The 70845-nt window shown below is 37.4% G+C and overlaps 6 protein-coding genes, 2 long non-coding RNA genes and 2 pseudogenes across 14 annotated transcripts in view; 7 read left to right on the plus strand and 3 right to left on the minus strand.

Annotated features, from left to right (window-relative positions):
* LOC148696851 (uncharacterized) overlaps positions 1–1190 on the minus strand; it is a 1229-nt gene extending 39 nt beyond the window's left edge. Inside the window, exons 1-2 of the long non-coding RNA XR_015962027.1 lie at positions 944–1190; positions 1–202 (exon numbers count right to left, since the gene is read on the minus strand). The exon at positions 1–202 is cut by the window's left edge and continues 39 nt beyond it. This is a non-coding gene — a long non-coding RNA (uncharacterized LOC148696851). The remainder of the gene's footprint in view (positions 203–943) is intronic.
* An 11-nt stretch (positions 1191–1201) lies between these two features.
* On the plus strand, positions 1202–2443 carry LOC137724843 (putative protein phosphatase 2C 27). Its single transcript, XM_088693387.1, has 3 exons — positions 1202–1247; positions 1638–1812; positions 2002–2443. Exons 1-3 carry the CDS (start codon positions 1202–1204, stop codon positions 2441–2443), a joined length of 663 nt encoding a protein of 220 aa, XP_088549513.1.
* A 5184-nt stretch (positions 2444–7627) lies between these two features.
* LOC148696852 (uncharacterized) lies at positions 7628–8979 on the plus strand. The gene is made up of 2 exons (XR_015962028.1): positions 7628–7666; positions 8435–8979. It is a non-coding gene; the product is annotated as an uncharacterized LOC148696852 (long non-coding RNA).
* Positions 8980–10364: 1385 nt separating this feature from the next.
* On the plus strand, positions 10365–13537 carry LOC137726565 (putative protein phosphatase 2C 27). Of its 4 annotated transcripts, none has more exons than XM_088694520.1 (5): positions 10365–10533; positions 11112–11536; positions 11638–11832; positions 11939–12144; positions 12762–13537. In XM_088694520.1, exons 2-5 carry the CDS (start codon positions 11258–11260, stop codon positions 13318–13320), a joined length of 1239 nt encoding a protein of 412 aa, XP_088550646.1. In that variant the 5' UTR covers positions 10365–10533; positions 11112–11257; the 3' UTR covers positions 13321–13537. The 4 variants fall into 4 exon arrangements, with proteins under 4 accessions (XP_088550646.1, XP_068321602.1, XP_088550647.1 ...); XM_068465501.2 differs by having other exon boundaries at positions 10394–10528; XM_088694521.1 differs by having other exon boundaries at positions 10399–10537.
* LOC137726566 (putative protein phosphatase 2C 27) lies at positions 10414–16848 on the plus strand. 2 transcript variants are annotated; one of them, XM_088694522.1, is made up of 4 exons: positions 10414–10528; positions 14972–15396; positions 15513–15643; positions 16164–16848. In XM_088694522.1, exon 4 carries the CDS (start codon positions 16168–16170, stop codon positions 16729–16731), a length of 564 nt encoding a protein of 187 aa, XP_088550648.1. In that variant the 5' UTR covers positions 10414–10528; positions 14972–15396; positions 15513–15643; positions 16164–16167; the 3' UTR covers positions 16732–16848. The 2 variants fall into 2 exon arrangements, with proteins under 2 accessions (XP_088550648.1, XP_068321603.1); XM_068465502.2 differs by lacking the exons at positions 10414–10528; positions 14972–15396 and having other exon boundaries at positions 15499–15643.
* Positions 16849–26420: 9572 nt separating this feature from the next.
* On the plus strand, positions 26421–30078 carry LOC137726892 (uncharacterized). The gene is made up of 2 exons (XM_068465842.2): positions 26421–29164; positions 29553–30078. The coding sequence occupies exons 1-2, from the start codon at positions 26569–26571 to the stop codon at positions 29867–29869; spliced, it is 2913 nt and encodes a 970-aa protein (XP_068321943.1). The 5' UTR covers positions 26421–26568; the 3' UTR covers positions 29870–30078.
* Positions 30079–32307: 2229 nt separating this feature from the next.
* Positions 32308–34331, plus strand: LOC137724845 (receptor protein kinase CLAVATA1 pseudogene; annotated as a pseudogene). Its single transcript, XR_015962140.1, has 2 exons — positions 32308–33610; positions 34029–34331. The product of XR_015962140.1 is annotated as a receptor protein kinase CLAVATA1 pseudogene (transcript).
* Positions 34332–47799: 13468 nt separating this feature from the next.
* Positions 47800–49016, minus strand: LOC137724847 (uncharacterized). Its single transcript, XM_068463517.2, has one exon. The coding sequence runs from the start codon at positions 48912–48914 to the stop codon at positions 47940–47942; it is 975 nt and encodes a 324-aa protein (XP_068319618.1). The 5' UTR covers positions 48915–49016; the 3' UTR covers positions 47800–47939.
* Positions 49017–49771: 755 nt separating this feature from the next.
* LOC137725508 (alpha-1,3-mannosyl-glycoprotein 2-beta-N-acetylglucosaminyltransferase) lies at positions 49772–55243 on the minus strand. The gene is made up of 18 exons (XM_068464223.2): positions 54897–55243; positions 54699–54749; positions 54302–54389; positions 54109–54171; positions 53274–53385; positions 53121–53166; positions 52954–53016; positions 52798–52864; positions 52657–52725; positions 52503–52572; positions 52320–52381; positions 51773–51863; positions 51577–51670; positions 50987–51049; positions 50841–50879; positions 50591–50761; positions 50239–50367; positions 49772–50139 (listed from the first exon to the last, which is right to left on the minus strand). Exons 1-17 carry the CDS (start codon positions 54963–54965, stop codon positions 50251–50253), a joined length of 1335 nt encoding a protein of 444 aa, XP_068320324.1. The 5' UTR covers positions 54966–55243; the 3' UTR covers positions 49772–50139; positions 50239–50250.
* A 2890-nt stretch (positions 55244–58133) lies between these two features.
* LOC137722503 (amino acid transporter AVT3B pseudogene) lies at positions 58134–59709 on the plus strand (annotated as a pseudogene). Its single transcript, XR_015962029.1, has one exon. The product of XR_015962029.1 is annotated as an amino acid transporter AVT3B pseudogene (transcript).
* Positions 59710–70845: the final 11136 nt, after the last annotated feature.

The raw sequence follows: 70845 nt of genomic DNA on the forward strand, positions 1-70845 counted from the left end.
GTATCATATTTCTTTTTCTATTTTTGGTGAGAAAACAAATTGTTATATCATTAAAATATAAGAATACAATTATAAATTTACATAACTGATATTTTATAGAATTTTGTACAAATGTTGGAACCAAACTTTAAAAAGTCTTCAAACCCTTTGTTTCCAAGAGCTTAATCATCTCAATAACTTGAATCTGATCATCAGCTGTAGCCTGCACCCAAAATCAAACCCACAAATTTCGTAAGAATAACGTTAACTCAAGTCCAACTAAAAGTGAGTAGAGTTGAGGACAACACTGAGATATGATCATATAAATACCAGGGAATAGTAGATTTTCAAGGGGTTTGCAGTCATAATTTACCATACAAAAATCTCCACAAATTCACTGCAACCCTTTTGCAACTTTAACTAAGAACATATTAAATTGACAAGTTCATGAATATGTAGATCACCTTCAACCTTGAAACAATAACTGATCTCCCAATCAGCGTGGGTATTCACGAATAAGATAAAGAAAGCATAGATACTATATTTATGGCCAATGGGCAGAGGACAAGATACAACAAAGCATTTACATATGAATGAGGGAGAATAGAAATGAGAATGAAATATCAGTGAAGAGCGCACGCATACTCACACATATAAATGCATTAACATTTTCTCTTTTTTCAGAAACTCAAAAAACTAGGAAATTCCAATACAAGAGATCACCAACTAATGATCAAGGCAGCTACAAAACAGAAAACAAAAAAGTGAGTTCTAATTGAATTCATTTACATGGTGATAGCTATTTACTGTCCTTTCTCACCATAATCTCGACTCTATTCCATTATTCAAGCATTCTACCGTCCTTTTAGTTCTACCATATGTGAATGTCTTCATATACATGTCAGCATATATATACATATACATACATACACACTGAATTCTGAAAGCAATGAGAGAAATATACCTTTGGGGCGTTGATGCCAGAAGGTTGAGTGAGGGATCTAAGATGTTTGAGAGTAGGAATTTTTGAGCAATTTGTGTGCCAGCTCATTTACTCAGTATTGCTGCAGTTCATAATTTGACAACTCATATGAATTCGCTCTTGAATTCACATGATTTCCCACACAGAAGTTTTCAATATCTTTCCCGACTCAACATACCTCCTCTGATTTCTTCAGTTCTTCACAAATTGTTTTATTCAAGATTTTTTCAATCGAGAACCATGGTCCCTGACTCTCAGTTAAAGATTCTTCAATCTCCAATTACGAGTCTAATTCCTAAGTCTTAACTTTTGTAGAAAGGGTCTCCAAACTATAATGCTGCTAACGATCCTGATCTCTTACCTGCTTTTTCGGTCCACTTGCACACAAACTATAATGCCCATATCCTCCCTCTCTCTCTCTCTCTCTCTCTCTCTCTCTCTCTCTCTCTCTCTCTCTCTCTCTCTCTATACATACACACACACACACCGATTTATTTGAAATGTCAAATTTTGTTTTAATGTGCTCTTGACCATTTTTTGTGGTGTCATTAAGTGTATATTACATAAGTTTAGCTTGTAGCTAGCTCAATAGAGTAGCTTCGCTGTTTGATCTTTAATCATAAATAGCATGACAACATTTTGTAGATTTTTAATGGCCCTGGTGGTAGATATGCAGCTTTTATTATAAGGGAGCACATTTTTAACTTCATAGTTGAGGATCCATATTTCACCTTTACCATTAAGAAGGCAAGTAGGGAAGCTTTCAAAAAAGGTGGCCATGCTTTTGCTGATATTGGTACTCCTAATAGTTCCTCCATCACCAGTGCACTTTCTGTCCTCGTCTTGGGAAGGTTAGTATGCACGGCAATTTGAATTTCATTGAGATTTAGATCACTAATCTATGTTGCAATTTATCTCATCTTATTGTTGCCCGGCCACTGGTAAAATTTCATGTTTTGTGATTGTATACATAATTCTTTGCCAACCGTCTATTCTTACTTGTTCAAATGTAATGTGATCCATATGTTGTTCCTCTTTAGGAAGATGCTAATTGCGAATGTTGGGGATTGTCTAGTTGTGATGGGAAGAAGAGATAAGGAAGTTGTGCTGATTTCCAAAGACCTAGAAAGCTCCAAAGGTTCCTCATGTCCTTTGCCTGCACCGCCAAAAGTTCAGGAGATATTTCTGAGCAAGGAAGATGAGTTCTTGATCCTAACCTGGAATGACTATAATATTTGCCGCCCGCATTTATTTACACATGCAAGGAAAGAATTAATGGATAACAATGATCCAGGGAGATGCGCAAGAGAGATTGTTAGGAAGGCACTCTATTGGGAGTGGGGTACCAACATGAAGGATGGGGTGGTATGCTTCTCGCCCAACCCACCGCCGCCTTTGTCACCTTTGTTTGAGGTTTTGAACTCAGAATCTCAAAACACAAAATCTCAAAACCATGTAAGTTCCGAAATTTGTTTTAGTTAGTTCTTTCTTTCTTTTTTTTTTCCTATTCAAAATTTATAAAAGGTAATACGACATCTAACTTCTTTTGGGTTGGATGCTTTAATCACGGCCCTTTGCCTGGAGACCTTTTCCATTTATTGTCATCAAGTTTCCTCTCCACACAAGCCAAAGTATGCAATATACGGTCCGGCGTTGACTTTTCTGGCTCCACACACCAACATGTCTGAGATGATTTACAAGGGCAGAAGCAAAAGAGTGGAATTCAGGAGGTGGTGGTTCTACTATCCACTCCCCCATATAGGCCTTTCGGTGATGTAATGGATTTTTCTTCACTAATTGGTGGCATCTCCCAGTGCGTTTTCACAACAGTTCAGCATGCTTACATAATCGGGCACGCCAAAGTTCCTATCAAACTTCTCCTCTTGCCTGCGTTCATTATTGTATGCTCTATCATTTTTCAAGACTAAGAAAGCTTCGAAACAAGACCCGTGGGTACTATCACTCACAAGAGGGAGGAGAACTACGCTTTAAGGGGCATGTACCATAGGTTTTATACATATTATCTTTCTTAAATCTTAACTATTGTAAGAAAGATAATATGTATAAAACCTATGGTATATGCCCCTTAAGTGTAGTTCTCCTCCCTTCTTCAATCTGTGAGTGATAGTACCCACGGGTCTTGTTTCGAAGCTTTCTTAATTTTGAAAAATGATCAAGCATATAATAATGATCGCAGGCACGATGAAAACTTTGATAGGATCTTCGGTGTGCCGGATTATGTAAGCATGCTGAAATGTTGCAAAAACGCACTGGGAGATGCCACCAGCTGGTGAAGAAAAATCCATTACATCACCGAAAGGCCTATGAGGGGGGAGTGGATAGTAGAACCACCACCTCCTAAATTCCACTCTTTTCCTTCTGCACTTGTGATCGGACATGTTGGCGAGTAGAGCTTGAAAAGTCAACACCAAACCGTATATTGCATACTTTGGCTTGTGGAGAGGAAATTTGATCACAATAAATGGAAAGTGTCTCCAAGAAAAGGGTCGTGATTAAAAGCATCCAACCTAGGTCAGTAGCCTGCAAAAGAAGTTAGATGTCGTATTACCTTTTATAAACTTTGAAAAGGAAAAAAAGAAAGAAAGAAATGAACTAACTAAAACAAATTCCGGAACTTGCATGGTTTTGAGATTTTGAGTTTTGAGATTCTGAGTTCAGAAATCTGAAACTAAGGTGACAAAGGTGGCGGTGTGTTGGGCGAGAAGCATACCACCACATCCTTCATGTTGGTACCCCACCTCCAACGGAGTGCCTTCCTAATAAGTTCTCTTGCGCATCTCTCCGAATCATTGTTATCCATTAATGCTTTCCTTGCATGTGCAAATAAATGTGGGCTGCAAGTATCATAGTTATTCCAGGCTATGATCAAGAACTCATCTTCCTCACTCATAAATATCTCCTGAATGTCTGGTTGTGCAGGCAAGGGACCTGAGGAACCTTTAAAGCCTTCTAGGTCTTCGGAAATCAGCACAACTTCCTTACCTCTTCTTCCCATCACAAATTGACAACCCCAACATTCGCAATTAGCATCTTCCTAAAGAGGAACATCATACAGATCGCATCACATTTGAACAAGTAAGAATAGACAGTTGACAAAGAATTATATATACAATCACAAAACATGAAATTTTACCAATGGCCGGGCTTTGGTACAACAAGATGTGATAAATTACAACATAGATTAATGATCTCAATCTCAATGAATACTAACTTCCCAAGACAGGACAGGACAATAAATGCACTGGTGATGGAGGAACTATCAGGAGTACCAGTACCAATAAAATCATGGTCAGCTTTTTGGAAAGCTTCCCTAATTTCCTTCTTAATGTAAAGGCAAAGTCTTTATCCTCAACCATGAAGTTCAAAATGTGCTCCCTGATAATAGAAGCTGCAGCTCCACCACCAGGGCCATTAAAAATCTACAAAATGTTGGCATGTTATTTATGATTAAAGATCAAATAGCGACACTAATTTGTTGAGCTAGCCACAAGATAAATTATGTAATGTACCCTTAATGACACCACAAAAATGGTCAATAGCATATTCAAATAAGAATTTAACATTTCAAAGAGATCGATATTATATATGTGTGTGTGCGTGTGTGTGTGTGTGTGTGCGCGCGCGCGTATGTGTGTATGTGTGTGTGTTTGTGTGTATAGAGACCACAGCGAGGGAGAGGATATATCTCTTTGACAAACTCCAGGAAGAAGAAGACCTTTCGCTAATTACATAAGCATTGCCTACGAAAGATTGGCACTTTCTGCCTTTCCTAACACAAGGAATATGAGCATTAGTTTGTGAACAATGGACCCAAACAGAAGTTAAGGGATTGGGATTGCCAGCAGCTTGACTCTCTGAAGATACTCAGTCATAGTTTTGAGACCCTTTCTACAAAAGTTAGGACTTTGGAATCAAACTCGTAATCGGAGATTGAAGAATCTTTAACTGAGAGTCAGGGACCATGGTTCTTGATTGAAGAAATCTTGAATAAAACAATTAGTGAAGAACTGAATAAATCACAAGAGAAAGTTAGGGAGAAAGATAAGAAGATGATATGGCCACAGGAGAGAATTTGATAGTAGGGGTCAAGCATTACCTATGTACAGGTTAGATCACGGGAAGGAAGCATGTTGGAAATATATTAAGAGACCAAAGAGAGCAAATCTTAAATTCCATGCCCAAAAGCTGTCGACATTAATGTTTGCATGCTAATTATTTAAAGAGTATTTATTTGAATCCATCATTTGTTTCTTTAAACCCAACGTGATCTTCGTGACATGCCATTTTATTTTGTTAACCTGTGAATAAAAAGTTATTGTGTTGGCGTGATCGGATGTACATAGGCAAACAGATTTTTATTTTGGTGGCGTGGTGAGGATTTGGCAAAGACTCAAAAGGCAGAGAAAGACGTACTCTTTATCAGTTGAAACGATAGCAACAAAGGAACAACAAAGCTGCAGCAAAGCAAACGCAGCCACCTAATTACTCATAACACTGAGAAATTGAGAAACGAAGAAATGGAAGGAGGAGGATAGAAGCTTAGGGATGAAGGAAAAGATTTTGTATTTCTATCACAAGCCTTTACAACGTGTTATATAGTATCCAAAATACACGAATTATTCCAAGAATACCCTTTGTAACTAACTCTCCAACAGTATTAACTAATTGAGTGATGGTGACTATAACCAATAAACAACTGACAAATGTCAATTGGTTAATAATCACAACAATCATCCGATGACATTTACGATACGAGGTCCGTTGGATCCTCAAACCGACAACGAAAATCCATGGGGAGGTAAGCAATTTAAGTGATGAGCAATGGTATTGGTTCGCTTGGTGGCTAACATGAGTTTGGTTTCTATACCACATGAAGTGAAAAGTGATTGTAACCATCACATTAATTTATGATTTTATCTCATTTAATGTTAACATTTATTTCATTTAATGTTATAATGTCGCATTTATCTAACTGGATGTTAATTATTCATCACATGTCACATCATGTGCTATAAAATATCCTATAAGCAACAGAAAAAAATGTAACATTACTCGTATGTAGCATTACTTAATGTAAAAATGTGAGTTTGCCCGACTAAAATGATAGCTTAGCGCCAATATCGAAACATCAGAGGCGATTTTGAGGGAAATGGTCTAGCTGGGTCAACTTGCACGCACTGGTGCGTCCAAGAGTCTCCGGCTGCTCCATCTCAATCTGCCCTTCAGAGTAACTTGTGTTGCTTTGAGTGTACTGACATAATTGTGGTTTTGGGTTTGCAATTTTGCTTACGGGTACGATGAGGTTATGGGCAAGGCAACTGAAGTAAGTTTTGGGTTTGCAATGTTCATAGCTAAGTTTACTTCCATGACCTTAGGAATAAGCTTTCTTTGCTCGCATCCTCGTGAAGGAAGTCATCCATGTCTCGGACTGCTATTCAATTATCTCAATTTAGTTCATCTTATTTTTAATTTGATTGGATGAGTTCCTCCCTGTCCCTTCAATGCCGTTTACCAAATTTACATTGAAACCACAACTTCGCTCGTATAAGAACAATTTGGGAGCTTAATATTGGGGGAATTAGGTAAGAAGTGGATGGTGAATGGAGGAATGAAGTTGGGAACGCTGGATTAGGAGATGAGCGTTGATATCACCCTTTTTAATCCCCTATTAATGGCTCATGTGTTTGCCATGTTATAAATTTGGATGGAAAATTTCAAAATTTAACGACGGTGGTATAAATAAACGTTTTACAGGGGAAATTGGTAAAAATAAAAGTTGAAGGAGGAAATTGGCAGTGGGTTATGAGTTTAAAGGAGCAAATCGACAAATACCTCAATTGTTTTTATAGCATTATGTATCATAGTGTTAACCTTTCTAAAACGCTATTGGCTCTTATTATAACATTTTTTGCATACAAGTATTTACAAGTGACCCAACAGAATATACAACAAAAAAAGATCAACAAACATAAAATCCGAATACATGCACTGAAATCCATTAGTAGTAAAAAAAATATACAAAAAAATAGAGAAAAGTTTAAAATTTATTAATTGAAAGTATAAAAGATTACAAACCTAGCACTCCAAAGGTGGTACTTACAATATTGATTGAAAGTATGAAGGATTACAAACCTAGCACTGTAATAAAGGTGGTACGTATAATTCTTAGAGTTCAAATATAAAAAAAATTAAACAAATAATATAACAATGAAAATTATAGTCCTGAAAACTTAAATCTCGTTTTCATTAATTAAACATTATTTTGTCGAATTCTAATCCAGCTTGTTGATTTGCATGAAGTTTGTACATCTTGTCGTTCTCTTGAATTCATACTCTATAGGCCAAAACTAGCACACCAAGTCAAAGTTACATTAAGTTGAACAACTTGAAAAAACGCTAACATCCACTTTTAGGAGATGACAAAAGTAAACAATCCTTTAACTTATGAGTTACCAATTCTTCAATCATTTCTTTTTTATTAAATGTCACTTCTTTCATTTTAATCTTTATTGTATTAAATAATCCAATTTATTGGCTACATCAGAAAGAGCGTGGTGTAGGAATCATGAGTCATCTCTAAGAGCATCTCCAATAGAAGTAGCAAATGAGTAACAAATTAAATTTGCTATGCAACAGAGGAAGAAATAGTCTCTAAAGTAGCAACCCAATTACTGAATTGAAAAGGTAACTACTAACCTTTTATATTTACAGGGGCATTGCTACTTATTCTAATGGTCTTTACTGTGTCTGTATAGAGGTTTAAAATCATTTGCAATTTGTGTGTATTGTCCCTTGATCAAAAAAATGATCATTAAAGAATATGTACTCATTGTAATAAAATACTCCATCGATTCTGTAAAAAAAATAAAAATAAAAATAAAAATAAAAAAAAGATAAATTTACTAACTCCATTAAAGATACTCTCAAACTCTCCCGCGCACCATGCACCCATTCCCAAGGCTCCTCTGCCTTCAAAAGTAGTCTTTCTCTTTTATTAAGTCTTTTGACAAAACCTCACCACCCAAATAATTTGATGTTCTACGTAGATATCCAATTATCCGATCACATCACGACAAAAACTTTTTATTCAAAGGATGACTTTATTTGAGATTAATTTACTTTTGGGCTTTATAAAGAAACAAAATAATGAATTCAAATAAATTTTCACTTTCAAACAACTTTTGCTCTTTCTGATCCTCTAATATGTTTCCAGCTTACTAATTTCCCGTAATCTAACCCATATATCATGTCAACATTTGCCATTACCATTGACTTAACCTATACTACTCGATTCTATTTAGTGCATGGTAATGCTTTGATCTCCTACTCTCACAATCTCACGTGTGGTCTCGTCATTTCTTGTCAATCTCCTTTTTTTTTTTTAGCGATTTCACCCATTTTATGTTCTTTAGAAAATGAGTTATGTATAAATATATCTCTATTTAAATATAGGATTCACTCTCCCCACAACGTCCAAACTCAAATGCATAGTTCAACCAGACCGAAGACCAAATAGTCCACACAGTTGCTTCAATCACAAACACAAACTGGGGGCTTTTCAGTCTCACAAGGCTTGGAACCACAAGCATTGCTGCAGCCGCACTGAGATACATCCCAAAAGTGTGACAGAAACAGCCCTAGACAGCTCGTGAGGCGGTAACCACCGTGTGGACAGAGTGGAAAGAGGGGAACATGATCGTGGCACGATTAGGGTCTAGTTGGATGAAGGCATATGTTAGAGACCATGTGACAAATGAGAGGAGGAGGGCGGATTGTCCTCCTAGTTTCTGAACCGCCATTCCTCCCTGGACTAATTGGGAACAGGTGTAGCCATAGTAGAATGTAGAGAGGATGGTGCCTCTGCTGGATTGACTCACCAGCTGCATCGGCTGCTGCTGTGTATGCAATTGAGAAGCCTACTCTTTCTACATAGCAAATGCATGTGCTGATGAAACGTTAAAGTTACAATCATATAAAGCTTTGCAAAAATATTCCACATATTATACTCACAAAAAAAATGTGCACAGTTATGAACATTTCTAAGTTTTTTCTAATATAGAAGAAAATCCATGGAAATTGTAAATATGAATCAAAAACCATGTTTTACTTACTAAAAAGAACTTGAAAAAAGGTATGGACACAATTGAATTGATCAAGTTTGAGTAAATGACATATATAGCTCATCAACCCTTGATAAAAAAATGTAACATTTTATTGTGGCATGGATGAATTACCTATATATAATTTAGACAATTTCAAATGTGGAGATTTCATTCATAACGGGTTAGAAATCGCATATAGGTTAGCCACACCTAAAACTTCCAACATGTGAGGATTGAGAAATTTAGATGGACTTTTTTGTCGATGAATTTATCTTGTGTCAATGAAGATATCCAAGAATTTCTTGTGTTGGTGAGTTGTCTCAATCTCCCTTATCAAACACACAATATACTATGAAAATGCCCTTTAATTTCTTGGGCTCATTAATGTGAAAATGAAATTGTGAAAGGCCTTTCTCTTTAATATCTCATGGCAGTGTTATTCATACATTCATTTTTACTTTTCATATATCTCTTTTAATTTTCAACAGTCGGATTGAATGAATTAAAGAAAATCATTATCAAAAAATTAACAAGAGTGTGTGGGAAGAAAAAGTGGATGTGTGAATGGCATTTTCCTATTTATTGTGGTTGAAAGGAAACATGATAATCAAAATCCTAAAAAGTCGTCAGTCAGTACTATGATCTGGAGGTATCCCTATGAGAAGTGAGAGGTTTTACGTTCGAATCTCGTGGATAGCAAATTCGATACCAAATTAGGCTACCCGTTGAACTTCCCTCTCCCTTAATGTAAAAAATATCTTTGTGCTAAAAAAAAAAAAATCCTAAAAAGCCAAAATATAATTAGAGAAATTAAGGTATCTCATCCATGAAAAATGAAATTACAAATAATGTGATGTGTCTGGATGGCATTGGTGTGGAATATTTAGGAATTAGAATATCCACTTTCTGCAAAAACCTATTTTCCAGTTTTACCGCTTTGAAAACATGAATAAAAAGATCGGCGCCGTCAACGACCGTCAACTACCAGTTTTTCCACGTTTGGTGAAAACCGTCAGTCCTCATCTCGCCGTCAATCACCAACTGTTCTAATCCAACGGATGAAAAAACACCCCAGCCGCAATTGTTGAACTCCCACCACGCTCGCTTCCCAACATCCGGTTACCAACCGAAGTATCAAAACCCCACCCCCGCAACGTGTCGGTTTCGCAGCTGTCCGTACCTACGAATCCACCGGGCGACCCGCAATTACCGGTTGAAAAGCACACGTAGCCGGTTGCCCTTTGTTTTCTTCATTCATCAAACTCTTTCAACATCAAATCGTACAAACATATCAAACCAAAAAATCTTTCTAAATAAAAAAATAAAAACCATTTTTCCAATTTTTGAGTTGAAAGCTTCGAGGGTTTTGTGGGCTTGTTTGTTCCCATCAATTTCCAATTTCTCTTTCAGGATCTTTGGAGGTTTTGTCAAGCTAACCATAACAGTACGGCAAGTATTTTTCATCTCATAATCTCATCACCCACCTACTATTTTCTCCAGATTTTATCTTTTTTATGTCTAAAGTTTGAATCTTTATGGTTGAAGAGTTGCAATCTATGGTGTGTGATGGTTATTGGGGGTTTCGAGCAAACAGTTTTGTTAATTTGGGTTTTTTTTTTCTGCTTAAGTTTTTTGCTTGGTCTGTGATGGTTTCTGTATTTGGATTTGACTTTTGTAGTTCTGAATCTACGAGTTATATGATTTGTTTTGTAAAAATAATAGCTTTGGACTTTGTGCTTAACAAAAATAGAATGAAGTCATGATTCTTTTTTTTTTGGTTTTTGTGTTTTATTCCCTGAAATTTGATATGGTTGTGGCTGATTTGGTGGTTTGGTTGAGATATGGATTTGTGGGTAGTCCTGGAAATTTCAAAGTTGTTAGCTTTTTAGGGAGTTTACAGTTTCCAGTACAATTTAGGATTGTAGCTTGTGGTTCAATTGATTGACTGGGCTGTTTGATCTTTTAACTTTTAGCTCAACAAGTTATTGAGAAGTGAGTTGAGAATTTTCTGGTAATTTTCTGCTCAGGTACCCAACAAATAATCTGAAGAAACAACGGAAAGGGAAGACGGATAATTGAAGCTGTTGCGTGGTATTATACTGGGTCTGTTCCTGGTATTGAAAAATTGTTTGCTCGAGAATAGTACGAAGCTCCTGAAGTTCGAACTTGTTCTATGCGAAAAGGAGTGTTTGAAAGGGTATACTTGAGGTCCAGTTATTTATCCGGGGGTGGATTATGTTTTGGGGAGAAAATGGCTGCAGGGACTGATTACCCGCAGGCACTTTCCATGTTGGATGGCAGTTATAGAAAGGAGAACGTTACTGTTACAAGAGACGAGAAATCAAGTACTTTTGAGAACTTGAAGCAACCGAACATTGGCAGACCTCCTCGTCACCTCTCAGCTATTAGGTGTTGCGTGAGCTCTGCCCAGTTGGCTCCTGCAGCTGAAGTGGTGAGATTGACTTCTATCAGTTACAACAATTGCAGTTTTTATCATTCGTTTCATATTCAATGGGCATGAAATTTGATGTTGCCTTTTCACTCCTTTCTTAGGAGTTGGATATTGGGATTGTTAGCTCAAATTCCCCATCAGATAGTAACTCAGCTTTTGTACCTGTTTTTCGCTCTGGAAGCTGCTCGGAGATTGGACCAAAACCATATATGGAGGATGAGCATATTTGTGTCGACAATATTCTTGATCAGCTAGGTGCAACTGCGAACTTCACTTCTCCCGGAGCATTCTATGGGGTGTGTAAAGTTGTGATCATAAACATTAATGCTACTTTCATGTGATTTTTCTGTGTCTACAACTACCTGACGTGCCATTATGTGTCAACCTTTCCTCTTATCACAGGTTTTTGACGGCCATGGTGGTACTGATGCAGCTTCGTTTATCAGAGAGAACATTTTAAGGTTTATAGTTGAGGATCCGCATTTCCCGTTATGTACTAAGAAGGCTATGAAGAGCGCTTTTCTAAATGCTGATGTTGTTTTTGCTGCTACCGGTGGTCTTGATAGTTCCTCTGGTACCACTGCACTTACGGCCCTCATCTCTGGAAGGTGAGACCTACTATTATTCTACTGTGTCTTTTCTAATCTTTTGTTGGTAAAGTGATTTCAAATTGTATTGGCGTAAACACAATCATGCCCTTGCATTTCTGTCTATGATTATATAGTAGTTTTTGTAAGGACTCCTTGTAGCATACAGGAATTTTTTTTTTTTGGGTTGTTGGAAACAAATTTTTGAACAATTGCTAATGAGCAATTTTGGTTAATGTAACATTTGAATTCTATTGTGATCCTTCTATGTTATGAGCTATCTTATTGTGCGAAGTCCACGGGTAAAATTTCATCTTTGCCAACCACACTTCTTTCTGTTGTCATCCATGGTGTTTTTATCCAGGAATACTTTCATAGCTGTACAACTCCTGGAATCAATATAGAGGCTTGTAACATGGTAATAAACATTATAGTTGGAGGAAGTGGGTCACTTTTTAAATGCTTCCATTGTGCAATAGATGTCTGGCTATAACATATAAGTCGTATCCAGGTAAACTTGACAAGTTATTCTGTAAGAAGAATGTATTGAAGGCTTGTAGGATTTGACCAGAGTTTTCTTCCTGTTGTGTCTTTACAAGTGGCATCATTGTGATTTACATATGATTTCTCCTTTTCAGGACGATGCTAATTGCAAATGTTGGAGATTGCCGAGCTGTGCTGGGAAGAAGAGGTAGGGCAATTGAGCTTTCCAAAGACCATAAACCCAATTGTGCCTCCGAAAGAGTGAGAATCGAGAAACTGGGAGGCATGGTGTATGATGGCTACCTCAACGGTCAATTATCTGTGGCACGAGCTCTTGGGGACTGGCACATGAAAGGCTCCAAAGGTTCCTTGTGTCCCTTGAGTGCAGAGCCAGAGCTCGAGGAGACAATTCTGAGCGAGGAAGACGAATTCTTAATCCTAGGCTGTGATGGGTTGTGGGATGTGATGAGCAGCCAGTGTGCAGTCACGATGGCAAGGAAAGAACTAATGATCCACAATGATCCCGAGAGATGCTCAAGAGAGCTGGTTCGGGAGGCACTCAAGCGCAATACATGCGATAACCTGACGGTGGTTGTGGTATGCTTCTCGGCAGATCCACCCCCGTTGCTTGAGATCCCAAAGTTAAAATTCAAGAGGAGTATATCGGCGGAAGGCCTGAATCTTCTGCAGGAGGTACTAGATAGTAAATCATGATCAGATTTGATGATCAATCACAGTTTGTGGATGATATTGAATGATCAGGTTTCTTTTTTCTCTTTTATTTATTTATTTATTCGTAATGCCATCAATCAGCCAATCTTTGCTTGTTTTGATCTGTTTGGGATCGAATTAATTCTGTTGGCTTTTGATTGAAATTTGTTGTACATAATAATATAGTGAATAAATCAGCGCTTCTGTTAAAACAACCAAATTCGACTCGGATCGACTGCTGAGATTCGAAACCGGATAATTACAGCGGAGCGCTCATGTATTCAGTTATAATAACTTGAACGCAAAAGATTCTGACCCGGGAAGGAGACCCAAGATAAGCATTCACAGAGGCCCCATGCTCCCGACGAAGCAGGGTGAATGGGGGTACTGATTACAGAATTTGAACATGAAAATTTCGAATTCGAACATTTTTTTTATTTGAAACGAAAACCGGAATGCATTTAGCGATTCCTACAACTCTAAAATTTCCTATATGCTAAATTATTTCGAACTTACTCTGATAAAAAAAATTTCGAAACGTTCTGATTTCTTATAAGTGTGTACCCAAATTACGTACTTTGATACCTTCTTCAGTATTTTAGTGTTTGTTTCAGATATATCTTGTTCATTGTTTTTATATTAAACGTATTTTTATATATTAAAATGGATAATCATACTAGTATACCACCAAATAAATTGCATGTCATAAAAAGATCGAGAATATTAAAAACTTGTGAAATATCTGAATTTCTGATTCATGTTCCGAAATTTCAGAAGATTGCTCAGCTTACGAAATTTTCGAAAATGTTAATTTGAAAATTATGTTCCGATTAGATCCAATTTTGAAATTTTGGTTCGAATGGAAACCTAGTTTCGATCCGATCATTTTGAAAAGCACTCTTACGAGTCCATGACAGAGGATTTGTGGAGTTTTTTTTTTTTTTAAGGAAAATTAATGAAAAGAGCTTGAAAACTTTGAGTTTTAATGATAATAACAAAATAAAGGGTAAAGTGAATAGTACCAGATTGATTTTTTAGTGTAAAAATATGGTTTTTCGTTAAAATTAACAGTACCGTGAATTTATTGTTAAAACTTACCTTTTTTATTCATGGATACAAGTGTTATCAATACGTGGTCCTGGGACCCAGGGAAAGTTGGAATCATGCTTATAAGGACTCTTCAAAATGTTTGATGTAAAACCCTTCTGTGTCCATCAAATATTCGAAGTAATATATGTTCAACGTATTTTGGCAGAACTCGGCTCTCAATAACACTCGATAGGATTTGATTTTTGTAGTTCTGAATCTATGAGTTATATGATTTGTTTTGTAAAAATAATAGCTTTGGACTTTGTGCTTAACAGAAATAGAATAAAGTCATGATTTTTTTTTTTTTTTTTTTTCGGTTTTTGTGTTTTATACCCTGAATTTTGATAAGGTTGCGACTGATTTGGTGGTTTGGTTGAGATATGGATTTGCGGTTAGTCTGGAAATTTCAAGATTGTATGCTTTTTAGGGAGTTTACAGTTTCCAGTACAATTTAGGATTGTAGCTTGTGGTTTAATTGATTAACTGGGCTGTTTGATCTTCTAACTTTTAGCTCGACAAGTTACTGAGAAGTGAGTTGAAAATTTTCTGGTAATTTTCTGCTCAGGTACCCAACAAATAATCTGAAGAAACAACGGAAAAGGAAGACGGATAATTGAAGCTGTTGCGTGGTATTATACTGGGTTTGTTCCTGGTATTGAAAAATTGTTTGCTCGAGAATAGTACGAAGCTCCTGAAGTGCGAACTTGTTCTATGCGAAAAGGAGTGTTTGAAAGGGTATACTTGAGGTCCAGTTATTTATCCGGTGGTGGATTATGTTTTGGGGAGAAAATGGCTGCAGGGACTGATTACCCGCAGGCACTTTCCATGTTTGATGGCAGTTATGGAAAGGAGAACGTTACTGTTACAAGAGACGAGAAATCAAGTACTTTTGAGAACTTGAAGCAACCGAGCATTGGCAGACCTCCTCGTCACCTCTCAGCTATTAGGTGTTGCGTGAGCTCTGCCCAGTTGGCTCCTGCAGCTGAAGTGGTGAGATTGACTTCTATCTGCTATAACAATTGCAGCTTTTTTTATCGTTCATTTCATATTAAATGGGCATGAAATTTGATGTTGCCCTTTCATTCCTTGGATGTTGGGATTGTTAGCTCAAAGTCTCCATCAGATAGTAACTCAGCTTTTGTACGCGTTTTTCACTCTGGAAGCTGCTCGGAGATTGGACCGAAGCCATATATGGAGGATGGGCATGTTTGTATAGACAATATTCTTGATCATCTAGGTGCAACTGCGAACTTCACTTCTCCTGGAGCATTCTATGTGATTTTTTCTTCTTTTTTTTTTTTTTGGGTTGTTAGAAACAAATTTTTGAACAATTGCTAATGAGTAATTTTGGTTAATGTAACGTTTGAATTCTATTGTGATCCTTCTATGTTATGAGCTATCTTATTATGCGAAGTCCACAGGTAAAATTTCATCTTTGCCAACCACACTTCTTTCTGTTGTCATCCATGGGTCTTTTATCCAGGAATACTTTCATGGCTGCACAACTCCTGGAATCAATATAGAGGCTTGTAACATGGTAATAAACGTTTTAGTTGGAGGCCGTGGGTCACTTTTTAAACACTTCCATTGTGCAATAGATGTCCAGCTATAACATATAAGTCGTATCCAGGTAAACTCGGCAAGTTATTCTGCAAGACGAATGTATTGAAGGCTTGTAGTATTTGACCAGAGTTTTCTTCCTGTTGTGTCTTTACAAGTGGCATCGTTGTGATTTACATATGATTTCTCCTTTTCAGGACGATGCTAATTGCGAATGCTGGAGATTGCCGAGCTGTGCAGGGAAGAAGAGGTAGGGCAATTGAGCTTTCCAAAGACCATAAACCCAATTGTGCCTCCGAAAGAGTGAGAATCGAGAAACTGGGAGGCGTGGTGTATGATGGCTACCTCAACGGTCAATTATCGGTAGCACGAGCTCTTGGGGACTGGCACAAGAAAGACATGAAAGGCTCCAAAGGTTCCTTGTGTCCCTTGAGTGCATTGCCAGAGCTCGAGGAGACAATTCTGAGCGAGGAAGACGAATTCTTAATCCTAGGCTGTGACGGGCTGTGGGATACGATGAGCAGCCAGTGTGCAGTCACAATGGCAAGGAAAGAACTAATGATCCACAATGATCCCGAGAGATGCTCAAGAGAGCTGGTTCGGGAGGCACTCAAGCGCAATTCGTGTAATAACCTGACGGTGGTTGTGGTATGCTTCTCGGCAGATCCACCCCCATTGCTTGAGATCCCAAAGTTAAAATTCAAGAGGAGTATGTCGGCGGAAGGCCTGAATCTTCTGCAGGAGGTACTAGATAGTAAATCATGATCAGGTTCGATGATCAATCACAGTTTGTGGACGATATTGAATGATCAGGTTTCTTTTTTCTCTTTTATTTATTTATTCGTAATGCCATCAATCAGCCAATCTTTGCTTGTTTTGATCTGTCTTGGGATCGAATTAATTCTGTTGGCTTTTGATTGAAATTTGTTGTACATAATAATATAGAATAAATCAGCTCTTTGTTTTTTTCTTCGATTTTTTGGTCTTTCTCATATCTCTAAATGAAAAATAAATGCATCATCAAATCACAAATTGCGACTCGGATCGTCTGCTGAGATTCAAAACCGGATAATTACAGCGGAGCTCTCCTGTATTCAGTTATAATAACTGGAACGCGAAAGATTCTGACCCGGGAAGGAGACTCAAGATAAGCATTCAGAGAGACCCCTTGCTCCCGACGAAGCAGGGTGCAGGTTGGAATGGGTTACTGATTACAGAATTTGAACACGAAAACTTCGAATTCGAATATTTTTATTGCAACGAAAACCGGAACGCACTTAGCGAATCCTACAACTCTAAAATTTCCTAATGCTAAATTGTTTCGAACTGATTCCGATAAAAAAAAACTTTCGAAACATTCTGATTTCTTATAATTGTGTACCCAAATTACGTACTTTGTTACCAACTTTTGTATTTTAGTGTTTGCTTTAAATATATCTTGTTCGTTGTTTTATATTAAACGTACTTTTATATATTAAAATGGATAATCATACTAGTATACCACCAAATAAATTACATGTAATAAAAAGATGGATAATATTTAAAAACTTGTGAAATATCTGAATTTCTGAATTAAGTTCCGAAATTTTAGAAGATTACTCAGCTTACTAAATTTTCGAAAATGTTAATTTGAAAATTGTGTTCCGATCCAATCCAATTTTGAAATCTCGGATCGAATGGAAACCTAGTTTCGATCCGATCCTTTTGAAAAACACTCTTATGAGTCTGACGAAGGATTTGTGGAGTTTTTTATTCATGGATCAAGGTTCTAAAAAATATTAAACGCTAGTCAGGCGGCTAAGCGGGGTCTAAGCGAGCGCCTAGGCGGATTTAGGTAAATTTCTTGTATATCTTGTAAATAAGTGTATACTGACACTTACAAAAAAATTATACTTGTATGAAATCCTTGAATAAGATACTAAAAGAATAATAAAATGCGTATCTAACAAGTCCAAAAAATCAATAGCGCTTGATACTATGAACCGATAGCCTAACGATCTATGTTTTTTTAATGAGAAAAAAATTAATAGCACTTGATGCTATGGATGAACTGATAGCCTTTTTACTTTAAGAAAAGTCAAGATGCTAGTTGTCCAAACTTGAATGGACAGAAACAAAAAAAAATAAAAAAATTTAAATAGTTTAAAAGTGATCACGTGGGTGTTGAAGGAAGAGAGAGAAACTAACTTTCTCTCATCTTCTTCCTCTTCGCAAGAGCACAGACAAGAAGCATGAAGTCCAGAAACTGAAAAACTAGAACACAAACTAGAAGCATTCATCCTTTCTCAAGTTCGAACACAGAAAAAATTGAAATTCCCAGACCGCCTAGGCCACCCAGATGCCCGCCTAGGCCACTCAGGCCGCCTCGACGCTCGCGTAATCCCTGTAACGATTTTGCATTAATCCCGACAGTTGGCCACCGCCTAGCGCCTAGGCGCCCCCTAGACCGATTTTTAGAACACTGTCATCGATACAAGAGGTATCAATACGTGGTCCTGGGACCCACGGAAACTTGGAATCATGCTTATAAGGACTCCTCAAAATGTTTGATGTAAAGCCCTTTTGTGTCCATCAAATATTCAATGTAATATATGTTCAACGTATTTTGGCAGAACTCAGGTCTCAATAACACTCGATAAGGGCATTTGAGAGCACTTAATAAATTACTTTGTTACCTCAAAATGTACGCAACATGATTTGTCATACGACAACAATTCCTTAATTGATAAAATGTTTGCGCATTTGTTGAACTTAAAAACTACTTAGCCTATATGGTACATAGGCCGAATAGCTAATAAGCTAACAACGTCATTCGGTTGAATGCAGAGCGTACTAACTCATCGGCCGAGCTTGGCCGAGGAGCAAAACGAATGTTGATGTGGTGTTGGGCGCACTAATTACTTCTGAATCTTGCGACTGCAGTCGAAGAAGGAACACGTCTCGACCTTCGGGTTCTAGAGCTTGAAGACAAAGCTGCTAGTTCTGCGAAGTTCAAAATCAGATTCGGCCTTCAGTGTGCCGAATGTCCTAATCTGATAACACCTCACTTCGTCGAGAAGCCTGATAAGATGACCTCTTCTAAACTAAAGATGTGTTGGCTATAAAAGAGTAAAATAAAAATCTCAAGATGTTTAAGAAGTTTCGCATAAAAGAGAGTTTGTGCATAAGAGCAACTCTATTGTAGGAATGGGCAACTGCTTATTGAATCCCCTTCAGTGAACAGTAATTGTCTTTTGCATCTCCACCCCTAAACTGAATAGTCATGGCAATATGCAATAAAATATTAGAAATTTTTTTATTTTATAGAATAGTACAAAATAATTTTATTTGTAATTTCGGATAAGATTTTAATCGTTCTCGTTACGCCACATTTCATTATCCGAAAAGACAATTTTTGGTGATAGATTTTGATAAGATTTTTATCCAATGTCGTCGCGCCAAGTGTTGTTACCTTTTTATAATCATTGAGGATAGATTTCCAATAAGATTTTTAACCAATCATGTCGCGCCACGTTTCACAATCTGTTTACAATATTTGAGAATAAATTTCTATCAGATTTTTAACGAATGACGGCGTGCCACGTGGCATTGTCTACAACCTAATCCTTTATTTTTCCTCCATATAACCCACCATCCATCCTAAGAAATCACACACCAAAATCAAAATCTTTATCCTTATTCATAGTTTCTGCTTTCTTCTTACAATGTCTTCTTCAAGTTTGTTGTGGGAAATCGATGAGCAAGAGAGATAATTGTTTAAGCAAGGGGAAGAAATGTTCAATCTCCAGGGGGCGAAAATGAGATGGAAGAGGATGAGGATGAGGAGCGTAAAAGGAGAGATGACGAAGCAAGAAGCCCAAGAGCCTCACATTCTCGTTGAGTCATCCAAGTTGTGGCTCAGATCTCCAGGCTCAGCCGTTCCGCAAACATTGATTGAAGCAGGCAACAATGAGGTAATGATCTCTTGACGATTATTTTTTTCTGTAACAGTGCATTCCCTATGTCACGCCCCGATCCCAACATACGTCCAGGATCGACACGTGACGTCACCTAAATACTCGTATATCTCATATACCCCGTCTCTGGGATATGGCAAATCACAATTCGAGAATCAAATTGCAAATAATTTTCTCATATACTTTATGGCTGCATCTAACCTCCTCGTTAGACTGCCTACGTACTGTCAATAGGGATCAAGCCATTCATAGTTCACTATTCACAAAATCAGACGTTTCTCCCATTGAGTTCAAGCAGAAAAACATAACATTCCTTAAACATTTATTATAACTTGACAGCATGAAATTCCTGGGCTCAGGCTACATAACAAACCCTCATGAAATCATGATTTCTCTTCCATCCAACATATAAATCATTATGTCTCATCATGATAGCACAATTCACAACATACATCATATTTAAGAACCGACGAAACACAAAACCATTCTCTAGCCACATTAATTAATTAATTTGATCAAAGTAATAACAATCATTCTCATATCTTCTAAATTCATACCTTATGAAATCATAATCGAATCGTAGAAAATCCTGAAGGAGTCACCCATACGTCCAACATCTTTTCTAACTCAATTCACAAGATTCTCGAAACCATTGACACAAATATATATATATATATAACTAAGGCTAGAGTGACACAGTTAGGCCAAGCCTACTTCTCCAAATAATGGGATTTCAGACCACTCTACAAAATCCAACAAGCTTGGGTTCCGAACCACTCAAAGGAACAAAACCAAATATGATCGCCTAAAAATGTACCATGTACAACTAGTCATCATCACCTCTAGAATGCGTATGGTCCCCCATCACAGATATACCAAACATGATCACCCATGAATACATACGGTGCCCCCATTGCGGATATACCAAGCAGGACCATTCATGTACCACAACTACGTGGTGCAATCTCATCATCACACATTAAACATAATTATACGCACACATGCTATCGATTCCACATATCAACCAGCATCAAGTCAGATGGAGCACAACACAAGGAATCCCTTAATTACTATTTCTACTAAAAATCTAATAAAGTACCTAACTCATCTCTTGACTTCCATTTCCATCTCATGCTAGGTAGTAATGCCAAGTTCAAATAGGTATTCAGCTGGCAAGCATAACCAAATAATTATCAAACAATATTTAGATCCCATAATTGTCATAACATTCATCATAATTATCATTCACATTATTAAAAAGATAATTAAACACATATATATCACAAACATCATCAGTACACAAGCCAAATCATAGTTAATCAGCATAGGTCTATGGCTAAATATATAAAATTCACATTTCAATAGAAATCATAATTATAAGACCAATTCATATTCACAAATGATACTAATATAAGAAATTAAGATAATAATCCCTAAACCATATCTACAATAGCATACTAAAATTTGGTGTCAATTCAATGGTAAGATCGTCAATTGTTACAATATTCAAGTAGCGGACCTTATCAAAAATAAACTCAACCAACAGTATTTCATAAATCGAATGTTACATATAGGAAAATTCGACTTTTTCCAAAAATTCTCAAATTTTACAAGAATGAAGATCTCAACAAGTAGATTAAACTTTATACCTGCGGTCAAGGCCAATTTGACCGAAAAACACCCCAAACTGGCCACGAACCTCCGGAACCCTAAGGTAGGTGTTCTTCAATTCGACTTCCTTGGTGTCCTAACGCCCCTACAACCTATTGGGTCTTGTTCTTGGGTTCAAGGGGAGTTGACTAAGGGTGGTGGTGGGTGGTGAAACTCACCGGAACGGCAGAATTGCCGTCAAAGCTCCATGGGTCACCCCACGGTTTTTACACGGTTTTGGACCTAAAAACCCTCAACTTGGGGTGGAAGATGGGAGATGGTGGAAGAGGTTGCAGGTGATGGATAGTTGAATTTTACCTAAAAAAATGGTGGAAGTGGCCGAAAACCACTTCGGGTTGGCGCGTGTAAATGGATCCACGGGAATGGAGGGGAAAATATCCTTTTTTTTTTTTTTTTCCCTCTTGGTCCTTCTTTTCTTCCTTAAGTGATTGGGCCAAAAGCCAAGCCTTACATTCGTTCCCCTTCCCACCTAGTGGGAGTTTTAAAGAAAATTAAAGTCTATAGTTTAGAAACACCACTTCAGATGTCCATAACTATACCGTTATAACCCAGACTCGCAAATAGCTTTCGTCGCCTATGCGCTCGTGGCTTCGAGACCTATTCGAAAACATTACTTGTGACCTCAAAAGGTCAACGAGTAAATAATAATTTTCCAAACTTCACTCTTCGTAACTAATTTAATTGAAATCTAATTTCAAATAAATTAATATAAATTCTTGAAAAATAATATAAAATCTCAATAATACAAATATGTAGATTATAACAGTGAAATCCGGAAACGGGATTTCACATCCTGATACATACTTTAGACGTCGTTTTAGAATGGAACAACATTTGTTCAACAAAATCATGATTGTTGTTTACAACCATGATTCTTACTTTGTGCAAAAGAATGATGATTTTGGTGTTATGGGTCTCCTTCCTAAGCAAAAAAAACATTACTGCTTTGCGGATGCTTGCATATAGAGTATCTGCAGACCAAGTGGATGAGATAGTGAAGATGGGGAAATCAACCATTCTTGAGTCCCTGATGAGGTTTTGCTCTGCAATCGAATCTATCTACATCACAGAGTACCTCCGGAAACCTACAGAGATGGACTTGCAAAGGCTTCTGAAGAATGGTGAGATGCGAGGTTTTCCTAGGATGATTGGAAGCATCGACTGTATGCACTGGACCTGGAAAAACTGTCCAGGTGTATGTCAAGGAGCTTATGAGGGCAAAAAATGAGCAAACAGTATCATTTTAGAGGCGGTGGCATCATTTGATACATGGATTTCACATGCTTTTTTCGGTGTTTAGGAAGCTCAAAATGACCTCAATGTCCTTGCCCAATCCCCAGTGTTCAATGATGTCTTGCAAGGAAAAGCACCAAGAGCCACGTACTGGGTCAATGGACATAAGTACCACATACCATACTACTTAGCAGACGACATTTACCCAAGGTGAACATCGTTTGTCAAAATAATGCCACGTCCACGAAGTGAAAAGGAAAAACACTTCGCACGCTGTCAAGAAGGGTGTAGGAATGATGTGGAACGTTATTTTGGTATCTTCCAAGCTCGTTGGGTGATTGTCAGGGGTGCTGCCAAATTGTTTGATTTAGAGTCGCTTCGATCCATCATGATGACATGTATCATTCTTCACAACATGATTGTGGAAGATGAGTATGATTATGATGCCGTTGATGAATATGAGCCAGACACAATGAACAATTCCAAAACACAAATATATTGTGCTCATGACGCTACCAAAGAACCCATGCAACATGAGCCAGTAGAAAGGGATGGACGTTACAATGAAAGGCTCATTCAATGATATACTTCACTTCAATCCTCATACATTCACAATGCCCGGCAAATTGACTTGATAAAGTACTGGTGGGAATTGAAACAAGCTTTCATTTAGTGTGGTTTTTTTGTTTGGTGTGTTTGTAATTTTGATTTGGTATGTTTATGCAATTTTATTTGGTGCTATTATGTAATTTTATTTGATGTGTTTTTTAAGTTCATTTAGTGGGTGTTTTTTTTTTTTGGGGTGTGTTTGTAATTTTATTTGGTATGTTTATGTAATTTTATTTGGTGTGTCTATATCCTTTGAATAAAGATTCTCTTAGTCTAAATAAAGTACCAAATTAAATAAATATACTATTAGTTTAAATAAATTACTAAATTCAATAAATTGGAAATTACATAAAGTACTATATTCAATAAAGAACAAATTACAACCCAAAGTGATTGGAAAATTATGGGCTCCAATTAAAAACAAATTCCCTAGTCCCTTGTGAATGGAAAATCATCACCTAACCAATTTGTGGTGCTAGGACTATCTCCTCTTGCTTTCGTTTCTTTTGCATGCCTTCTTCACACCATATCCGCTTTCTCCGAATGCCTTCTTCACACCAATTTGTGGAGACATAGCCTCTACAAGCTCCTTCATAATGTCACGATCTTGTTAAGCCCTTCTTTATTCCTTAAGCTCTTCCCTTTCTTGTCTAAGTAGCTTTCTTTCTCTCTCGTTAGCTTGAAATAATTTCTCAGTAGCTGCAGGTTTTGCCTCATCTCTAGCCTTATCAGCCTCAAATTTAGCCATTTCCTGCGGCAAAGTCAATTCACTTTGGCGAGTAAGTTGTTCTATATATTTTTCATAATTATTCTTGGAAGCGCTCCCTTTTCTTTTTGAAGCCTTCTTACCTTGAGGCCTAATTGGATAATGGGTCGACCTCGACCCATGTCCAGGGGTCGCTTCCGGCACTTGTTCTATCTCACTTTCATGAACATGCGAGTCATGATCGGGCATAGAGTGTAGAGTGGTGCTATTGATGACAACTTCTAAACCGACTGGCACAACTTTGAATTTAGGACAATCTTTAACAATACTCGAACATTCCCACTAGGTGAATGATTTGTTTTTGTTTTTGGCATTATACCAAGCTTGTGCTTGAAGTGTCTAACAATACGGTAGAAGAAATAATTATAATCAAAGTAGCTAATGTAAATTTGGGTATAGTACAAACAAATAAATAATATATTGTTATCTGATCCGCGAAATTTTCCCCTCTTCGAATATTAGTACTAGCTTGTGCCAAGGCGTCTCTCTAATGAGTTAACGATTGGCTGAATATTCTCCAACGACTAGAGATCGATTGTTCTATTCTTTTCCCACCAATTTTCTCAAGAAAAAGGGTATTAATATTGCTCCACATTTCTCGCAACGGCATCTCATTACCCGTAATCGAATCTTAAGTAACTTCAACCCAACTAGACAGAGTGTAACATCTTCAATAAGCGTCCAATTCATACCTGCATCATTAGCCATTTTGTTGGAAACAAAAGTACATAGAAACTTTGAGAGAGATTGGAATGTGGTTGAAAGTATTTGAGAAAATATGAAATTGTGGTGTAATAAGGTAGATAATGAGAAGGTATTTATAGAAAAGTAAAACCAATATTTTTTTCAATTTTTAAATTTTTTATTAATTTTTTACATTTCTTATTAATTTTTTATTAACTTAATTAATTTCTGCCGTTGGATTAAAAAAAAATTGAAATCCAACCCTCCAGATTGTGCCTCGTGGCATAACGGTAATATTTATGATCTTTTTCTTATTTTTAAAGGTGAATAACGTGGACCGTTGATCTAGAATTGAACGGTTGATATTGTGCCATGTCATCTAGCCGTTTGGGGATATTTGAATTTTTTTTTACCATTAGAAATCCAACGGTCCAGAAAAAATATCTATTGAAATCCAACAGATGAGAAGATGCCACAAGCCCCTAGGGAACGGTAACATTTCATAAATCAAACCGCGGGCCCCACCGATTGTCGGTGACGCGGCCCCATGCGCACGTGTGCGACATGCGCTTGACGCAAATTTTTTTTATAACGTGGCTGATGTCACCCTGACGTTAGCCTTGCATCATCCGACCTCAAGTGTTCGGACCAAGCCGTAAATCTCTGAGTCTTTTGATATGTCACGGCTACCAAGAAGTAATACCTGAGTCTCCTTATGCCACAAATTTTCAATATTTAAATACACCATATCTGACCAAATCACTATGTTCTGTTAGATTGTTTTTCCCAACATGTCCATAGGCTGTAGCTAGTAACCTCTTTTGTTCAGATACAATTATTCTAATCACATCACATCATCATCTCACAATTTCACCTTTAACCCATGTATGGATTAATTGCATGAAATTAATCCAGTAGTAGTTACATTGCCTTGTGTCGACGCCCATATGAAGATAATTCGTTATTAAAAAATTATCTTAACTTCTTTATCTAACGGTTTAAAATTATACTTACTTAACGATTTTGATTATATAGGCTGACAATGTAATTTTTTATCCAAACATCATTTCAACCGTTGTTTCTATCTAAACAAACTTGAATCTTTTGCTTTGAAGTCTCTAAATCAGCCAATACTGATTAGTATCCAATTTTCTCTTTCTTCTAAAATGCAAATTGGCAGCCTCAAATATCATGACAAGGATTTTATCATGAAAAATTTGGGTCTATCAAGATTAAAGTGGGCAATGTGGGATGAAACACGAGCAAAAGCTCTGTATACTGATTGACTTCAGTGTGAAAATCAGACCAGCACAGTGTGAAAATTAGTGTCCGAAACAGTGAAATTATAATAATAATCCTTTTTCAACTACTCCTACCACCAACCCACTTGCTACCTTTCCCGTCAACGTATAAAGTACTACTATATATATATATATAACATGCTTGTATTCATATAGGATTTGAAGCTTAGAACCTTTTTTCTTCTATAAGGCAAAACTCCTCAACTTATTTTCATTGTTTTTATCTGTAGTTCAAACCACGCCTATATTTTGTCCTCTCATTTGCACTAAGACTCGTTTACGCTAAAACTCTTCATTTATTTCCGTTAACAACTTCCATTTTCCCAATCTATACTGTAACAGACCAAAGAACTAGCTAGTGGCCACTGATCAGTGATTAACGATGGAAAACAAAAAAATTAAGATGCTAAGATCTGCCTACATTTCCTTCATCATATTCCTTTTGTTCCCATCATCGCCGTGCGCTGACGACCTCGACGCGCTACAGAAGCTCAAGAAGGCCATGAATATTACCGGGTGGGAGACCTCCGCCCAGCACTACTGCTCCTTCTCTGGAGTTTCATGCGACCAGCGATCACGAGTGGTTGCTCTTAACATCTCAAATATGCCGCCCGTGCAGGATCGAGGCTCGATTCCAGCAGAGATCGGACTTCTAAACAAGCTCGTGAACCTCAACCTCGCCAAAAACAACCTCTCGGGGAGGCTTCCCACGGAGATGGCCAACCTGACGGCGTTAAAGCATTTGAACATCTCAAACAACTTCTTCAGCGGCATGTTCCCCGGTGAAATCACGCTCGGGATGACGGAGCTTGAGGTCCTCGACGCCTACAATAACAACTTCACGGGACAGCTGCCGCTGGAGATCGCCGCCGGCTGTAAAAAGCTCAAATATCTTAATCTGGGAGGCAACTACTTCACGGGAAACATTCCCGAAAATTATTCTAATATCTGGAGCTTGGAGTATTTGGAACTCGACGGCAATTCGCTCACCGGAAAGCTCCCGGCCGGCTTGGCAAAGTTAAAGAACCTCAAGGAATTGTACTTAGGGTACTATAACAGTTATGAAGGAGGGATTCCTCCGGAGTTTGGATCGCTGCCGTTGCTGAAAGTGCTCGACATGGGCAGCTGTAACCTCACTGGCAAGATTCCCACGAGTCTGAGCCTTTTGAAGAATTTGCACTCGTTGTTTTTACAAGGAAATCGGCTCAGTGGTTTTATACCACCGGAGCTTTCGAGCATGGTGAACCTCGTGTCCTTGGATCTCTCCAACAACGAGCTCACCGGAGAAATACCCGAACGGTTCTCAGAGCTGAAGAGCATTAGGTTCATCAAACTGTTTTGGAACAATCTTTACGGTCCCATACCCAAGTTCATCGGTGATCTTCCTCATCTGGAGATTCTTCATCTGTGGGGGAACAACTTTACATTCCAACTACCCGAAAGTCTTGGCCAGAACGGCAGGCTTACGGTTTTGGATGTCTCCGGAAACAAACTAACCGGGTTGATTCCTCGGAATTTGTGCTTAGGCGGGAGGCTGACGACGCTGATTCTGATGGATAACAACTTCTTTGGGCCCATTCCGTTGGAGCTCGGCCAATGCAAGTCTCTTGTCAAAATCCGAATGAAGAAAAACAGAATCAGCGGGACTATTCCTGTTGGGATCTTCAACTTGCCGAGCTTGGGCATGATTGAGATGAATGATAACTGCCTGTCCGGTCAACTTCCAACACAAATGACAGCGGGCACACTCGCAATCCTCTCGCTTTCGGGGAATCAGATTTCGGGGAGGATCCCACCCGCAATTGGAAACCTCAACAACTTACAAACTCTCTCGCTGGAGATGAACCGATTTTCTGGGAAAATACCAGAGGAATTCTTTAACTTGATAGTGTTATCAAAAATCAACATCAGCGTCAACAAGCTCGGTGGCGAAATTCCAGCTTCTGTTTCTAATTGTTCGTCTCTAGAGTCCCTTGATTTGAGTCGAAACAATTTGGTCGGTGAAATCCCAAGAGGGATAGAGAAGCTGAAACTAGTTGATCTTCTGAATATGTCTCGGAACCAACTCACTGGCCAAATACCTAACGGAATACCCGCCATGGAAACCCTTACAACTTTGGATCTCTCTTATAACAATTTCACCGGTAGAATCCCAACCAGTGATCATTTTCTGGACATCGCGTCGTTTCGTGGGAACCCCTATCTCTGTACCAACGTCTCACGCCCGTGTTCCTTCATTAACAAGAAATCTCAAGACCACAATGTGTTTGGTTCCTCCAGGCTCGGTCTTATGATCATGGTTGGACTACCTGCGATTCTCGGTTCCCTAATTATCCTGCTTCTAGTATTCCTACTGATAAAGGTTTGTACAGGAAGAAATATTCAAAAATCCAGTGGTTGGAGGCTCACATTGTTCCAGCAGCTCGACCTCAAAGTCGAGCACTTGCTACAGTGCATAAAGCAAGAGAACATAATAGGCAAGGGCGGTGCTGGGATTGTCTACCGGGGGACCATGCCAAGCGGCCTCGACATAGCAATCAAACAGCTAGTAGGATCATCAAGTAATAGAGGGCACAGGGATCATGGATTTGCAGCGGAGATTAAGACGCTGGGGCGAATCAAACACCGAAACATAGTGAGGCTTTTGGGATACATGTCGAACAATAAGGACTCAAGTTTGTTGTTGTACGAGTACATGCCTAATGGTAGCTTGGGAAAAATATTGCATGGGGAAAATGGAGGGGAACTGCAGTGGGAGAGGAGGTATAAAATTGCAGTGGAGGCTGCAAAGGGATTGTGTTATCTGCACCATGACTGTTCACCCCTGATTATACACAGAGATGTCAAGTCCCATAACATCTTGTTGGATTCAAACTTTGAGGCTCATGTTGCTGATTTTGGGCTCGCTAAGTACTTTCATGGAGTAGCAGCTGATTGCATGTCTTCATTTGCTGGTTCCTTCGGTTACATCGCCCCAGGTCCGTATTCTATCTCATCTTCGATTAATTAATTAAGGATCTGTTTGACATCTATTTTATATTTTTAGGGTTTTAGTTTTTCCTTTCATTATAGAAAAATCAAAAAAATTAAAACTTGTTTGGTACCTGTTTAATTTTCAAATAAAAACTAAAAACCAAAATCTATAATCTTCTTTTGTGAGTTTTTACATTCTGGCTTGATTTTGAAATCATATTCCATTTATATGAAATAAAAAATGTAAATGAAATGGTTATCAGAAGTCCCATACCTTCACCAAAACATGGCAAATATAATCAAGTTTCTTGTTAGTCCAGCATCCATCTAGCTAGACCTTTTTTCGTTCCATTAACAATAATATATTTTTGTTATGATGGTGCAAACTTACAGAGTACGGTTATACACTAAAAGTGGATGAGAAAATAGACGTGTACAGTTTTGGTGTGGTTTTGCTGGAGCTAATAACTGGGAGGAAAGCAGTGATGAACTTTGAAGATATAAACCTAGTGGGTTGGGTGAGGAAAACTACCAAGTCGTTGTCCAGTTCATCATCGGTACTAGCAGTGGTGGATCCAAATCTCGCCGGATACCCCTTGGCGGCTGTCGTACACTTGTTCAAACTGGCAATGCTTTGTGTCGACAACGACAGCACTGCAAGACCTACGATGAGGGAAGTCGTTTGCCTGATCAGTAATCCTCCTACATAGTCTTCTTCAAGCATAGTCAACCTTAATTTAGATATGTTTTTGGGATCTAAAGAACTATAATTTTTGAGCGAGTTGTAGTGTAGCAGAATAATGCTCATATATTTGAATCGTCTAAACTGGTATTGTTGAAGAATGTGTAAAATGACGTTAAAACTTTACAAATTAAGGTACAATATATGAATAAATGGTATCACTACGAATAATACTGAGACCTTTTGTATGAAACAAAACATATGTTAGTTCACCTTAAAACAAGCACATGTTGGTTCTTGCCTCAATACATTTGTGATGAAAACCCTAGTCCTTAAAGGCTTTTTTTTCTTGTAGTGTAAATATTATTACGTACCATAGGCATTTTACCAAAACTTGTTGGAGTAAAAATAGATTTGAGTTGTGAAAGTAACTAATTTTTTTCATTAAACAGAGTTGTTTTGTGAAGGTGCATTATATTAATTCTTTCATTTTGTACACATTTATTTGTACTACATCCCTATAATGTCTAATATATGTGTGGCCTAGTGGATTCTTTCCTCTATTAGAGATGTGGTATATACAAAATGTGGTGAATGTAATTTTACTATGGTGATGAGTGTTACAAAAAACTAATAAGTACGTAATAGTTACACCACAATGGCGACAAATGAATCAATATAGATATATTTGAATTTTTATCACTATTTCCTCATTGGCAATACCATTATCACCTAGCAACATTCACCAAAATAATCACTAACTAGAGTAGCTATTGCTCACTTTTCTTGTAGTGTCTCCAAAAATTAATTAGGTTATTGTTTCTAATTGATCATAATGTTGATCACAATTTCGGTAAAAGTGAGTTGAAATCTAACGTCTACCTATATCATAAAGATGATTAACAATGTTATGTTTATCATTATCGTGTGTTTCGATAACATTATTTGATTATGCCTCGTATTTGAATCACTTCGCTTTCACACATGAAAACATTGCATCCCTCCCTTTACGTAAAGTTTTGGTTTGAATTCTTAAAAGTTTTGCAGATTTACTTTACGTAAAGTTTTGGTGTAAATGAATTGAATTCTTAAAAAGTTTTGTTAAAGATCCCGTACTAGATGCTGCAGGGTAATATGCTTCAGGGGATAGGATTGACTTCATTGACTTTGACTAACTTTGGCACATTTACTTGAATAGACCACTTAGCTACGACTCAATTTTGTCCAGAGTTGAGTGCAGTTAGACAAGAAACATGATTGGACCATAAATTATTTTTTTAATTAAATGAAACCTTTTGTATTAGTTTTTTTTATTTCTTTTTTATTTTACAAATTAATAAAAAAATTATTACATTTTTTGGTTGAAGAAATTAAGAAATTATTTTAAGTTAATTGTGTTACAAAAATAAATTGTATATTTTCCAAAAAAAATAAAAATCCTACTTAAACACTAGCTGGCACAGGTTCAGGCGATGGCCGCCTAGGTCCCCAGAAAATCAGGGCACCATAAGTATTAAGTTTCTATTAATATGAGGTTATGTTTCCATTTACATACCATTATGGCATTTTCCAACTAAGACCATCTTCTTTAAATTCTTTTTTTTTTTTTAAACAAACGATATTATTTATATTAAGGAGATGGGGGAATCGACTAAGCCTCACAATAGACGAGTCATAATAATGTGGTTCAAATTCGTCTTAAGCGAGAATCATACTTAAGACACCTCACTTACAATTATGGCATTAAACCGTATTACTAAGTGGAAAGGAAATGTCAAATTTTAAACATAAAAATTTAATTTGAAGGTTGTGGCACATTGATTTTCTTTAAATTTTGTTCTTCATCCCGATATGTCAAGTTTAAACTATTATTTGTTACATTATTTACTTTTTATAATTATAATTAGTAGTTTTAAAACAAAAGATAATAATAAAAATCATAAAAAACATATTTGAAGTTGTTGTCAAATTTGACAGCAACTCCCCCTTCTGCTATTACATGTCAGGTCACATATAAATTGACATTGTGGTTGGAGAACACTGAATATGTCATTTTTTACTATTAATATTGATGTGGATTTTTTGACATCTCATTTGAAGATACTCCAAGTTCACCCATTATTTTTTTTTATCTTTTAAAATACAATTTTACCCCTATTGAAAAAACTAAGAGAAAAAAAAAAGTTAAGAAATCCACGATTCGTTTCTAACCATCAACTATGATCCCTACAAGCTCCTCCCACGACTTCTCTCTCCAGCCTTCTTTGAGTTCTTCAATTTGAAATAAAAATTGGGGGTTCTTCAATTTCTTTTTGGGTTTATATCACAAATAGTCCTTAAAATTGACCCTCATCATCAAGATGGTCCCTAAAATTAAAAATCAATCAATGTAGTCCCTGAAAATAGATGTCGCAAATCAATGTGGTCCTTTCGTCAAAATTCTATTAAAAATTCCGTTAAGTACTGATGTGGCACATAAATTCCAGCTTGGCAGTGTTATCAAAGATCAACATCAGCGTCAACAAGCTCGGTGGCGAAATTCCAGCTTCTGTTTCTAATTGTTCGTCTCTAGAGTCCCTTGATTTGAGTCGAAACAATTTGGTCGGCGAAATCCCAAGAGGGATAGAGAAGCTGAAGCTAGTTTCTCTTCTAAATATGTCTCGGAACCAACTCACTGGCCAAATACCTGACGGAATACCCGCCATGGAAACCCTTACAACTTTGGATCTCTCTTATAACAATTTCACCGGTAGAATCCCAACCAGGGGTCATTTTCTGGACATTGCCTCGTTTCGTGGGAACCCCTATCTCTGTACCAACGTCTCACGCCCGTGTTCCTTCATTAACAAGAAATCTCAAGACCACAATGTGTTTGGTTCCTCCAGGCTCGGTCTTACGATCATCGTTGGACTACCTGGGGTTCTCGGTTCCCTACTTATCCTACTTCTGTATTCCTACTGATAAAGGTTTGTACAGGAAGAAATATTCAAAAATCTAGCGGTTGGAGGCTCACATTGTTCCAGCAGCTCGATCTCAAAGTCGAGGACTTGCTACAGTGCTTAAAGCAAGAGAACATTGTAGGCAAAGGTGGTGCTGGGGTTGTGACGGTTGTCTACCGGGCAACCATGCCAAGCGGCCTCGTCATAGCAATCAAACAGCTAGTAGGATCATCAAGTAATACAGCAAAAACGGATCATGGATTTTCAGCGGAAATTAAGACGCTGGGACGAATCAAACACCGAAACATAGTGAGGCTTTTGGGATACATGTCGAACAATAAGGACTCTAATTTGTTGTTGTACTAGTACATGCCTAATGGTAGCTTGGGAAAAATATTGCATGGGGAAATGGAGGGGAGTGGCAGTGGGAGAGGAGGTATAAAATTGCAGTGGAGGCTGCAAAGGGATTGTGTTATCTGCACCATGACTGTTCACCCCTGATTATACACAGAGATGTCAAGTCCCATAACATCTTGTTGGATTCAAACTTTGAGGCTCATGTTGCTGATTTTGGGCTCGCCAAGTACTTTCATGGAGTAGCAGCTGATTGCATGTCCTCAGTTGCTGGTTCCTTCGGTTACATCGAGAGATTTTTCAGTGTGACCGGTACACAGGGTGGCACACTACGTGTCACTAAACAAATGGTGGAATATGTGTGCTAAAAAGTTAATAACTTAAAAAATAAATTTTCCCTCCATTCCTATTAAAACACGTGGTGTACCACTTGTGTTCCCGTCACAACTAAAAATTTCTCGGTTACATCGCCCCAGGTCCGTAATCTATTTCATCTTCGATTAATTAATTAAAGAATTGTTTGATAACTATTTTAATTTTCAGTTTATAGGGTTTTTAGTTTTTTCTTTCATTAAAATCGAAAAATAATCAAAACTTGTTTGATAACAGTTTTTAATTTTCAAATAAAAAAAATATGAAAAATAAAAACTTAAAACCAAAATCTAAAATATGTTTTTGTGAGTTTTTACTTTCTGACTTGATTTTAAAATCAGATTTCATTTGTATAAAAATAAAAGATGTAAATGAAATGGTTATCAAAAGCCCCTACCTTCACCAAAACACGTCAAATATAATCAAGTTTCTTGTCAGTCGAGCATCTATCTAGCTAGACCTGTTTTTTGGTCCACTTCCACTAACAATAATTTTTTGTTATATGATGGTGCAAACTTACAGAGTACGGTTATACGCTAAAAGTGGATGAGAAAATAGACGTGTACAGTTTTGATGTGGTTTTGCTGGAGCTCATAGCAGGGAGGAAAACAGTGATGAACTATGAAGACGCTACAAACATAGTGGGTTGGGTAAGGAAAACTACCAAGTCGTTGTCCAGTTCATCATCGGTAATAGCAGTGGTGGATCCAAATGTCGCCGGATACCCCTTGGCGGCTGTCATACATTTGTTCAAACTGGCAATGCTGTGTGTCGACAACGACAGCTCTGCAAGACCTACGATGAGGGAAGTAGTTCACCTGATCAGTAATCTGTTAAACTTATTCCAGTAATCGGATTCAGTTACATAAACCACAACCAAGACCAAAACATAGAACACTAATCCTTATAAAGTGAAACATACTAACCTGAAGAATTTCCACTGGAAGCAGCCATGGATGTTCACTGTTAATCCAAACGCAGCAACTCTTCTTCTCTCTGTCAGGATGCTTTTACTCTAACCAAGAATAGGACTTGGTTCCAACAAGAGCCCGCACCTGTGAGAGGAGAGAATGCCATATATATATACACATATCCTTCTCATATTAGCATGTGGATTCCCTATTAGAATCCTTATGGGAAACAACTTATGTTTTCCTATATCAGTTTCCTACTGCAATAAAATCCTTTATTGACAAGAACTGATATTCATCTTCATATAAGACTTTCTTATCCTTATTGGATTTGAATAGCTAATGCCCGATCATCTTATCTCATGTTTATACTTTTACATTCTCCCACTTGAACATGAGACAAAACTCAAACATAGCTATTACCAATCATAAGAAGTGATCACATAGCCTTATCCAAGATCCCACCATCATGACCAATGTCTCGTTACATCTCAAAATACAGGAACCAAGATTCTCAGACTACAACCAAAATGCAGTATTAAATCTAAGCTCACATGTACTCAATTTGTAAATATGACTCATGATTCAAAATAACATAAACAGTCTAGACTATGCTCCCACTTTTCAAAAGATCACAGCACATAACAATCTTCATTGAAAAGCAACATTTTAAAGACTGAAATACAAAATTCATTAACTATAAACTTTAAAACAGACAAACTGTTTCTCCAAAGTATCAAATGAATCTAAACTTTTAACATGGTCTATCTCCAATACTACAATACTTTCAAAACTTAAAGCATTCAGTCTCAGGACAAAGACACTTATTAAAACACAAAATCAAACTAGCAAACTAGCTATAACTTAACCTCAGTTTGTCAGAGCTGCACTCATTCATCTATTCTTCACAGCTGCAACTCCAAAGCCTCAAAACAAGCTTGATTACTCCCACTGATCAAAACTTTCTAGCACTCCCATCAAAGAAACATGCTTTCTAAATTCTCCAACAGGCAGTGCCTTAGTCAACGGATCAGCAAGCATCATTGTAGTGCTTATGTGCTGTACTTCGATAGTTCCTTTCTTGACTTCCTCTCTGACCTTAAGAAATTTGACATCCATCAAGCGTGAAGCTGAAGTTCGCCTATTATTCTTGGCAAAGAATACAGCCGAGTTGTTGTCACAGAACATCTTAATAGGCTTCTGGATCGTATTTACAACCTTTAAATCTGTTAAGAAATTTTTCAACCATGCTGCTTGCTTCATGCCTTCAAAGCAAGCTACAAACTCAGCCTCCATAGTAGACGTAGCTATAACAGTTTGTTTTGCACTTTTCCATGAAACTGCCCCTCCATTAAGCATGAAGATATAACCCCCAGTTGACTTCCTATCATCCACATCTCTAGCCAAATCCGAGTCTGTGTATCCCATAAGTTCCAAAGAATTGGTTCTACCATACACCAACATATGATTCTTGGTTCTCTGCAAGTATCGCAGAACTTTCTTGGCTGCTACCCAATGTGCTTCACCTGCATTTGCTTGAAATCTGCCTAGCAAGCCAACGATAAAGGCAATATCCGGCCTTGTACAGATAGTTGCATACATGAGACTTCCCACTAAAGAAGCATAAGGTTTAGCTTGCATTCTCTTTGCTTCCAAATCAGTTTTTGGACATTGATTCTTCGAGAACTTATCACCTTTATTGACCGGAACTTGACCACTATTGCAACTTTCCATATGAAATCTCACCAAGATTCTGTCAATATATGCCTTTTGAGATAAGCCAAGAAGCCTCTTTTGCCTATCTCGAACAATCTCTATTCCCAATACATAATGTGCTTCACCAAGGTCCTTCATCTCAAAGTTGTCACTGAGCATTCTTTTAGTACTTTGAAGCAATCGAGGACATGAGCTCGCAAGAAGGATGTCATCAACATAAAGTACCAAGAAAATGAATTTGGATCCTGAGAACTTGATATATATGCAATTATCCAACTTGTTTTCTACAAAACCTTGTGCAGAGACAATTTGATCAAATTTCAAGTACCATTGCCTTGACGCTTGTTTTAAGCCGTATATTGACTTATTGAGCTTGCATACCATACTTTCCTTCCCCCTTTCAACAAATCCAACAGGTTGCTTCATATAAATGTCTTCTTGTAGATCTCCATTAAGAAAGGCTGTTTTTACATCCATTTGATGTAACTCAAGATCAAAATAAGCAGCCAAGGACATTATAACTCGCATAGAATCTTTAGAGGAAACTGGAGAGAAAGTGTCATTGTAATCGATTCCCTCTCTCTGAGTAAACCCCTTAGCAACCAACCGTGCTTTATATCTTTCAATTCTTCCATTAGCATCCCTTTTCGTTTTATATACCCACTTGCAACCTATTGGCTGAATTTCAGAGTTTGAATCAACCAGTGTCCATACTTGATTTTTGAACATTGATTCTAATTCATCCTTCATAGCATTGTTCCATATAACTGATTGAGGACTTTTAATTGCTTGAGTATATGTAAGAGGGTCATCACTGTCACCTATGTCGAACTCACTCTCTTGCAAATACACATAGTCACTTGTTGCAGTGGATTTTCGGGCTCTTGTTGATTTTCTGATTTCAACATGAGATGGAACTGATGCTGGTGATTCTTCAAAAGAAGTCAATATTTCAGGTTGTGCTAATTGATCGACTGCTGCAGTGTTGTCAACTTGAACCCCCAATTCTTCACTCATATCCTCTGTAGCAGCCGTCAATGGATTAGAAAACAATGGAACATGAGTGTAGTCCATTGCCACAAGGTCATCACCATCTTGATGTATCTCTTGAAATACAAAAGCTTCCCTTGACAAATGTGAGACATCTTGATCTTCCAAAAAAACTGCATTATTTGTTTCCTGGATCCGAGTGTGACTTTGTGGGATATAGAACCTGTATCCTTTTGATTTCTCAGGATAACCAATGAAGTAACATGACTGAGTCCTTGGATCCAGCTTTCTTTCATTAGGATTATAGAACCTAGCTTCCGCTTTACAACCCCAAACATGGAAATAAGTAAAACTGGGAACTCTCCCATGCCATAACTCATAAGGTGTGGTAGATACTGCCGTGCTTGGAACTTGATTCAATATATGATTAGCTGTTTTCAAAGCTTCTCCCCACAGAAATCCTGGCAATTTTGATCTTGACATCATACTTCTCACCATACCAATGAGGGTCCTGTTTCTTCTTTCAGAGACACCATTCTGTTGAGGCGTTCCAGGTGTGGTGTACTGTGCCACAATCCCATTCTTCTCAAGATAGAGCGCAAATTGACCCTTTTGTTGCCCGGATTCAGTGTACCTGCCAAAGTATTCACCTCCCCTGTCTGATCTAACAATTTTTATGACCTTCCCTAACTGTTTTTCTACTTTTGTTCTATATTTGACAAAACAACTAAGGGCTTCTGATTTCTCTGTAATAAGAAAAGTATAACCGAGCCTAGAAAAATCATCAATGAAGTTGATAAAATACCTATGACCACAAATTGTTTTGACTGGGAAAGGACCACAAATGTCAGTGTGTATGATCTCTAATAGCCCTTGACTTCTCTTAGCATCCATTTTTCTGAAATTAGTCATTTTGCCTTTTAAACAGTCAACACACTCATTTCCAGAAGTAAAATCTAATTTTGGAATCAATTTTGCCTTTGAAAGTTTCATTATTCTTTCTTTAGAAATGTGCCCTAGCCTCTTATGCCAGAGAATATAAGAAGTGTCAGTTCCTAGCGTCCTTTTGAAACCAACATTCAAAATTGAGTGATTATTTGACTCTATTGAACATTCTAAACTCCACAGATTATCTAATAGAAGGGCAGTACCTAAAACAGAATTTAGACAGTTCTTTTTAAAGATTTTCAAACACTCATCATCAGCAAGGAAAGCAAGACCGTCTTTGACAATTTTAGAGGCAGAAATTAAGTTTCTTCTCATCTTTGGCACATAGAGCACATCTTTTAATTTTAAAACAAAACCAGAAGTTAACTTTAAATTCACAATCCCTATTGAATGAACTGCAACCCTAGTCCCTTCCCCTACATAAACATTGTATAAAGTATCACCAATTTCCTTTTGTTTTTGAAAACCATTTAAAGAGTTAGTTATATGTACTGAGCATCCAGTATCAAACCACCAAGAATCAACAGGTACTTCGCAAAGGTTTGATTCAACACATACAAGTACTTGTTCCTTTTCTTTACTCTTCACATAATCTTTGAAAATTTCACAGTTGACTTTTAAATGGCCCTTAGTTTTGCACCAAAAACATTTAAGCTTAGACACATCTTTAGGTTTAGCCTTAAACTTATTAGACTTTCTAGGGGAGTCAACTACTTTAGCAGAATTACTGAACTTATTAGAATTCTTAAATGGTTTAGAATTCTTACCGGAACCATAAGAGCCTATGTTGTTGAACGGCTTCTTCTCATTTGCTATCTGCACAAAGTTGATATCCTCAATCTCTTTGTTTCTTTCTTGTTTTTGACGAGCTTCTTCTTGCACACATTGTGCAATCAATTGGTCAACATCCCAGTTTTTATCTTGAGTGTTATAAGAAATCTTCAATTGGCTATATCTGTTGGGGAGTGTTTGGAGGATCATGAACACTAGCTGCTTCTCACCAATATTTATGTCCATTGTATTGAGTCTTTTTGCAGCATCGGTCATCTTCATTATATGATCCCTAATGGAGCCAGTACCCTCCATCTTGTAAGTAGCCAATAGAGACATATACTGACTTACTTCAGCTTTCACAGATTCTTGAAATTTCTTCTCTATGGCATTCAGATAGTCAGCAGCCACATCATGTTTCTTAATTCCTCCTCGAATAGTATCAGTCATGCCATTCTCTAGAATGGACAGTGCCACCTTATTGGCTCTTGTCCATCTCTCATAATCAGCCTTTTCAGCTCTGGTGCTCTGATCATTAATAATAGGTTTAGGGTTGTCAATTGCTATATCAAACTCATTCAGAGTCAATAACAAACTAATTTCCCTTCTCCACTTCTTGTAATTTCCCCCACCTGTGAGGAGTGGGATGTTGGCCAAATTGAGGGTCTTCATTGATATTGCAGACACTGAAGAAAAATTGAAATCACAATACGAACTTTTAGGTTCCTGATTTCTATTCTCAGTCAATTGCACATCATGTCATCATAATCAATTATCCATATACATAACTATAACAACAAAAGCTGATAAGTATATATAGAATAAAAGATTCCCTTCTGAATGCTCAGGACTAAAATTATGCAGTCTGGGACAATCATTCCATTACTGAAGAATTTGTCGTATACACAACTCAGTGCATTGGTTTAGTTCTGAAGAAGACCTAAGCCTTAAAACGGCTTTCTTCCACAGATGATCATACAATCAACAGTTTCAAATAATAAGAAAATATCAACATATGTTATTCAAATCATGGTATACCCACAGAATCAGAAAAACAACTGAACTTGACTTTCAATTTTAATTTCAGTTTCGATAACCTGACCTGAAGAACAAGCATCAATATCCCGCAGCGGAAGCATTTATCACAGATATATTCGAACTTAAGATCAGGTTTGACCATCATGAAACACTCAAAATAGTAAAATTGATTTCCAGAAAATAAGAGGAAGAACGAAGAGTCGCAACTCTGGTTCATAAAACCCCAAACCCGATAAGTTTCGAAGAGTTGTAACTGAGGAGCATCAAGGCAATCATATTTTATTTAAACGCACCGTTTTCCTTATGCTCAGTTTTAGGTTTGAAACCAATTTCGAAACCTGAAGAATGGGTTTTTTTTTTTTTTTTTTATTGATCGAATTTATGAACATGAACCCCAGGCTCTGATACCATATGTTAAACTTATTCCAGTAATCGGATTCAGTTACATAAACCACAACCAAGACCAAAACATAGAACACTAATCCTTATAAAGTGAAACATACTAACCTGAAGAATTTCCACTGGAAGCAGCCATGGATGTTCACTGTTAATCCAAACGCAGCAACTCTTCTTCTCTCTGTCAGGATGCTTTTACTCTAACCAAGAATAGGACTTGGTTCCAACAAGAGCCCGCACCTGTGAGAGGAGAGAATGCCATATATATATACACATATCCTTCTCATATTAGCATGTGGATTCCCTATTAGAATCCTTATGGGAAACAACTTATGTTTTCCTATATCAGTTTCCTACTGCAATAAAATCCTTTATTGACAAGAACTGATATTCATCTTCATATAAGACTTTCTTATCCTTATTGGATTTGAATAGCTAATGCCCGATCATCTTATCTCATGTTTATACTTTTACATAATCCTCCTACATAGTTTTCTCCAAGCATAGTCACTCTTAATTTAGATGTTAAACTGGAGGTGTTAAAGATAAAAAGGCTACCAATAGAATATCAGTGTGTTAAATTGGAGTTGTTAAAGATAAAATTTGCAATTTGTACCACTGTTGTATCAGTCTCCACAATACAAAATTTTATTAAAAAATATAATGCAATGGAATTCAGATATTTCTTTTGAAATTTTTAATTTCTTTTCTTTTTGGTCCAAAATAAATATTATTCATTCTCTTCACACATTTGAAGCACAAAATTATAATTTTCCCAGTTTGTTCTTATGGAAGTTTGATTGTAACATCGGCGAGTGAATCCACAACAATAAATTCAGGGTTGAGTTGTGAAAGTGATTATTTTTGTTCATTCAACAGAGTTGAGTTGTGAAGGTGCATTTTATTCTTTCATTTTGTACACATTTGTACTACATTCCTAACGTCTAATTTAGGTGAGACGTATTCATACTAGACTACTAGTGGGTCATAACTTTATTAGAGTAGGGATGTGATATATAAAATGTGGTGAATGTAACGTTACTTTATTAATTAGATAGAGTGGTGAACATGACAAAAAAAGTCAAAAAGTAAGTAATAGTTGCACCACGGGTAGCTATTGCTCGCTTTTTATGTAGTGTCTCCAAATATCAATTAGGTTATTGTTTCTAATTGATCACAATTATAGTAAAATTATGTCTCTCTTACCATAGTGAAGACTAACGTCTATCTATATCAAGGAGATGATCAACAATGTTATGTTTATCATTGATGTGTGTCTTGGTAACATCATTTGATTACATCTCGTTTTGAATCACTTCGCTTTCACACATGATACTCGTGCATCCCTCCCTTTATGTAAAGTTTTGGTATACATGAATTGAATTCTTAAAGGTTTGTTAAAGATCGCATGTTGGGACAGGATTTGACTCAATGACTTGGACTAACTTTAGCACATTTTCTTGAATAACTTTAGCAATTCTGTTAATTTAATTGTGTTGATTGTATATTTCCCAAAAGAAAAATAATTTTTCTATTTAAACATGATCAGAGCCGACTCTAATTCAGGGCTAGCAAGACGACCGCCGGGACCCCGAAGAGTAAGTGGCACCAAAAAATTATAAGTTTCTATTAAAATGAGGTTTTATTTCTATTTACACCCCACTATTCATCTAAGTTCACCCCATTATTTTTTTTCTTTTAAAATCCAATTTTACCCCTGTCAAAAACTAAGAAACCAAGAGAAACAAAAGTAGTAACTTAGTATTACGATATAGTGATATTTTTCTTCACTTATAAGTGAGAGATTAGGTTCGATTCTCGTCAAAAGAGAATTTGAACCACATTATTGTTAGCCCATTGTGAGACTAAGTCCACCCCTTCCTGTAGTGTAAATAATATTGTTTGTTAAAAATAAAAAAAATAAAAAAAAGGGTAAAGAAACCCACAATTCATTTCTAACTATCAGTTGCGATTCCTACAAGCTCCGCCGTCCACTTCCGGCTCTCTCCCGTCTTCTCTGGGTTCTTTAATTTGAAATTAAAAATTGGGGGTTCTTTAATTTTTTATTCTCTTGTTGCCTAATTTATTTATTTTTTTCTGTTTTCTTGTTGATATCGTGCGGTGGGTCTAGAACTTTATCCAACATCAACCTTTATATCACTAATTGAGTGAAAATGAGAGATGAAACAAATCCTCAATGGCAATAATGCTCTACTTTGAATGCTTTAGTGAGAGCAAGGAGGCCCGCATTCATGTTGGTGGACGACTCTGGCGTTATAATGTTAGGAAGACCAAACTTTTAAACTAGATTTTACAAATTAAATGATGTGGATGTTGGTGACTAGTTTATTACTTCACAATTAATTAACGTGTTTATTTCCTATTAATGATACATCTTTGAGTTTAAAATTTTGATTTCCCTAACATTATCTGACTATAAAAACTCTTATCAAAATATCCTACTTGCAGAGCTAGTTTTGCTTACTTGTTATATAATGGAAACGGCCACGGATTCGATCATCGTGACTTGCTCTATTATTTATTTTTAACTTTTCATCCTTATACGAATCATTTGGAGTTTGGTTTAAACAAGTACCGAAAATAATAGCTCAAATTCCTTTAGCCACCTGGTTCAATTTTTTTTTTTCTTTTTTTTGTCAAACCAAGTTACTTATATTAAATAAAAAGACTAGTACAAGAAAAATAGAGCTCAAAAGCAGGCCACAACTTAAATACAAACCCAATTGCAAGAAAGAAAATACAGTAAAAAGAACTCAAAAAAGAGTCGGCTCATAATTACAAAAAACCTTAAGAGCATCTCCAATGGCCCTAATTAGACCAAACCCAACCCTAGGCTAAAGGTCAAATTACCTCATTTATTCCCACCCCCAATCCAAGCCAAATCTTTGAGCTAAATGCTAAAAGCTAAACCCAAGCCAAATTCCCCCAAGATTTAGCTCACATGCGCGTGGACTCGCCCAGCCCAATCTCGGCCCAGTCACGCACTCAACTCGCCCACGCGAGTTGAAGCTTTCAATGCCCAACAGGGTGGAACCCACTGTTAGGGCCGCTGTCAGCCACAATCCTGAGCCCAACGACTCTTTTGTTCATCTGACGACTGACATTTTTGGACCGTTGGTTGATCCAACGATGCAAATTCAAATTTTGTTTTTTTTTTTAAATGTTAATCTAAAATACATTGAATCCAATGACTGAGATCGAATATAATCAACTCTAACGGTTAAAAAAAAAAAAGATGTAACGGCCCAAATTTAAATCCAACAGCTAAAATAATTTTTTAAAAAAATATTTAACTCAAAATTCACCAAAAAACTCTATAAATACTTATTGTGTTTGTTCAAACTGTGGGAGAGGAAGAGGTCAGCTTTGCATTCTCTGCAGAGCACCCATTAGCTAGCATCCGAAATGCAGATGTGTGAGCTTCTGATGAGGTGATAGACTTTGTTGGCCTACGACATCTATCTTCCTTGTAAAGTAGTGGTCATGATTGACAACTGCATTCAAGATGCTTTCAAAAAGCTCTCTCCTCATCCGAAACAACCTTTGAAAATCATGAGCAGGAAATCTTGGACGCTTGATGAAATAATCTTTCATCATTCGATCATGACAATCTTCTCTATTATGCTGCACAAATGAACGCCCCGTGACAAAACCACGATAGCCAGATTCGGCATGGTGCTCATATTGCATAAGCAAGTTTGCAAGTTCAGCTTCTGCGTTTATCATTTCTGCATCCTCAATGTCAATGCTTGCTTGGTATTGTGTCATCTGTATTGCCCTGCTGTGCCTTCTTCTATCACCCATTGATAAGATATTAAGGATTTTTTGGAAACAAAAACACTTTGAAAGTTGAAAGATTGATGAATATAGAGGATGATTGAAGGTTGAAAGATTGCGTGATCAACTGATATCACTGTTCTAAAAAACGCCCCAGGCGGCGCCTTGGAATCGAGGCGATTTTGTGCAAAATGGCTAGAAAAATCGGGGTGACTCTAAGCAGCCCTAGGCGGGCTAGGCGGCTGGGTGGTTTTTTTTTTTTTTTTTTTTTCTTGAAATTTGTTTAAAGTCTAAGTTCTAATTATACCTTGAAATTTTGTTAATTTTATAGAATAGGTGTGTTGTGTATCAACTTAAATTCCGGGATGCTAAAGATAAGTATCTTACATTACTGAATTTCCTTATTTTCCTCCTATTTTCCATTTTATATTGTTTTAAATTGTGAACTTATTATACATGTGTCATCCTACAATACTCCTCACTATGGCTATATGACATATATGCTTAATGTGTTTTTAAATTTTGGACTTGTTGGATACTCTTTTTGCATTTTATCATTCTTTTATTATCTTATCCATGGATTTCATACAAGTATAATCTTTTGTGAGTGTCAATATACACTTATTTACAAGATATACAAGAAATTTACCTAAATTCGCCTAGCCGCCTAACTGCCTAGATGCTAGGCGCTAACCTGCCGCCCAACTAGCGTCTAACGTTTTTTAGAACCTTGAGTGATATTCAACCTGTGTTTATATAAAGGATGATTGAAGGTTTTAGTTTCATGTGCGTAGGTTTATGTTTCATGCGTTTCATATATTTTGTATGTGTTTCGTATGTGTCATGTGTTTCACATGTGTTATGTGTGTGCTTCATCTCTATCATGTGTTTTGTATGTATTTTGTATGTGTTTCGTGTGTGTCATGTGTTTCACATGTGTTGTATGTGTGCTTAATCTCTATCACGTGTTTTGTATGTCCTTCACATGTGTTATGTGTGTCTTGTATGTTTTATGTATTTTGTATTCATCTCTATCATGATTTTCATATTCTTCCATAGTGTTTCATGAGTTTCATGTATCGATTGAGTGATTTTTCAATATTTATCGGAATTTAAATATTTTTAGATTAAAATGTTCATAAAATTAATTTATGATAGTCTACATATTTTTTTTAAAAGTAAATTTAAGAAAAAAATTAGCCTAAGTTCATCCTTTAATAATCTCAGGCTAAAATTTTAGGCCAGAAGGATTGGAGCAGCAAAGTTGTTTATAGGCTAAAAGCTAAATTTTCTGAGCTAAAAATTTGGCTTTTAGCCCAAGGGTTGAAAATGGTTTTAGGGACTCCTACCACCACCTTTGAGTACTCATTTAAGGACTTAAAGGGAATCTTTGTGTCCCTAAAGGAATATTGCCTCCGATGGAGAGTTCTTATAGTAGAATCCCTAAATTTGAGGTTTTTTCAAATTTATGTGATAATTTGATTAGGTGCACATTTTTGTTTATATTAACATTACGTTCTCGTAAAATATTTTTGTGAATATTTTAACGAAAAAAAAATTCAAATTCCAACACTAATTTTTTTTCTTCACAAAAACGTAACTAGAATAAGTGAATTGAGTACGAGTGAAATGAGTATATGAGATGAAGTTGTGATAAGTTTTGGTTAAATAATTTGGTATTTATAGGAATGATGAGAGAACAAAATGAAAGAGTAACCCAAATTGAAAATATTAATATTTCAAGGGAAACATTATGAAAAGAGAAAACAAAAGAATTTGAAAACCAACATAAAGAGTAACCTAAGTTGAAACAGTTTTTTAATTGGAATTGTTAACTTTTCAATGGTAAAAAAAATTTGTAAATCAAGAATCAATTTGGACCTTTCCATTTTAAACGGTTGAAAAGAAAAAAAAAAAAAAAAAAAGATAAGATTCAGAAGTACATCGTCGAGGAGAGGAGTGAAGAATGACTGGAGAGAGAGGAGGGACTCGACGATGTACTGAGGCGGCGAGGCCGGGGAAACGAAGGAGAGGAGCTTGGGGAGGTTGTTGATGTGGGCCCGAGAGGAGAGGAGCTCGTTCCCTAGGGTTTTGAGGTCGGAAAGCTTGGTGGCTTTTTGCTTCTGCTTCTGCTTCTGCTTCTTGGAGAGGATTGAGGCCATGGCTGCTTCTGGTACAAGCTCGGCGGGAACGGAACTGAAGGGGACTGTGTGGAGGAGAGTTTAGGGTTTTAGGATCGAGACGACTTCAATTCTCTTAGAACGACATGTCGTAATAGGTTGGTATATAAATATATATGTATAACACACACTTTTTTATGTTTAAAAAAGAAAATTAGCTGTGTCCTCAGGCATTGCCTTCAAATTTGCCCTCTTAACTTTCAATTTGATTCTTATGCACAATTTTTCAACAATAAAAAAAACATACCAACTCGCTCCCAACGATCAGATGAACAAAAATAACTCTTATTTTTACAGACAAAAACATTTAAATAAATAGACAACTTATCAATAATTTCGTTACATAAAAAGCTTATAGTAAGATCAAATGAACAAATCGAATTCGATTGGATATATATCAGAAAGAAATTTAGTAACTACTACTACTACATCTTCTGAAGTCATACATATTAGAAGTATAAACAAAGTTACTTGCACCTTACCACCATTAACTGTAACGTATTTGGCCTAATGAACAAGTTTGTTCATTTCTTAGCCGGCGCCGTCCCCGGGTCACTTGCTGTTCCCCAACTTCCTTCTGGACTTCCAGTCACCAATGTGCTCAGAAGCATGACAACGTGTTGGTTTCCAAAACCCGCACGAAGCGGATGAATAACAAACGTAGCAGTTGCACATTTCGCGGTAGCATTCATGAGGCGTCGTTTTGAAAAGGAATTTCACACAGAGGTGCCTTGAATGCGGTAATCTCTACAAGCAGCCCGCCCTCTACCACCAACAACAGAAATATCATCGGAAATCACGGATAATTTGGATAGCGGAGTCAGCGGCTCAGATGGGTCGAAATCTAAGACGAAATAGTCCCCCACATTTTTCCAATTGTTCAACATCAACATTGCTTGTGGCACAAGGAAAGCTGGAACAAGATGAAGATGGAGTTTTCTTGATTGTTGCCACTCTCCTTCTCAGTTCTTGCTGTCATCATCCTGCCTATGTCGCTTATGATTGCGTCCTTATGTTTCCTTAATCATACTGTTTTTAACCTGATTATCGTTCAAGAATGGTTTTTAGTCCAGTACTTCTAGCAAGGAGGAATACCAAGTCTCCAAATTTGAAGGGCTAGATGCCGCCCTCTTTATCTCCGGCATGAAAGCTTTCATCCCTTCATTCAATCTTTTCAACATGACAGGCTTCCAGGGGCCAAAGTGGGATCCAAAGTTGTCGAAAGGAAATTTCTTGCTATCGTTACTGCCATAGCAGCCCTGATCAGCAGCAGAGCCTCCTAATTTTTACATGTTAGGTTCTCTAATGCTCTCTTTCATTTGCTGCCTCAGCTGGAGAAAGAACTGCTCCACGCCAGCAGGATGCAAAATTTCAGCAGCCATGTTTTCCGATCCGAAGAAGAGTTAAATTTCAAATTTTGAAACCCTAACTTGTTCTAAAAGCAACTAGTTCACTTCACAAAGGACAAATGACCCAAAAAAAGTGATGAAGGGCAGATACTTACGGATTTTTCCGAATCATTAACCCAATAAACACAAATAAAAATACTCGAAACTTCTACTCTTATCAATAATTTCCTTAAAAACCTTACATTAAGATCAATTTCTTTAAAAGAACTTGATATTAAGGAATTGAAATCCAATTATCTGAATAAATGAAATCTCCAAAATCTAAATGGAACAACATCATGTTTTGGATAATTTGATCTTAATCTTCAGCTTCTTTGTTGCTCTTAATCCTTCTTCTTGCTTCTCCTCTTGTTCGAGCAGCAACCGCTCTCTTTCATCTTCCTCCCTAGCGATTTTTGCACTCTTCCTCTCTTCCTTCAGAATGTCATCAAAACTGGACACCATCGCACGATCATCTCCATCATCATCCTCATCATCCGCCCTAGGGCGCTTGCGGTTATGCCCAAATATCGCCTGGATCACAGAAGAAACATCAAGTGATTGCTCCTCCTTGACACGGTCTTTGACCTGATTCTTCGAGACGGATAGTTTCGGTTTTGGTATCGGTTTTGCTGTGCGTTTCAGCTCAATAGATTGCTCCATTTGCTTCAAGCGTTGCTTTGTTGAACAAGATTCTGACTTTGCCAAGGAGGCTTTGCCAATCACAGCCTCCGGACGCTCCTCCTTCACGTGATATTTGATTGGATGTTTCGAGACGGATTTCTTTTGTTTCGGCATTGGTTTTGTGCTGCATTGCTTTGTTGAAGAGGATTCAGATTTTGCCGAGGAGGTTTTGCTCTTGCCAACTTCTTCAGGCTCTCCTTTAGACGGCTTTGGAATTGCTGCACTGTCGGATTGCAAAAAGGAATAATCCCGGGACTCCTTGATGATTTTACACTTCAATGCCTTGCTCAAGGGGGCAGGACTCTTTGCGGTGCTTTTAGCCTTGTCACCGGAATTCAGAACCCTAGACGCCAACTTCTTCAACTCCGGCACAAAATCCTTCATCTCTTCGTGCACTCTCTTGGCCATGACACGCTCTGAGGGACCGAAAAAGGATCCGAAGTTTTCGGTAGTACTATTAACCGAGCAGCCTTGAGCAGAAGCAGAGCCTCCTGATTTCTTCATGCGAATGCGATCTTTCAGTTGCTGCCTGAGTTGAAGGAAGTCGAATTGCTCCGTCTTGGCAGGACGCGTAACTAGAGCAGCCATCTCTTCCGATTCAAAAGTCGTAGAATTCTAACTTGGAAACCCTAACTTGCTTTCTAAGCAACTACTACTTGACAGAGTGATCGAATGCGGAAAGCGAATGAACTGGAAATTGTAGCTTGTAATGTAATTAATGGAAGGGAAAAGTCTCTATTTATAGTTGAGGTTTGGGATTGGCGGTGCTTTCATTTTACGGCGGTTTAGGATTTTTTCCTAATCCCAATAGGATTGGGAAACTGATGTCCTAAGAAACAGGAGAGTAGGTAAACAGAGACATCTTATTTGTTTATTTTTCTTAAATTCAATTTATTTTTAAGGTTTTTTTAGCCAAGATGATTCCTAAGAATGACATAATTCTTCACTTTAGTTTTTAAGATTTGAGTCATTAGAAGTGGTCTCTGAGTTTGTCTCACTGTCAATCATTTTAATCCTTGTGTAATAAATCTTTGTTAAATAAGGATCAAATGACATAAATTGACGATTTTTTTTTTTTTGGTCCTTTTGATCCTTATTTTACGAAAATTTTTCATTGAGGGCTGACATACTTAGGGACAAAATTAAAGAATTATGCCCATCTCAAAAACCATTTTAACCAAAAAAACGTTTTTTAATGGAATAGACAATATTTTTTACTCGGTTAAAATATATTTGGATAAGTGGTGAAGCCCTTGTGATTAGGGCATTGCGTTCCAATTTCAAACCCTCCTCTCTTAATGTAAAATATTATTTGTCCTAACAAAAATTGAGTACGAAATGGTCTTTCTTTTTCTTTTACAAATTTAGTAAATTAACAAAAGTAGGTCATGACACTTTTTCTATTAGTCCACAAGTCTGTTAAAATAATAATTTTAACAAAGAAATAAAAAGTAATATTTTGGACTTCTGTATGCTACTATATGAGTACATTTTGTCAAAATATCATACATCTCAAGAATTAGGATTACAATACACTTTCAGAAGGGAATGGTATCTATTAAGGGCAAACTGAATATGGAGACTGCTACATGTTGAATGTGGTGACTCGGTAAAGTTTCCGAAAAAAAACTCAAATTACAGAAGACTGAAGACATGGCCGGCTGCAGAACTCAAATCACGAAAAACGCACCTGGCTCTCATCTAGGTTTAGTTAGCATTGGTTATCGATTTTGGTATGAGTTTGCGTTTGTGCTTCAAGAGCATGGTCCTCAAAATCTTGAACTCTGGAAACAATGTTTTCTCCTTGTGAACTCTGTCCGGTAACCAAGAGAAGAAAAATCTCAGATACTATTAATTTGTGAAACTTCAGAACTTTGAGCAGAGAAATAGCGGCAAGTTGAACCATACTAACCTCAACTTTGCTTCAAGAATCATTAACTCCGAGCTGCTTGAGAGAATCTGGACCAATAAGGAATATACGTTGTGGGATATGGTACCGGAAAACAACTATTCCTTTATATGCTGTCCGTGGCACACCATCCTGAAAAACGAAGGAAAAACAAACAAACAACTCCAGATTAATAATTTAACAACTGGGTTTAAAGCCAGGCACTTAGAGCATCTTATTTCCAGAGCTACTTGCATACTTAATGGACGACAGGACTTATCGCATCGAAGATTCTGCAGTCTCATAAAATCAAATGCGTTATTCCTAATGTCAATGATAATTGGAGGAAAGTTGTACAATACAAAAGAAAATTCACCTTCCATTCTTCGAAAATACCGAACTGGCCAGCAATGTATTCGAAGTCTGGCTGGTCATTGTACTGTATGCGAACATCACTACCAATGTTGCGTGCCTTTAGTACAAGATCAGATCCACGAATAGGTTTAGCTTTTTGCACAATGTCAGCAAAGTGCTTTATATACTTGTCCTGCAAACGGGTTGAAAAATGTATTGATTATACATGAAAAGAAAGAGCATTCTGACCAAAGTATTAAAGCATCCATTACCTCCATCAGGTAGCTCAAATCCATTGATTTCCAGTCAACCTTAGAAGCAAAAGGTAGAAAAGAGTAATTCAATATGAAAATGTTGAATAACGATAAGGACAAAGTTAGATTAGATGGAATGATACAGAAGAGAGATTAGTAATTACCAGGACATCATTTAGCTTGATTGGCTCAAGATATTGTTTGAAAAACTGTCCCAGACTAGAACCCTGCATAAAATTACAAGACATGAGAATTGAAGCATGAAAAATTTCACAATCCTACAAGGGAGGGGGACAAGACTAGCACTACTACATTCTCAAGCCATTGTGCTTGACATTTGACAATCACTTAGATTAAGTTAATCAGAATGCAAAACAACTATATAGGGATTACTTAAAAGAAATTATATACGGCAATATAAAGATGGGAGGAGAAACAAAGAACCACTTTAACTCAGAACTTTATGAAAATCGTTCCTCTAACACTGTTTGCATTTTCAAGAAACAAAGGACCACTTTAAGATAACTCAGAATTTTATGAAATTTATTCTCCTGACAATGTTTGCAGTTTCAAGGAACAAAGAACCACTTTAAGATAAGATTTCCTGACTTCCGGGAGATATATTAAATAAAATCAGTGCAGAAATCAATACACTAAATCACTGAATTTATACAAAAAGTAAATACATGACTGCATGCACTATATAACGCTTGAGGTTGGGAAGCAATGAACAAGAAAAAGTAAGAATACATACGTGTTCTCCAAAATTGTATGTTCTGCACACTTCTGGCCGTATAAATTGTCGACCCTTATGATTTTCTTTTAACCTCAACCAGTCATCCCAGTAAGTGAAGCATTGTGAAAGAAAACATTTAGAGGATATGGATCTAAATTCTAAAAGCATAGAGAAGTGTAAATCAACATAAAACTCATTTCAGCAACAAGGATATGCCTTTGGCCATTTTGGTGATAGCTCATCCCATGTAGATCTAGCCAGCATCCACCCGAGTCCAGGAAAGAAATCCGATCTATAAAGTATTTCTGCACAGTGAATCAGATAGCAGATCAGAAAGCATAGTGGCTCTGAGTTTCTATTTCTGATAGCTGTCAATGTCTTGTGCCCAAACATCGGTGGAAAATACTGAGGATGCATGCACTTGTTGGTAAGATGATAGTAATGTAATGTGTTAACTGATAAGGTTAGATAATGTAGCAGAAGACCAAGATGCAAAGATCATTGTCAATCCTTAAAAATAGGAGCAATATGTTACAAACCTACATGAGCCAGGAACCTGAACAACCGTGCTTAAATAAGCATTGGTTCTCCCACAAAAACAAAAACATTTTCTCTATCCAGTCACGAAGGACAACAAAAAGGAGATGTCGGATAGTGATCTTATTATTACATTAATGTAATTGGTCTTGAAAAAATAAATATTGCATTATGCTTGATTCCAATCTTAGGAAGACTAACTTGAAAAATTAACGAGAACTCACTAGGATCATGCACAAACTGCTTTTGCCCATTGTCATTCCACGAGGAAACAGCCATGATAGACCTACCACAGTTCAATATACAAAATAAAAAAAAGTGAGGAAAAGTCAGAATTTCTGGAGTCCAGAACATTTATATAATATGTATTCAAATCATAAGACCTCAGATTCATCAAGAAGACATACTTATCCTTGTCAAGAAGAGCTGCTGCAGCCTCAAAATAATCGAAAAAATCGGGAGCAATTTCCATATCATCTGTGTTCAAGGATGATGGATTGTGTCATACTTATAGTGGAAATAAAATAAAATAAAAAGATCCAAAAGATATTCTGTTTTAACCTTCAAGTATGATTACGCGGTTGAAGTTATGCTTGTAGAACAATCCATCCAGTGCCCATTTGTAATGACCTAAAAAAGCGGGATATAATAGTGAGATGTAGTAGTGAAGCTAATATACCTGAAGCAGCAAAGAATCCTTACGTGCAATTTTGTAGTATGCAATCAACTCCCCAGGTCTTTCAGCATGAACTGGTTCATAATCCAAATGCTGCAATTCATTCAAGTCAGAGTTGATAGCTATCCTGGTGTGCTTCCAACATCAAGGATACACAGTTTGATTATAAATGTACAACTTACTTGCATATAGGTAAGCTGATCGTAGCTCAAAGCCTTTTGTTTGACAGCTGGATGCGATCCGTCCTAAGAAAAATGAACCCTGTTGAGCCATTGATTCTCTCCTAGATAAAATCTAAAAAATAACAATGACACCCATAATGTTTTACCATATATTAAGCACATGATACCTGGGAGACAAATAGAGGAAATTTTGATGCAACGGAACTCTGATATCTGGATATTAGAAGAATTAGGCCAGTGAGTCAGTACAAATCTAAAAACTGTGATGTGCGGTGTAAGTACAAAACTTACTTTTTATGTGACAAGAACAAGGAACTTACTTTAAAACAGACTTAACGGTCCTTTCCAGATAATCAGCACGATTGCATGCCATAATTACAACTGCTGCCACTGGCACCTGGTTTTTGTCAATCAGCCGACCTAGGCCTTTTCCTGAAAAAAAAAGGTGACAAAAGAATAATTCTAAGTGTTGACAATATAGAACAAGAATACAGAAAGTTATAGTAGCAAGCTTAAAGAACAAGAAAGCTATGGAGGTAGAGAGAAAACAAAGGAAAAATGTAATCTTGTATTGTATGAATGAAATGCTTCGCACCAATTATTACAGAGAATAGCAGCTTATATAGTTGCTGTGTCTTTCCTTACAAGCTAAGCTTTTATCGTAACTGCATAACCATATATCTCAGCAGACTAAAGCTGAGTTGGCATTTTGTCTCTGTAAGTGATAGTCAACACTAAGTTCTTTGGAATGTATTATGGCCAAAAAATAAGTATCTGCAATGTGCCGAACAGCTCAATCATACTGAAACGAGAAAGGGGATTTCAATCTAAAAGTTTAATTAATATAATTAGTTAAATTGGTTGAAGAACAAAACACATGGGCTTGAAATGGTTCATCATCTATAGTTATATGAAATCCACTTCAAATACATTCATCTAGCCTAATTCTGGTTTACGGAAAGGATTTTATATTATTATATAGTATAAACCATGAATCACCGAAACCCATGCTTTTCTTCTTCTAACAGACTATTACTATATACATGGCCTGAAAGCACACAACATATCTTCCAAGACTAGAAAACAAGCAAATGGGGGTGCTTTTTCAGTTCACTAAAAAAAAAAAAAAAAAGATTTTGTCTAATAACCACCTACTTTCAAGTTCTTGAACTAGGACCTTCAGTTGTTCACACTCTTGCTCTAGCCGTTGCTTTTCTTCTACAATTGCAGCAGTCTAGTGTCAGAATTGAAAAAAAAAAAAAGGAATAAAAGAAGTATGTCATCGTTGGGCACAATATAATGTATAAACAAACATCTAAAAGACTCATGTGCTAGAAATATATCACACCGCCAAAGGAAACAATTTGTCCTTGTTGCAAGCTTATTTGATCAATAAGAGTCCTCAATTGAGATGTACACTGGTTCTCTGACTCTATCTGCAAAACAAAAACAGATGTCATTCAAGATAAAGTAACCAACTTTTTAACCGTAGAAGCTTCCAATGCATAAATACGCCTTGCCGTTCTGACATACAAAGAAACGTTTAACATCAAAAATTACACAATATGGATGTGAAATTGTGTAAAAACTGCTTCCTTTGCTCAATTTGTTTAAGTAGGCAATAAGCTAACAACAGAAATTGATCCTACTAAACAATGTGCACCTAAATTATCATCAAACGGATAAATGAAAAGAGTTCCCATTGCAGACGAATTACTCATGAACTACTCATAATTTCGACATACCGCATCGGCGAGGCGATCAGCGTACTTCGATTGCGTAGCGAAAAGCCGTATCTGCAACCAAACAGAAACACCAAACACGAAGTAGAAGAAAATCGATTCAGTCATTTCTTTCAGCAACAGCAACAACAACAACAACAACTCCACATACATTTCAATTCCAAATATTTGTGAGAGAATTAGGGTTTTTGGGGAGCCCACCTGGATATAGATGAACGCCGCAGCTGCGAGAAACAGGAGGAACCGAAAATCGCAGAGAATTTTCTTCATTTTGTTTAATTTTGGTGCGAAAAAAGAAATTACGGGAGCTTCCGATCTCAGAAATTACGTACGAATTTGAATCAGATGGAATTATAAGGGTTAAGGATTGCAGAGACTTTTCTTCATAATTTTGGGTGTTTGGTGAATTTTGATCGCGTTTACTTTACTGCCAGTCAAGGTCCATGACCTTGCTAACCTGCGCCGGCTGTTCTTGCACGGTGCTCTCAGTGACGACAGTGTCCTATTTTTTCTTTGTTGGGACCAGAAATGTGAAATGGCCTTTTTGTGCCGAAAGAAAGAAGGTAAAGTGGGCTTTGAGTTTAATAAGGCCCAATGGGTCCCTTTTTTACGACCCCTAGCTGGGGATAAATGTTTTTAATTATTTGATTATGACACACCCCCATCCAATAACTAGTTGCGCGAGCCGCTGGCAAGAAAGTTAGCTCAAATAAGTTTAAACTTGCCCGATATTTTGTATTTTTCATTTCTTTCAGGTAATTGCTTTGTAGTTGGATATTTGCTAAGTATTTAACATAATTTTCTTTCTATTCTTCCATTTTCGTATTGTCTTTACATTTCTGTAAACATATCTATGTGAGAATTGCAGACTAAATTGAACTAAGAGCCAATCCATTTGTGTTATTGTTTGGCATACATAAACAAAATATGTGAAGTCTTTTATAAAACAAGGCATAGGAAAACTTAACACGGATCTTAATTTCATCTTCGTCACAATCTTTTGATTAGAAACTCAATCTTCTATATATAATGCCAACAACCCCTTTCGGGGTCACAAGTTTCACCAAAAATGTGACATCCCACATCGCCCAGGGGAGTGATCCTTAAATGTATATTCTCATCCCTACCTAGCACGAGGCCTTTTGGGAGCTCACTGGCTTCGGGTTCCGTAGGAACTCCGAAGCTAAGCTAGAGGGGGGCTAGAGCAATCCCATGATGGGTGACCCACCGGGAAGTTGCTCGTGAGTTCCCAAAAACAAAACTGTGAGGGCGTGGTCGGGGCCCAAAGCGGACAATATCGTGCTACGATGGTGGAGCGGGCCCGGGAAGTGGTCCCCCCCGGGCCGGGATGTGACAATTTGGTATCAGAGCCTAACCCTGGTCGTGATGTGCCGACGAGGATGTCGAGCCCCTAAGAGGGGTGGATTGTGACATCCCACATCGCCCAGGGGAGTGATCCTTAAATGTATATTCCCATCCCTACCTAGCACGAGGCCTTTTGGGAGCTCACTGGCTTCGGGTTTCGTAGGAACTCCGAAGTTAAGCAAGAGGGGGCTAGAGCAATCCCATGATGGGTGACCCACTCGGAAGTTGCTCGTGAGTTCCCAAAAACAAAACCGTGAGGCCGTGGTCGGGGCCCAAAGCGGACAATATCGTGCTACGGTGGTGGAGCGAGCCCGGGAAGTGGTCCGCCCCGGGCGGGGATGTGACAAAAAAAATTTGGACAAAAAATGCCCCCAAAATAAAAAATTTCAAAAGCAACCCAAAATAATGCACCACATAATGTAGGGGTATTTTTGTCATTTTAACAATATTTTTTAATAATTAATTTTTTTTGTACAGTTTTTTTTTTTTTTTTTAATTAGTACCTCACAATAGGCTAGCAATAATGTGATTCAATCAGCTATTCATTAAATATTATTTTCTCTATTTTTAAACACGTTCAAAACATCTTAAGAGGCGTGTAATACCGGTTATAAAAAAAAAAAAAAAAAAAGTCTTTTGTACGCACATAATAATGTGATTAAATTAGTTGTCAAATGATTTTTTTTTTTTTTACCAAACAATATTATCTACACTAAAGGGGAGGGGTAGGGTGGCCTTAGCCTCACAATAGGCTAGCAATAATATGATTCAATCAGTTGTTTATTAAATATTATTTTCTCTATTCTTAATGTTTGAGTTCATTGATTGGGGAGACGAAAGGTTGGAGGAGAAAGAGAGCAACTTTAACAATTTCTTTATTTATTTTAGCTGGCCCAAACAAAGATATTTTGTTTTGTTAAACTGAGAATAAAATGTACAGGAAACCTAAGGATAGTGTGCAAAAATCTTGCCTAAGCTTTCAATCCGGTCAAAAGATTAAAGAGTGTTCCCACACCAACAACCTAAGGCCATCTCCAACCGATGGCTGGCCAGAAGGCTTGTTTAAGCCCTCTGGCTCTCCAAGATTCTCCAAGATATGAATAGTATAAGAACATATTTGTTTCCATCTCCAACCAAGGGCCAAAGGGCCAGAGGGCTCGTTTTAGCCCTATCACAAAAAACCGTCTCTAACCAAAGGTCATAGGGCCAAACATAATTTATTATTTAAAAACTGCAACTTAAATGTTGTTTAAGTTTCATGTTGTTAAATGTTTTTTTTTAACAAATATGAAAAACTAGAAATGTTTTTAATAATTTGTTAAATGTTGTTAAAAACTACAAATTTTGCAAAATCAAAGTTATAGGAAAAAATAGAATTTAAAAAAAAATGAAAAATAGAAGTTATAGGAAAATTTTCGTAAATAAAAATAATAATAAAATTGTAAAAAAAAAAAAAATCAAATCCTGTCGGTTTTAACCGACATGATTGATTTGAATTCTAGCCAGCCCTCCAACCCTCTCTGATTTCGTGGAGCCCTCTCAGATTTCACAGCCCACTAGCCTAACCCTCGGTTTGAGACGGTTTTCAGACTATTTTCAACCCTCTAGTCTTCTGGACCATTCGATTGGAGATGACCTAAAGGTTAATTAGTTGTTTTGATATAAAAGATATATGCATCATCAAGTTGCTAGAGACTTGTTTTTCAGTTATAAATTGTGTTTGCTAATAATTGGTTACTTGTCAGTTATCATGGGCCCTTATTTTCTCGTTTAAATTAAAAAATAATTAATTTCCTTCCTAACCATCAAAAAGACAAAACATCCAGTACAGCAGTCAGGTGAAAATTTAAAACAAAAACAAACTAAGCAACATTACTGTCATTCGTAACTCTCCCATATATTTTTTTTGGATGAAAAGTTGCGAGCACTGATTATTTTAATAAAAAAAATTATATTTTTATTTTAAAAAGTTAATGTTGATATTATTCACTTACAACATTTTTGTTATTTTTCTTGAAATTCAAAATTTTTAAATCATTTACATTAATTTTTCTTTTTTTTTCCCCAATTTTTTGGCAAATTCCAAACGTATAAATCTTTCAAAACTCTCCCCCACCACACCACTTCCACAAAAATTTACGATCAAATCAAAACACAATTCCAGAATTGCTCTCGACTTTTATTAATATTGATCTTTGTTAATTGAGGGTTAAGAATCAAGACAAGGATCAACCTAACATGGGTGGCGACAAGGAGGCAACCTCGTCGTCCCAGCGTCTCAGGCTGCCGCCCCCGACGGAGAACACGCCGCTGATCGGCGACACCAAGCCATTGTCTTCCCAATCCAAAACCTTTGCCAACGTCTTCATCGCCGTTGTAGGCGCCGGTGTTCTCGGTCTGCCGTATTCCTTCAAGCGCACCGGGTGGCTCATGAGCCTCCTCACGCTCCTCCTCGTCGCGTTCCTCACCCACCATTGCATGATGCTGCTGGTCTACACCAGAAGAAAGCTCGAGTCTTCCTATGGGTTCACAAAGATCCCGTCTTTTGGGGATTGGGTTTCGCCGTTTGCGGCATTTGGGGGCGGTTGCTGGTGGATGTTCTGATCATTCTCGCTCAGGCCCGGTTCTGCGTCGGGTATATAATTTTCATTAGTAATACTTTAGCACATTTGCTCAATGCACCCACAGCATCCGATTTGACACCCAAGATATTGGGGTTGGCACCCAAAAGCTACTACATTTGGGGGTGTTTTCCCTTCCAATTGGGGTTGAATTCGATTGCAACGCTGACCCATTTGGCCCCTTTGAGTATTTTTGCTCAATGGGGGTTGTGATGGTTAAGGATGTGGTGGTTATGTTGCAAAAAATGCCAGAAGTGAAGGCATTTGGAGACCTTTCTCTGTTCTTTTACGGGCTGGGCGTGGCGGTCTACTCCTTCGAAGGGTTTGGGATGGTTCTGCCATTGGAGTCTGAGGCGAAAGACAAGGACAAGTTTGGGAAGATTCTTGCTTGGACAATGACATTCATTTCTCTGATGTATGGAAGCTTTGGAGCTCTTGGTTACTTTGCATTTGGGGAACAAACCAAGGATATGATCACGGCTAATTATGGTGCGGGATTGATTAGTACCCTGGTGAAGCTTGGCCTTGTGGTGAATCTGTTCTTCACGTTGCCTATAATGATGAACCCGGTTTATGAGATTGTTGAAAGGCGGTTTTGGGGTGGGAGGTCTTGCTTGTGGCTGAGATGGGTGCTGGTTTTGGCAGTGAGCTTGGTAGCATTGTCGGTCCCCAATTTCACGGATTTCATGTCGTTGGTGGGGAGTGGTGTGTGTTGTGCATTAGGGTTTGTTGTGCCGACTCTGTTTCATCTGATCGTGTTCAAGGGAGAGATGGGGTGGGGGCAGTGGTGCTCAGATATGAGTATTTTGGTGTTGGGGGTTGTTCTTGTGGTTTCAGGAACTTGGTCTGCTCTGCTAGAGATCTTTGCTGCCAAAGTATAGGAGGATTATACGAGTTGGTGTGTATTTTGATTAGCATAGATTGAATGATTCTATCTGTATAACTAAAAGATTTGTTATCACGGTTTGATTGCAAATTATTTAAAGGTGTGATGTTTGTAGAATTTTATACAGTTTAACGTAGACCGACGATGTCTTTCTAAGTCCAATTAGATGCCTTGATTTCATATTGATATCCAAATAACTTGATTTGATAACCTAGTTTCATTATGATACATCACTTGATCATTATTTGAATCGATGATCCGATCGGTGGATCATCTCCAAACTTTAATGCATTATAGCACATAATATTTGAGGACATTAGAAACTGACGGATCGGGAATCCGACGTACGGATTTTCCTGAATTGAATTTCTATGTTTGTAAAACTAATTGTTGACCGCCACCTAATTCTAGAAATTGGCGGAGATCCGGCCATCAGATCTTGATGAGAATTTAGCATATTGTTCTATGAGCATAATGTGGACCTTAGAAAGTTACGGATCCGAAATACGATGTGCGGATCTTCCAGATTAAATTACTAGGGTTTGGATCCCACCGTTGACTGAGAGTTGACTTAACCATTTGAATTACTAAAATTAGTATTATTAGAGACTCAGTGAGGCTTTGCGGACTTGTCTTGGTGAGTGACTTTAATATATGTGATATGGTTATTACCTTGTTTTCTTATATTAGTATCCTTTGTGGATATGACTTGGTCTTATAAATGTGTTTTTTGTTAAAATGTGATTTAGATAATTGGCCATCGATCTATTTTTATTAAATGTGATTTGATTCCTGGATTGGAAATATTTGTGAAAAAAGTGATTTGATGTGCATATTGAAATGTTTATGAGTTGTATTATAAATATATATTTGAAATGTTGAGAAATGTGAAGGCTAGTAGGGGACCGTTATCCTAGTGTCACGGGGTTAGGTGACACCGAGTCTGCACCATGTAGCAATGGTACATGGATAGTCCTGCTTGGTTAATCCGCGATGGGGGACCATATTATTTATGGATCGCACTTGGTTAATCTGCGATGGGCGATCCTTATGGCCATACATACTTAGGGGTGATCATGCTTAGTTAATCCGCGATGGGTGATCACTGCCTAACAGATTCGTGGGAGTGACTCTGCTTGGTTAATCCGCGATGGGGGGTCACTACCTACATGGTTACTCAAGGGTGGCTCTGCTTGGTTAATCTGCTATGGGGGGCCATTTCCTGTTTGGTTACTTATGTAGGCTTCGGCCGAAGTGCGTCCCTCTAGCCCTAGATTTTAGTGTATTTATGAACGATAGTTTTTGAGAATCTTTGTGGTTTGAATTGGAAAAGCCATTGGATGTCTGGGTGACTCCTTCAGAGTTTTTAGAGACTTGACTATGTTTTCATAATTATATTTGAGGTTTATAAACTATGATCGATGATCATTCTTTTTATTGATTATCACATACTTGTATTATTGTCACTCACCTGAGTTTCGCAGCTTATCCAATAATTTGCCCAGTGCACAATGGCGTAGCCACACTAAAGGCTACGGTTAGACCTGTAAATGGGTCGGGTTCAATCCGACCCGTTAAGTTAACGGGTCACCCGAACTTGACTCGTTTCACCCGTTAACAATTTTTTTTTTTTGCATAGTTTATTTTTTGTTGTTAAGACTTTACTGATATTACTAAAACATCATCAACTAACGGGTGTTAACGAGTCAAACAGGTTGACCCAAAGTGACCCGTAATTTAACAGGTTGTTAACGGATTCACCCGTTAGCGATCCGACCCATTAAGCATCCACCCAAATACTAATATTAATGGGTCGGGTCGGGTCCAAAATGCCAAGTCTAGCTACGGTGGGCTGTAGCCCAGGGAGGATTTGTAGCAATATGTATATATACTTTAAGTCTGTAGATATAATAGACAAAAAAATGTGTAAGAAGAATTATTTTTAATGAAACTAGCCCAGTGAGTATTTAGCACAATTAAAAATATAAAAATTACCATGAAAATTGTGATGTCATTTTGTTCAAGATTATTCTGCTTTGATATAGTGGGGTTTGTATTAGTTTCAACCAATTTTTTAATATTGTCTTTACTTTAACTTTCAGTGTTTTGCTTTGATCTAGTTGTGTGATTGTAATTGAGATATCAAGTTTTCTATCTTCTTCTTGTGTTTAAATCTAAATATATGTGAAATTTGATGATTCATTGTAATTTTGTTAGTTTGCAATTGCGAAGCTTATTGAGCTCCTGCCAGGCAAATTTTAAGTATATATATACAAAAGTTAAACTTAAATTTTTGCATAGAATAAGTATGTAGCAAAAACCAAAAAAATAAAAATTTGATTTTAGATTAAGTTTTTTAGCTAGCCCACCCATAAAATATTTTCTGGCTCCCTCTTGCCAGTGCACCATTCCCATGATGTAGGCACTGGTTTTACATGTGACATGTCAGGGTAGATTACGAGAAACCGCTTTATATTTTGGATTCCGTTGAGTGGTTCGGAATCATTACTCTTGCACATTTCCAAAAGGTTAGTATAGAACCCTGGATTCGAGTGAATGAGAATTATCCACAATAGACCTTGTGAATATAAATTAGATTTACCATGTTGTTACTCATAATCCAAGTGGGGAATTATATAGAGTTCTTTAAATAAATTCATGAAATGATATGTTATCGCATTGATTCATTAACGTAGTTAAATGCTAAGATCATGCATCTTTGATTCATGAATTGGTTAATTGACGGGATTGTGGAATGACGTTGAATATGATTGTTATTATTATGATTATTTTAGTTGATCAATGTGGCTTGAGAATAATATTGTGCTTCATTGGTTATTTGATATGTTACATACTGTGGATGGAGGTATCATGTTGAAAACATAGTGATTTATATGATGGATGGAATGGAAATCTTGAATGTCATGTGGGTTTGTTATGTAGCCCTGAACCTAGTAATTTCATGTCATGCTTGTTAAGTTCTAATAATTGATCGAGGAATGCTATGTTTTTCGATTTGAACGTACTGTGATAAACGTCGAAGTGTAATGAATAGCAAACTACAAATGGCTTCATCCCTATTAAGGGTACGTAGGCAATCTAACGAAAATGTTAGATGCAGCAATAAAGTATACAAAAAATCACTACGAAATTCGAGGCTTGAGTGTGCTTGGTACATATCCCGAATGCGGGTATGTTAGATATACGAATACTTGATGACGTCATGTGTTGATCCTGGACGTATGTCGGGATCGGGGCGTGACACAGGATTTGGTGTTTTGGGGGCTTTTGCTAATTTTGGCACGGTATGTATCAACTTTCATTTGCTATTTATGAACCCTCGTTATTATTATGTTTGAAATTACTTTTGGAACAGCTGAAAGCACTTTATGTTAGTCTTTATCATGGATACCAGCTGAAAATTTTTGACCTCATTAAGAGATTTAGATTTGGGAAGTACCATGATTAAGAGCATACCTGCAAGCATCAAACAAGCTACTTGGTTGCAGTGCCTGCGCTTAAATAATTGCAAGAGATTTCAGTCTTTGCCAAAGCTCCCAGTGCTTCAAATTCTTGAAGACGGTGTTAAGTTCAAGGACTGCTCTTGTGCAAGGTTGGGATAAATATGAAATTTTTCGATGGGTGCTTAAGTTTTATAATTGTCTAGCATTGGACTGGAACGCAAGGAGCAACATAATGGCTGATGCACATCTCAGAATTATGTGAGTGGCAAAGCAGTTGGTGCACATCTCAAAATCATGTGAGTGGCAACTGCTTTGTTAAATTTCAGAAGTGAAAAAGTAGATTATGTGTATATATATATATATATATATATATATATATATATATATCTCCCCTCTCTTGTGTTACGTTCTAGTTGTACAAAGAGGTTTCTATGCTCAACAATTAAAAGTTGGAACAGCTGATGTATCCTTACCATTTATATAATCTGTTCTGATGTTCATCATTGTTACAGGAAAGGTACTCTTATCCACGACCTTTGTTTACCATCATATATCAGGGAAAAGAAATTCCTAATTGGTTCAACTATCAAGAAGGATCTCCAATCAAGCTTCCTCTAGATTGGTTTCGGATAGGTTTTCCGGGTTTCACTCTCTCAGTTGTACTGCATACGACATTTATGGTATGACTTCAACTTCAGTCGATATCACTTGCATGTGTGGCATAATGCCTTTGAACTTGTTGTAGAGGGAGAAAAATGCTCCACTGATTTTTTCCAAACTTATCACCAAGGCCTTTGTTAACTTCCACCCAGTGGGTACTTCTATCTAGAAGGAGAAGATGATACGGGATGAGAAATGATGAATCCGAAACCCAAGATGAAAAAGCGTCCAAAAGTGTACAAAAGTGGGAAGAAGGAAAAGGTTAAAATGTCGAAATCTGTAAAGGTGGAAAAGTGTGGGATATGCCTGTTGTATGCCAAAGATGCTGAGAAATTGAAATTTGATGTCATGTCGGGGGAGCCACAAGTAGAAGAAGACACGGGACTATTACACGAAGTCAACCTGCAGTTTCATCTACCATGCTTTGAGGAGTCAACTCCGAGATTTGAGGAATTTGTTTTAGTTTGAAAGTGTTATCTGATTACCCGTCCTTGTTTGTAGAATATATTTTTCGATATATGTAAACGGGTGGTTTTTGTGTTTATTTGGGTTCTAACCTTGTATCCTGGAGTTCAAATAAGCAGAAGACAGTTTCACGATCGAGTACAGAAGCAGAGTATAGGCAGTTAGCTTATACTGCTACAGAGTTATCCTGGTTACGGTCTCTATATAAAGATCTCCATTTGCATTTGGTTCAACCAACCATTTGGTGTGACAATATTTCTTCGATTGCTCTGGCGTCCAATCCAGTTTTCCACTCGTGCACTAAGCATCTGGAGGTCGACTACCATTATGTTCGTGAGAAGGTTGTTCATAAGCAGCTGTTAGTAAGTTATGTGTGTTCCCAGGACCAGCTTGCTGACATTTTTACTAAAGGAATTCTTCTTCAAGATTTAAGTTTCTTGTCTCCAAGCTTCCAGTTGTTCCTCCACCTGTTAACTTGCGGGGGCTGTTAAACGAAGTCAACCTGCAGTTTCATCTACCATGCTTTAAGAAGTCAACTCCGAGATTTGAGGAGTTTGTTTTAGTTTGAAAGTGTTATCTGATTACCAGTCCTTGTTTGTAGGATATACTTTTTGATATATGTAACTGTTGCTTTTCTGTTTTCTATTTTGAATTTCAAATCTCCTTATAATTAGGGTTTTCAAACCCTCTGACGTAATCGTGAACAGCTTATAAATACAAAGCATCCCATGGTTGAATGGGCATGCAAACAAGTGAAAAAACCTGTGTTCTTAATTTTTACAGGGACAACATGATTTGAATGCCAGTGGAAGTGATGAACCTGAAGCCAGTGGAAGTTACATATCGGAAGATATTTGGAGCGACGTAATGAAGAAATTATTCTTTCATTTCATCATCCATTAAAGTTACACAATGATGTATATATATGCTAGTGACTTACTAGTATTAGCCAACTAACAAATTTACATCTTTATCCAACTAATCACTCACTAATTACAAACTACCATAACTTCTTTATAACACCTTCTAACAAACTTAACTGTTTACAGTTTTACCCTTATTATCCCCCCTCAAACCTAACTGAGGTAGCCGAAGAGAAAGTTTGTCCTAAGAAGATGAAATATGTGCTTGGACAGTGCCTTGATGCAGATATCTGCAACCTGATCTTGAGTGCACACAAACAGAACTTGAACTTGATTAGCCAGCACCTGTTCCCGAATGTAATCAATCTCCACATGCTTAGTTCGAGCATGGAAGATTGGATTTCTAGCCAATGAAATGGCAGAAATGTTGTCACACCAAATTTGAGGAGAAGACGGAAGAACAATACCAACATCAACTAGGAGCTTGCAGATCCATGTCAATTCAGCTGCAGTGTTGGCCAATGATCGGTATTCAACTTCTGTCAAGGACCGAGCCACAGTAGGCTGTTTCGTAACACTCCAGCTTATAAGGAAGTCTACCAAATAGACACAAAATCCCTAGTAGATCGGCGATCAATACTACAACCTGCCCAATCGGCATAAGAGAAAGAAGTGAGAGTAAGAGATTTAGCACATTTTGGAAACCACAATCCAAAAGACAGAGTGCCCTTTAGATATCTGGGAATGCGTTTGACTGCCTGAAAGTGAGCTTGTCTCGGGCTGTGCATAAATTGACAAACCAAATTGACAGCATAAGACAGATCAGGCCGTGTCCACGTTAAGTATTGCAAACCACCAACCAAAGACCTATATTCTTCAGGTTTATCAAGCAGAGAATAGTCGTGATCCAATTTGGTTGTACTAAGTGGAGTGACACAAGGTTTGGAACCTTCCATATGTGCCTTGGAGAGAATATCGAGAATGTACTTCTGCTGAGAGATGAGTATACCAGATGATGACCTCTTAACTTCAATACCAAGAAAATAATGAAACAAACTAAGATATTTGACAGGGAATAAAGAACTGAGTTGAGAAACAATTGCTTGACAGAGTTAAGCATCGGGTCCAGTAACTATAATATCATCAACGTAGACCAAAATGAAAACCAATGCAGGATCCTTCTTTACAAATAATGAATGATCATTTGATGAACCTGAGAAACCTAGAGACTTCAAAGCAGTGGTTAATTTGTCATACCAAGCCCTGGGGCTTACTTGAGCCTATACAAAGACTTATGAAGATGACAAACATGATTGAACTTAGTAGGGTCTTCAAATCCTGGTGGTTGGATCATAAACACGGATTCTGTCAAGGTACCATGCAGAAAGGCATTGCTAACATCAAGTTGATTGAGAAACCAATCAAACTTAGCAGCTAAAGTGAGAAGTAGCAGAATAGTGATAGGCTTGGTAACTGGACTGAAGGTCTCAGTATAATCAATGCCTTGTTGTTGATGAAAGCCTTTGGCAACAAGCCTAGCTTTGTACCTATCAATGGTACAATCTAGTTTTCTTTTGATGCGAAACACCCATTTTGCACCAACTAAGTTCTGAGTGGGATTGGCAGGAACTAGAGACCAAGTGCCAGTTTGAATGAAAGCATTGAACTCTTCCTGCATTGCTTGTCTCCAATGAAGATGTTTGGATGCTTGAAGATAGGTGGATGGTGTATAATCTAGAGATAAATCAGAAGAGATAGGATGCTTGGTTGCCATGAGTGCTTTGGGTTTAAAGATACCAGATTTGGATCTGGTTTGCATGGTATGAGTATTGAGAGGTATTGGGGGCTCATAAAGTGTATTAGGGACAGAAGGAAGATGAAAGGTAGGTAAGGTAGTAAAGGAAGGTACATTGGGAGTTGATGAGGCAGAAGACGAAGGTAGAGTCGTAGGTAAGGTAGAAGATGAAGATGGAGAGGGCTAAGATATAAGAGGAAAAGTCAATGTGGTGGGAATAGGATTGGAGGTCTACAATTGAGAAGAACTAGAGTTGGATCTTAGTTGCTGAAGATGATCCTGTTGAGCAAAGGGAAATGTTTCTTCATCAAAAATCACATGCCTCGAAAGATACACTCTGCTAGTGTAAGGATCAAGACATTGATAACCTTTGTGATTCGAACTGTACCCTAAAAAAACACATTCCTTGCTTTTGGGATCAAGCTTGGAAGTTGCATAAGGCTTCAACTATAAGAAACATCTGCAGCCAAAGATTTTCAGTGAGGTGTAATCTGGAGTTCTGTGAAACAATAATTCCCAAGGTGATAATTTGGTGGTTGTTGACATTCTGTTAATGAGATAAATAGATGTGGCAAACGCTTCAACCCAATATGAATGAGGAACCTTGGATGCTGCTAGGAGAGTTCGAGCAGTTTCAACTAAATGCATGTGTTTGCGCTCAACACAACCATTTTGCTCAGGTGTGTGAGGGCAGCTTAGTTAATTGGAAATGCCATGTTCTTGAAGAAACTGAATAAACTTAAGACTAAGAAATTCCCCACCAGAATCAGATCGCAAGATAACAATTTTAGCACTGAGTAAAATTTCCACCAACACTTTGAATTGCACGAAAGTAGTAAAGACATCGGATTTGGATTTAAGAGGAAAGAACCAAGTATACTTGGTGTAGTCATCAACAAAAATAAGGTAATATCGATATCCATTAACAGAAATGAGTGGTGCAGGACCCCATACATCAGTATGCAGTAGCTCCAGAGGCCTACTTAATGTACAAGAAACAGAAGCAAAAGACAGTTTGGAACTTTTGCCTCGAGCACAATTGGAGCACATAGATTTATTTAAAGCATTGGAAACTGAAATACAAGACTTAGATGCTAGTTGATTTAGTATTTTGAGTGCAAGGTGACCCAATCTTTGGTGCCAAGTATGTTGTGAAGCTTTAGCATAAGCTGCAAAGGCCTTTTGATTACTAGCAATAGAGAATGCATGAAAGGGATAGAAACCAACTCTCACAGGGCCTTTAAAGAGCATTTTCTCCAAAGAAAGATCTTTCACAATAAAGTGAAAAGGATACAAATGAATAGAACACCAATTATCAAGGATAAAACGATTGGCAGAAATCAAATCTTGCTTAAGATGAGGAACATGCAAGACATTTTTAAGATCATAACAGTGAGAACCAGAATTAAGTGTAGAAGAACCAAAATTGAGTATAGGCAAACCTTTGCCATCATTAATATACACTTGTTCAGGTCCAGTGTATGCCTCAGGATTCTGCAAATTTGTGGATGAATGAGTCATGTGCGAGCTAGCACCAGAATCAAGAAGCCAAGTAGGAGTTGTGGAGGCATGATAAGCAGCTGGAGAATTCTTAGTACCAAAATTAGGATTCATGCGCTGAGGGCACTCAACAGCTTCATGATCCAATTGACGGCAAATTTGACAAGAGATCTTTCTGTTAGAATTGTTGTACTGAGAGTGAGAACCATGAGTGTAACGATGAGTACCCGGATTACCACGATTGAATCTTTGATTGCCCTGAAGACCTTGATTATTCCTCTGTGGTCCACGATTGTTGTAATGGCAAAATTGAGAAAAGTTGCCACGATTTGGAGGACCATAGGATTGTGAAGAAGATCCATTCTGAGTAAAGAAGGCTTGAGCACCAAAGTCGCCAAGTGGTGTTGGAAGAAGACCAGCAGAAGCATTAAAGGCTTAAATTGGGGCAGATTATGAGGTTTTCTTGCGAGCAATCAATTGAAGCTCCTTGCTCAAAAGCAGCCCATGAAGTTCATTAATGGTGGTTGAACCCAGGCGAAATTGGATTGCAGCAATGAAAGACTCATACTCAGAAGGCAAGCCATGCAAAATTACAAATTAACTTAGAATCTTCGATTGGGGCTTCGACATTCGTAAGAGCATCTGCGATTTCTTCAATTTGTTGAAGATAGAGCGCAGTCGTAGAATCACCCTTCGTGATGCTACGAAGACGAGAACAAAGCTCGTGAATGTGCGATTACGATGTAATTGCAAGGCACGATTCCAATTTGGATCAGAGCTCACGGGCCAAATTAACTACAACAGTGTACTGAATTAGGGCATCTGATAGGGTAGAATTGATCCAAATCAAGATATTCTGATCATTTTCAAACCAGAAGATATTTCGGCGGAGCAGACAACGTGTCGTCAATGATTCCTGTGAGATTGTACCGGTGAAAGATTGGAGCGAACAGAGCACTCCAAATGAGATAGTTTGTCGTTGTGAGCTTGATTGGCACCATAAATCCAATATTTTGAATCGTAATTGACGATGTTGCCGAGGAGAGAGAAGAATCAGGGCAAGAATGCGTCAGAACTGGATGAACAAGAGAAGCAGATCCAAAAGAATGAGAGCCAGCCATGGCGATTTCTAGGGTTTGAAGATTCGAAAAGGAAGAAGCGAGAAGCAGAAGGAGAGGATCGAATGTCGTAGGACTTAGGCGAGTGATACCATAATGAAGAAATTATTCTTTCATTTCATCATCCAATAAAGTTACACAATGATGTATATATATACTAGTGACTTACTAGTATTAGCCAACTAACAAATTTACATCTTTATCCAACTAATCACTCACTAATTACAAACTACCATACCTTATAACACCTTCTAACAAACTTAACTGTTTACAGTTTTACCCTTATTACGACGAGTCTGAAACAAGTTAGAGTGATGAGTCTAAAGTAAATATTGAACTTATATATTTGGGTTCTGGAGGCGATGAGGGTGAGTGAAGCCAACAATGTACCATGTACTGAAGATCTTTCTGAAGATTGTTCCTCATGATGTAGATTCCACTTATTTCAGCTTTTCTAGAATTTGTTTTCCTCTCGTTATCGTTTGATCTGTAAATGCGCATATGAAGTGGAACTAGAAGTTAAGGTTTATAATTCTTAGATAAACACTACAAGGTGGCAATTTGCTTTTTCTGAGCTATCAAATCAACTAATGCGTAGTGCGTAGAAAATAACTTAAGCAAAGCAAGTTTCACACTTGGTTCACTTTTGAATTGGTTAAAGTATGCGGAATTTCTTACTTTTCGTGGAGGATAGATCCAGTAACTTGAGGTCTATAGCTAATTGATATTGCACGCCATCATTTAGCTATTGCAATTTCTTTTTCTGGTAGCGGTTCACATGTATAGGACCAACTGGGGCATTGGTCATTCGATTTGGAGTTGGACTTACCGATGCTCATCTCACATATATTTTCTCAGCGTACCAAGTTTTTCTTGGTGTGAAAGTGGCTCGCTCGCATAACGACACTTCACTTGTTCCATAAGGCAGAGGGCATTCACGCTGGAAGACCAATGGTGTTGCCACAATAAGGGCTACGGTGGGTTGTAGTCCAGGGAGGATTTGTAGCAATATGGATATATACTTTAAGTGTGTAGATATAATAGACAAAAAAAAATGTGTAAGAAGAATTATTTTTAATGGAACTAGCCCAGTGAGTATTTAGCACAATTAAAAATATAAAAATTACCACGAAAATTGTGATGTCATTTTGTTCAAGATTATTCTGCTTTGATATAGTGGGGTTTATATTAGTTTCAACCAATTTTTTAATATTGTCTTTACTTTAACTTTCAGTGTTTTGCTTTGATCTAGTTGTGTGATTGTAATTGAGATATCAAGTTTTCTATCTTCTTCTTGTGTTTAAATCTAAATATATGTGAAATTTGATAATTCATTGTAATTTTGTTAGTTTGCAATTGCGAAGCTTATTGAGCTCCTGCCAGGCAAGTTTTAAGTAAATAAATACCAAAGTT

This window comes from Pyrus communis, chromosome 5, assembly GCF_041283825.1.
Source record: "Pyrus communis isolate YQ-2024b chromosome 5, ASM4128382v1, whole genome shotgun sequence".
NCBI lineage: Eukaryota > Viridiplantae > Streptophyta > Magnoliopsida > Rosales > Rosaceae > Pyrus > Pyrus communis.

What these genes read in the sequence shown, in the direction of transcription:
- LOC137724843 (XM_088693387.1), top strand. Translation starts at nt 1,202, where the DNA reads ATGGTCCCTGACTCTCAGTTAAAGATTCTTCAATCTCCAATTACGA. An exon ending in TCTTCAATCTCCAATTACGA is followed by an intron (nt 1,248 to 1,637) that starts GTCTAATTCCTA and finishes GTAGATATGCAG; the next exon opens with CTTTTATTATAAGGGAGCAC. An exon ending in TCTGTCCTCGTCTTGGGAAG is followed by an intron (nt 1,813 to 2,001) that starts GTTAGTATGCAC and finishes GTTCCTCTTTAG; the next exon opens with GAAGATGCTAATTGCGAATG.
- LOC137726565 (XM_088694520.1), top strand. Translation starts at nt 11,258, where the DNA reads ATGCGAAAAGGAGTGTTTGAAAGGGTATACTTGAGGTCCAGTTATTTA. An exon ending in TGGCTCCTGCAGCTGAAGTG is followed by an intron (nt 11,537 to 11,637) that starts GTGAGATTGACT and finishes CTCCTTTCTTAG; the next exon opens with GAGTTGGATATTGGGATTGT. An exon ending in CTCCCGGAGCATTCTATGGG is followed by an intron (nt 11,833 to 11,938) that starts GTGTGTAAAGTT and finishes CTCTTATCACAG; the next exon opens with GTTTTTGACGGCCATGGTGG.
- LOC137726566 (XM_088694522.1), top strand. Translation starts at nt 16,168, where the DNA reads ATGCTAATTGCGAATGCTGGAGATTGCCGAGCTGTGCAGGGAAGAAGA.
- LOC137726892 (XM_068465842.2), top strand. Translation starts at nt 26,569, where the DNA reads ATGGAAAACAAAAAAATTAAGATGCTAAGATCTGCCTACATTTCCTTC. An exon ending in CTTCGGTTACATCGCCCCAG is followed by an intron (nt 29,165 to 29,552) that starts GTCCGTATTCTA and finishes GCAAACTTACAG; the next exon opens with AGTACGGTTATACACTAAAA.
- LOC137724847 (XM_068463517.2), bottom strand. Translation starts at nt 48,914, where the DNA reads ATGGCTGCTCTAGTTACGCGTCCTGCCAAGACGGAGCAATTCGACTTC.
- LOC137725508 (XM_068464223.2), bottom strand. Translation starts at nt 54,965, where the DNA reads ATGAAGAAAATTCTCTGCGATTTTCGGTTCCTCCTGTTTCTCGCAGCT. An exon ending in ATCAGCTTACCTATATGCAA is followed by an intron (nt 52,865 to 52,953) that starts GTAAGTTGTACA and finishes AATGAATTGCAG; the next exon opens with CATTTGGATTATGAACCAGT. An exon ending in TCACCAAAATGGCCAAAGGC is followed by an intron (nt 51,671 to 51,772) that starts ATATCCTTGTTG and finishes ACAATGCTTCAC; the next exon opens with TTACTGGGATGACTGGTTGA.